At 49.3% G+C, this 63,572-nt stretch overlaps 3 protein-coding genes across 4 annotated transcripts; 2 read left to right on the forward strand and 1 right to left on the reverse strand.

The window, feature by feature from the left end:
• The first annotated feature begins 824 nt into the window (after nt 1-824).
• On the forward strand, nt 825-9,776 carry CUNH6orf89 (chromosome unknown C6orf89 homolog). Its single transcript, XM_019667448.1, has 6 exons — nt 825-831; nt 1,197-1,573; nt 1,708-1,847; nt 2,982-3,111; nt 6,368-6,491; nt 9,604-9,776. The coding sequence occupies exons 1-6, from the start codon at nt 825-827 to the stop codon at nt 9,696-9,698; spliced, it is 873 nt and encodes a 290-aa protein (XP_019522993.1). The 3' UTR covers nt 9,699-9,776.
• A 24,252-nt stretch (nt 9,777-34,028) lies between these two features.
• Nucleotides 34,029-44,586, forward strand: PI16 (peptidase inhibitor 16). Its single transcript, XM_019667473.1, has 6 exons — nt 34,029-34,478; nt 38,607-38,828; nt 40,760-40,869; nt 41,138-41,226; nt 41,857-42,504; nt 42,703-44,586. Exons 1-6 carry the CDS (start codon nt 34,308-34,310, stop codon nt 42,822-42,824), a joined length of 1,362 nt encoding a protein of 453 aa, XP_019523018.1. The 5' UTR covers nt 34,029-34,307; the 3' UTR covers nt 42,825-44,586.
• A 2,791-nt stretch (nt 44,587-47,377) lies between these two features.
• On the reverse strand, nt 47,378-60,294 carry MTCH1 (mitochondrial carrier 1). 2 transcript variants are annotated; one of them, XM_019667474.1, is made up of 12 exons: nt 60,128-60,294; nt 59,789-59,873; nt 56,693-56,799; nt 56,240-56,317; nt 55,858-55,915; nt 55,455-55,506; nt 53,651-53,710; nt 51,818-51,962; nt 49,797-49,844; nt 49,545-49,612; nt 49,209-49,284; nt 47,378-48,189 (listed from the first exon to the last, which is right to left on the reverse strand). In XM_019667474.1, exons 1-12 carry the CDS (start codon nt 60,182-60,184, stop codon nt 48,118-48,120), a joined length of 906 nt encoding a protein of 301 aa, XP_019523019.1. In that variant the 5' UTR covers nt 60,185-60,294; the 3' UTR covers nt 47,378-48,117. The 2 variants fall into 2 exon arrangements, with proteins under 2 accessions (XP_019523019.1, XP_019523020.1); XM_019667475.1 differs by having other exon boundaries at nt 51,869-51,962; nt 60,128-60,290.
• Between the last annotated feature and the right edge of the window lie 3,278 nt (nt 60,295-63,572).

Below are 63,572 nucleotides of genomic sequence, written 5' to 3' on the forward strand. Positions count from 1 at the left end.
AGAGTGCTTTTATTTTGGCAAGAATACATCCTATTTGGCCTCCATAAGGAACATTTGAACATATTCCAGACAAAAAAGTATAACTTTGCAGCTTCCGAGTATCACTGAAACAGGTATCACGAAAGGGTTTTGGCTGCCCCTGGAGGCTCCCAGTGAGCGCGGTGGGAGAAGCCCCGCGCAGATCCAGGGCGCGGCAGTAGTCCTCTGGTGGGCAATCTGCCGACGGGGAAACAAAGGTCTATCTGCCAGGGGTGGAGGGTGCCTGGGAGATGTGCTGAGAACAAACGCAGTCCTTTTCTGATGGGATTTCCCACCCTCTAATACTGCTGCCATAGGAAACGGGAATGAGTATTATACTTGCCACAGGCCACAGAAAATCTTTTCTGGTTAAGAGGCAGTTTCCAAGTGTGTTTATTGGTTTGAAGAATTGGCTTCATTTCAGCCACATTTGGTTGTATGTTGTCTTTCGTTCTAGGCGCTCTCCTGATTTGGTTTCCATAGGGTTTTAATCAAACCATCTGGTGAAACATTTTGGATTCATATTAAAGTCTGTCACAAACACATATCTCAGAGAACACACATAAATCCTAGAATGGAACAAAAAGCAAACAAGAAATCATGCAATAACAGTATAAACAGAACAGTGTCAGAGGGCAGGAATCGAGGGAAACGGAGAAGGGCTGGGTAGAAACAGCGAGTTGGTCCCTCAGAGAAGGACCAACCAGGGAAAGGTGTCAGGGAGCCGATCAGCACTCATATCAGGGAGGCACTGGGTGGGCATTCTTCCATTTCTGACCAACCTGCAGTCTTTGGGGGTAGAAACCATGGCTAGTAACCCCTCTCCTCTTCTGAACTGGGATCGAGTGCTGTCTGATGGGCAGATACAACTCATTTTACTCCAAACCTGGGCCCCTGAAAATCCTGTCTCTCCACCCCTTCTCCCTGCACCCTTTTCTCACTCTCCCTTCCCAGTCATCCCGGCCTCCAGCACACACCCAGAGTATTGGAGAGGACACGCAGTGGGACTCATCACTGATGGTGGGACCCCCCCCCCCACTTTCTGCCTGCCCCTCCTCCCGTGTGCTGTACACGGTTTACAGTGGAAGAACTACCCTCCAACCCCATGTCACTGAATATCTTCTCCAACTGTTCAACTTTATTTGTTGATCTTAAAAATTATTTTCCATAAAATGTAGAAGCGTATACAGAGGAAAGTACCTCTTCTTCCCACCCCTGCCCCCCGGGCCCTCTGCTTCCCCCTCAGAGGCTACTTTCATATGTACCTTTCAGAGGTCACCAGTGCTTGTCATTGCTAGCTTCTAAAATTTATTACTTCCCTTTCCATGTCGTTGCTGGGGCTCCTGGATTTACCTGCTGTGTTCTTCCTGTGTCTGCTTCCTCCACATCCCTCCCTCTCTCAGACTTTGGCCTCTGGACAAATGATCATGAGCAGAATGAGTCGGACCCCATCCCTGCCAACTGCACTGGTTGTGCCCAGAAATTACCCCTCGAGGTAGTGCTCCTGGAAGATACCCCGAAGAAATTCGAGGGACTCCATCCTCTGGTGATCAAGGTGAGCGAGAATCCTGATTCTCCCACTGCCTGGTTAGTTACCCACTTAATGGCTAGAAAACTTCAAGCTCTAGGACATTCCCGATACGTAACTCTGTGTCGTATTGTCTTGCTTTTGTTTTTGGCCTTGCCAAGACGGAACAGTCCCTTTCATCTGAGGAGCTTCATCGTTTTTTGTGCCAGTACCCTGAGGCCACAGAAGGCTTTGTGGACGGTTTTTTCACCAAGTGGTGGCGCTGCTTTCCTGACCGGTGGTTCCCATTTCCTTATCCATGGTGAGTGTGAAAAGGAGCTCTAGCCTGCAGGTGTGTAGAAAGCGGCCGACCAAATATCAACACAGTGATGGCTACCACTGAGACCCGCCTGTGCCACCTACTGTGTAAGCACTTTGCAGTGCACCGTTGGAGTCAGATGATACACTTAGAAGCTCACTGTGGAAAAACCAGTGGGAGAGGAAGGTGACAAGTGGAAGAGAAGTGTCAGGAGAGGCGCACCGTGGGGGGGACACCAGGATTGCCTAGTAGAATCATAACCTATTTCTAAGTATGTGTTCAGCATTTCTGTTGGTGCAGAATGGGTCCTGAGTATTGCGGGCTGAAGCGAGCACGCAGAATAGAAGGGAAACGTCATTTCCAGGCACTTGTTTGTGCCAGGCTGCATTTAATGCCTTGTTGTTCAGTGGTGACATTCATAATAGCTCTGGGAAGTAGGAATTACCATTGTCATTTTTCAGTTCAGAAAAGTAGGAAACAGAGAGGTTAAGTACCTTGCTTAGGGTCACCCAGCCAGCACTGAAACCCAGGTCTGTCTCCCTTTCCTTCCTGTGTCCTGTAGAAGACATGGTCCATTTCTTGGGGTGCTCTGTAGAAAGAAAAGGAAAGCCCGTTTCCATCTAGAGCCGTTCCAAAAGAGAATTGCTTTGTCAGGCTTTTTGGTTGGATAATTACTTGATGCTTCTGCCCCTCTTTAAATTTGCTGTTTCTTTGCATGATCAAATACGCAGTTTAACAAGCTAGTCAGGCTTCCCACTGCGTGCCGTTCTGCCTCAGAAGGAAGGGTGCCTTCTTCTTTCTCCCTTTGTCTCTTCTCCCACTTGGCTTGTTATTATTCAGTCTCTTTTCCAAGATAGAATGAATGAATGGATTGTTTCTTTCCTTCCTCTATATGTTGTTTTAGCTGGGTTTTATAAACACCCCACCCACATGCACAGATCGTGGCTGTAGAGTTTATGTGTGTGCATACATGTTACAGTTAATTGAGTTGGCATGACTGTTCTTCATGGAACTAATACTTAAGATACTGCCCTGAGACCCACCCCCACAGTTTCCCCATACTTGCTTAGCTCTGTGTTACCCATAGTGGCCGGCTTGCCCATTTTAATTACTTTTTTTTCTTTCAAACTCTTACAGGAGAAGACCTCTGAACAGATCACACATTTTACGTGAACTTTTTCCTGTGTTCACCTACCTGCCATTTCCAGAAGATGCCTCCTTAAAAAAGTGCTACTTTCTTCAATCAGAATCTATTGTGGGAAGTAAGGTAGGAAATTTTGAGAGGACTTAGATCTAGAATTTTTCTCACTTGGGACCGGGGCTGATGTCATAATCATGGTGTTCCCTGCACATCGACCTGGAGGGTGAATTGAAGGGATACCCGCAGAACCTAAAGTTCTCTCTTCCTGTTATAGCCAGGAGGCCTGCAGGGGCCCACCTTTTACAAAGGCATGCTTACAGAATGTCTAGTTATCTTGACAGCCTACCTCCTGCAAGCTACTTTTCTGCATTAAAGTATGTAGAATCTTAAAAATTTGAAGGGACCTGAGCCTGTAGTTAGTCTGACTTCTCTACCTCAAAGTGGAAAGCAGGCAAATTGTAGATGAAGAGTACGTAAATGAATAGTTCAACTTTCTCACTTTGTAGATAAGGAAACAGCCCCAGCGAAATTAAATGATCTGCCCAAGGACACAGCAAATTAATAGGAGGGCTCTCCCCATCCCCTGTTCCCCTGTTGCCCTTCCCCACAAATAAATGAGGAACTTCAGCTATAGAGTTGGAAAAGCTTGGGAGCCTGGAGACATTTTGGAACAAAAGGGTGGACAGGCGCATGCCCAAATCAGGCAGGTCAGCTTCTCACATCCGCCCAAGGCCAAGTACCCAAAGCCCCATTCACTCCTCTGCGGCCAGCAGACTGGACTGGTCAAAGCCGCTCTGTGTTTGTGTCTGTTTACTTTTCTCTGAATTGCTCTTTTGTTGAGGCTCATTCCTGAGGAAAGTGTTTGAGCCCTGGATCGCTTTAGAAGAATTAAATTTTCCTTTGTAAAAAAAATTTAATTTCCCAAACCGTGACCCTTACCAACTCTGGGTTGTGTCTTCAGCCTCCTGATACTATTGGCTCCAAATGTGCTGAATCAAGTTAAAGGAATTTCAAAGCCTAGAAAAACAGTCACAGTGTCTAGAAGTCAGCGCTTCTCTCCGCCAGCAGTAGGGTGGAGGTGCTGGGCTCTGGCCTCAGGTTTTGAAAGACGTTTATCCTGCTGTTCCCGACTAGAACTCGGAGCCGTAGTTTGATTTCATCTTCATAATGATGACATAATTCTGGGCAAGGTCCTTTATCTTCATCTCAGTTTTCCCACTTGCATCTGAAATTAATTTCACCAGCCTGCTTAGCAGGGACACCAAGGAGCCCAGCCAAAGGGATAAACAGGGTTACTCAGACGCCTATCAGAGCCGTCTTGTTATGGTTCTCAAAGATGTTTTGGGAAGGGGCGTGGTCCAATAGGCGAAAATCCTGAGAGTCTGGTTTCTTGCAGAGTCTGTTCCCCACCCTGGCCCAAGCTCTGCTTTCTCCATAGCCTGTTACTCCACCCTGTTGTCCATGTCCCTGGACCCTGGGCCCTGGTGAAGTAACATATCTGGGGCTCAGGATGCAAGAGACAGCCTTGGGCTAGAAGATGAGAAGCGGGGATCTGATCGTTCAGAGACACTGGGGGAAGAGGTAGGGGCTCCGAGGCCCACCTCACACAATCCACAGTGTTGCCTAGAGCCGGCCCACTCTGTGTTGTCTGTTTCTTCCCATGCTGGGTGTGGAGGAACATGGTTTACCACCCCCACCCCCAGCCCCAGGCTTATATGAAACATACATCCATGTGGTTTTGGTCTTCTGGGATTTTTTCAGGACTGCCGATGTCAGGACTTCTGCTGGTATCAGTACCAGTCAGTTGCAGGTCAGCTCAAGACACTAGTTAGTCCTCCCTAGTCCTTCTTCTGTCACTGCAGCCACAATTAAAATGGCTCTAGTGTTGCCATGGGAACAGTCATGACCAGGGCCTGTGGGAGCAACAGAGAGACCCGTGTTGGGGCCAGGAGAAGATGGGGCCACAACCCACAGCTCTGGAGGCCCCGAGTGGTGAAGAGAAAACCAAGTCATGGCCCAGGGCGTCAGACCCCGGCCTTACCTGGTCTTAGAAAGGTTTCCCCGCGGCGCAGGGGCTGGGAGGGGAGGCCCCAGGCGTTCTCTCTCACTCTGTAGGTAGGAAGAGAAGGCTAAGCAATGACGAGCTTACCCTCTGGCTTTGTCCCTTCTCCCTGCCCCATATTAACTGCAGGGTTCTAGCTCTGCCTGGCACACAGCATGTCACACTTGATGCCTGTTGGTGGCAATAGTGCCCCCTCAGAGGGGCAGTAGTTGCCTATGCAGGTGCATATCTTGCTTGTCGCCTTAGTTTCAAAATCAGAATCCAGTTTTACTATCATTAGCTTTTTTTTTTTTTAAAGATTTTATTGGGGAATTGGGAAAGGGGAATTGGGGAAGGGGAACAGCCAAGTTGTTATCCTTCAGTTTTAGTTGTGGAGGGTGCAGCAAGCTCAGCTCCAAGTCCAGTCACCATCTGGCTATCCGTTGGCAGCTTGTGTCCACTCACCTTAAGGTGCTGTGTTCAATCTTAGTTGCAGGTGGGCATAGCCCACCACCCCATCCGGGAATCGAACCGGCAACCTTGTTGTTAGGAGCACGGGCTCTCACCAGCTGAGCCATCCTGCCACCTGTTGGCAGCTCAGCGGCAGCTCAGCTCGGGTGCACCTCACTGGCCCATGTGGGAATTGAACCGGCAATCCTGTTGCTCAGAGCTTGCACTCTTAACCAACTGAGCCACTAGGCCAGCCCTGTCATTAGCTTTTAATCAGTAGCATGACATCTGCTCATCGAGGTCTTACCAGAAAGTGTAAAAACTTGAACTTGCCACTGTTCAATTCTCATCAAAACCCTGGCAGTAAGAAAGAATATTCCATGGAACATTTCCCAAAGGATATGGAGACCATCTATTTCTCTCAAAGTCTGAACCAAACCAGACCCTCAGAAGATTGCAGACTTAGACTGCCATGTGTTAGCCCTTGCTAGACTTCTGTTAGTTGCAGTGAGATATTTGCCTTGGCCTACTTTGAAGCTGTGGCTAGATATAGTTGGGAATTATGAAGCTCATGCGTTTCTGCTATAGAGCTGTTATTGAGGGTGTCACCCACTAAATCACACAGTGTCTCGTTAAGAGAAGCCATTGAAAGAGATTTTACCCTGATCTCAATACTGGGAGATGCCATGTTTTGGAGAAACTAGTTTGTTTTTGTCTTTTGGATGTAATCATGAATTATATTACTGGTTCTGTTTTGTTTTTTTTCTCTTAGGCTGCTAGGAAACTCGGCCGTATATGTATGGATTTTTGTCTATGAATCTCTCATGCCCCTGGATTTTATTGTTTTTCTTTTCCTTCCTTTTCTCTGCCCCCTCCCCCCTTTTCCTCCAGATGCATAGGATGCATGACCTGTTTGCCATCGGCCGCGGTGAGGCCATGTTGCAGCTCATCCCTCCCTTCCAGTGCCGAAGACACTGTCACTCTGTGGCGATGCCACTAGAGCCAGGAGATGTCGGTAGGTGGGGCCCCAGGAGGGCAAGGTCAGCCACAGGATCTTTCTAGTTTTCACTCAGAAAATATTGTAAGAATTAAGTATTGCCTTCATAAAGACTCAATGGAGTAAAAAAAATAGCCTTTTTTAAATTAACAGAGTCAATATTTATGCTTCGATGGAACAAATATTGAGAAAATAAAGCAGAGAGAAATGTCTTGTGTATACACTTAGAATGTGTGTGTCCATTGGCCTTAGAAATTCCAAGTTAGAGGGATTATGGAGAATATTTCGAGCAATCTTTTATTTTACAGATGAGGCGATTGAGACCCAGAGAGGGAAGGTGACCATTCCAAGTCCTCACCATCAGTTAGGCAAAGAATCAAGTCTTAAGTGTCTTGTATAACAAGAGTCAAGCCAGGGGAGGTACAATTCCAGATTTGAGGAAACCCTTTCTGTGTCCACTTTGCTAATGAAATAGTGAGAGCCGTATGTAAGGGCAGCAGCCACACAAAGAAATCGGACCTTCCGTGTGGCTCCCGCAGCCAAGTGACAGCCCCACAGTCATGACTCACCCTTGGCTCCATGATTTCCCAACTGTGACTTGTTTTGTGCGTTATATTCTAAAAAATCTGTTCCAGAAAAACAGGTTTAAAGCAACTGCTGTTAGTAGCAGTCAGTTTGCAGAGTTTTCTTGGCGGAAGCAAATAAATCAGCAAGCATTACCATTGCCTCCCTTGTTTTCCCAGCCTCACACCACCGAGGGGAGGCCCCGGCAGAGCCCCGTTGATTTTCACATTGATTTTTTTTTCATTTGTCTGTTCAGAAAACCCCAATCCCTAGAAACCTGTCACCTCATTTGGAGGAAGGATGCAGACCACAAACTGTGCCAAGGTCTGATCCAAGTTACATAACTTTTGTTTCAATTTAAAAATGAAAAAATAAAAATGCACAAATTAAACATTAACTGATAATGGAGCCCAGTGGGCCCGGCCCTTGGCAATTACTGCAAAAAGAAGATTCTTGTGTAGAAATTGCTCTGAACCTATTTTCCATGAGGTGTGACTGTCGCACGAGTCTGCATGGCCTTTGGGTTGGGAGTGTGTAGTTGTGCTTGAAAAAGTGTCTGTGTCTTACAAATGACTGACAGTTCCGACAACTTCAGGAACACCTTCATTATCCACATTCCAGGTTTCCAGCCCCCACCAGCACCTAGAAGGCCAATCACAGAATTAGGGGGGAAGAACAATATGGGGGACTGGCAGCGATCAAAGAAGCGTTGAGCATGCAAGTCGGGTGGGGATAAGTCCAAAATAGCCTAAAACCCAGAGCCTGTCACACGCCATGCTGTGACTGGCTGGTCTGCTGACCAGAAGGAAAGGAACCCTGTAGTTGGCAATGCCCACCAGCCACACAACAGGAAATGGGGGGAAGTGACAGGAGATGGGAGAGAACACAAGGAAGGGGGCAAGTCTGGGAGAAGGACGGGCAGGGAGGGGTGGGGAGAACCTGAAGCAGGGGCAGGAATGGAAGGGTGTCTGCAGCTGCCACCGTTCCAGGTGAGGACAAAACAGCAGACCCTGACAGTGGAGGAGAATAAGTGAGTGGCGGAAGGACAGATGGCAGCTCCAGCACGTCAGGGGCCTATACAAATGGCTAGGTGGCAAGCAGGTTCTGTGTTTTTTTTACTAAATAAGCATTGTCCTGTGAAGGTGGAGGGAAAGAGGACAGGGTTACAGGCCACCAGTAAACCTGTGAGGGGAGGCGTTTCCAAGAATGATGTAGGGCCGGGCGCTCGTGAGCCCACACATCTGCCAGGATGGTGCAGTCACTGCTCATACAGACTTTTCTTGAGGTTAAATTCTATTTAATGCTCTCTGTTTAAAGATGAGTAGGTACATCATACTCTAGGATAATTTCCATCAGGAGATATTGAAGTGTTAAAGTTTTTTTTTTTTTAATTCAAGTTTATTGGGGTGACAGTTGTTAGTAAAGTTACATAGGTTTCAGGTGTACAATTCAGTAATACATCATCTGTATATCACATTGTGTTTTTACCACCCAGAGTGAGTTCTTCTTCCATCACCATATATTTGATCCCGTTTACCCTCATCTTCCACGGCCCTCCCCCCTTACCCTCTGGTAACCACTGAACTATTGTCTGTGTCTATGTGAAGTGTTGAAGTTTTTAAGTTTATCTTCCTAGCCCACTCAAATGATACAGACCAGTGTTTCCCGAATAGTTCTCCAGATGATTCATGACCTCTTAGAAAGGCAAATAGGGCTCTTTGGGCCAGTTGACTTGGAGAAATACTTGTCTTGTCAGTACATAGCACAATTAGTGTACAGAAGGCCCCCCCAAAGCCTTCGAGGAACCTAGCATATGTCAAACTTACTTGACCATGGAACCCCTTTTCCTTGCACTGTTTTACTGGATGCTACTGTTTGCAGATCACAATTTAGGAAATGCTGGTTTAGGTTAATGTGGGTTCTGAAATGAGGCCATAGTGTAGATAACCTCGGGAGAACTGGCTGGTGCAGCGGTTCTCAACCTTCCTAATGCCGCAACCCCTTAATACAGTTCCTCATGTTGTGGTGACCCCCAGCCATAAAATTATTTTCGTTGCTACTCTATAACTGTAATTTTGCTACTGTTATGAGTCGTCATGTAAGTATCTTTTTGTTTTCCGATGGTCTTAGGCGACCCCTGTGAAAGGGTCGTTCGACCCCCAAAGGGGTCGCGACCCACAGGTTGAGAACCGCTGGGCTAGTGGGTCCCACTTCCCGTCAGAACCCCTTCTGTCTTCTTGCTGAGAAAGGAGACCAGCCTGAGAAGCGATGCCCACCACCAGCCTGAGCATCCTGCCCGCTGAGTTGTAACTCACAGGTACCCAGGTGACGGCTGGTGATGAGGCACTTTGGTTCGGAGTGGTTCCTGTTAGATGTCCAGTTACAGAGAGGACTGATAATAATGGAACACTTATGCCCAAAAGAGCTCAAAAACCTTCAGAGCAAGCTTTGCCTGACTCTGCAGGCGTGCCCCAAGGTCAGCTCTGGCAGACCTGCCTTGCTCATGCGCACAGGTGTGCCCAGCCCCTGATATTCACATGCTTCCGTTTTGCTGTTTCCCTTCAAGTCTATGCAGGTGCCACCCACTGGAAGGTCTACATTGTAGCCAGAGGGGCCCAGCCTTTGGTCATTTGCGATGCAACCACCCTTTCAGAGCCATAAGAAACAACTATACAGAGGAACAGCTTTGCAAGCTGAAGACCAGACTGAAAGGAGGAAATAAAGACAAAAACGAGGAAACCACTTTCCAGGGATTGGTTACTTAGCTCCCTGCCCTGTGCATGAATGTGTGAGCCCACTGTGTGCTGTAGGCTGGCCCTCCCGACTCTTCCAGCCCCACTGCGTGGCCACGACTTTGCCAGGACCCACCTGGGAGAGACTGTCCTGGCACCACAGCCTAGAGGCTGCCCTTCAGGCAGGGGGCAGGGTTGGCACCTCCCCTCACTGCATGGCATGCTGCCCTCTGCCGACTCCCTGGCCACAGAGAGGGCAGCCCACAGGTCCTGACTCCAGGGCCATCCTTTACCACCTGGGCCTGCGTGGCCTGTCTTCCTGGCCGCACCACCCGCGACTTTTTCAGGAAAGCCATGGCTGATGAAAGAAGTCGTTACAGTTTCCCAAGCAGAGTGGAGCCTTAACCGGTGAGAAAAGATCCGACAACCTTCGATTGCACTCAGGAGGTGCACTTCTTTCCCAGGGTCTGTGTCTTGGAGTCGTTGAGTGATGCCAGGCTGGAGCCTGACTACAAGTGAAATGGTCATTCCTAAAGTAGTAACTTCCCTCCATTTACCAGGTTCTTATGACACACACACACACACACACACACACACACACACACACACCTTCCTCGCCTGTCGGGTGGTTGCTCAGCAGCTGGGCTCCGGGTCCCCCCTCCCTGGGCTGGGCCAGACCCCTTTACTGATGCGGCTGCACCGCTCCTGTCAGCTGTGTTGCTTTTACCAAGTGTCTTTGGAGCGGGGTGAGTTAGGGTGCTGGTCTGTAAAGAGGGAGCCGCCCCAGGTCAGATCTTTAGGGTCTGACTTTCTGCAGAAAAGATGTTTTACAGATGTGTCAAGCTGATGTAATATGGTTGGGGAAGGAACTCCAGACCCAGAGTGTTTGCCAGCTGGGTGTGCGACTCTGTGATCCTCTGTCTTAAAATGGTCTCTTTGTGCTAGGAAACAAGGTGAGGTGTTTTGACTTTTTGTAATAATGTAGAGCTGTGTCCTTTGAGTAGGTAATTCACTATGCTCACTGTTTCCCTGAAGTGTTTTTAGCATGTGTGACTCAGTGGTGAAAAAGGACACTCTTGTTTCCTTTTCTTTTATTAGTCCTCTACCGACACTGCTAGATACCCGGCCTCTGGTCATGCCATCACCAGGATGAAGAAAAAACAAGCCACCCTGTGGCCCGTGGTTCTGAATGGCAGAAATCAAGTGGACACAGGAGGTGTCTGTGTTAGTGTGATGGCCCAGAGACAGACAGTGGTGAGGGGCACGGGTGTGACTGCTCACGGGGTCCTCTTCATCGTTGGGGGCACCCCCGCATCTGTCCCCAGGCCCCCTTTCTCTGCACACCTCCTGAGCAGCAGTGGGGATCACTGGGCGCCTGAACCGCCTGTTCGTAGGCTTGGAAAGGACAAGCAGGGTTCATAGAACTCAGGGCGGAAACACGCAGAGCCGCCTCCGCGGGACTGAATGAAACGCAGATGAACGGGACCTGAGGGAATTCGTCCTTAAAAGAATCGGCGCCTTGTGTTGGTCAGTGCAGGGAAAACAAAGCCTCTTGTACATATAAACGTCATGCTTGCTAAACAGTTAGGATTTAAGAGGTTTTCCGTCAGCGGGATCATTGAGAGGCCAGCTTTGTGCACGCTTTTCAAGCCCTTGCCATGTGCTCGTGCCTGTGCACACGGGGAAGAAGCGTATGTGAACAGGTTCTTCCGAGGCCTCTCAGAGTTGCCCTGAGTCAGGCCCCTGTGGGCTAAGGAGAGAGGCTGCCATGGGAGCAAAACGGCTCCTGGTGGTTTGAGATTCCTCTTTCATTTTTATGAATTACCATGTTCCTTCTCCATTTCACTCCTGCCCTCTACACCTTAACTGCTCATAAGATACCCACTTCAGCTCAGAACTTTGAAAATGAAGAAACCCTGGCATATGTTGGTGTCCGAGGCACTCCCCCAGCCCCTGAGCTGTCTCCAGTTCAACAAAGAATGGTGTGGCAGCAGAGAAATGGGGACTTCTGTGCATATACTACTCCCTTTACTTAAAATCGGTCCAGTTCAGAATTGAAGGTAGATTGATGTTAGCAGAGAAATTCTCCGAAGAGAGTTTTCTGCTCCTAATGACTGGATACATAGAAGTGATTTGCCTTCTGGAGGTAATCTGATAAGCTGACCCTACCAGTGACCAGTCCTACAGGAGTGGCCTGGGCTTGCCAGCCAGTCCCTTTCTGGTTGTCCACGGCTTCGTGTGATGTGAGGGTGCTGCGGGATTTCCCCTGCTCCCCTCGTTCTCCACTCTCTGGAAGCAGCAGAAGACCCTCCCACATGTGGGAAAGAGGGTCATTGATGAGGAAGGGTCGGGGGGCGTGGTGGGACCACCTGACCAGCTCCCCACTCCACCTCTACCACCACAATAACAAAACCACAGGGCTCTCCAAAGAGGGACTTGCTCACGAGTTTGTTGAGTGTTTACTAAGAGGTGACGTGTGACCTCCACACATGGCTTAGCTTCACTGTTTTATAGGTTCCCAGAGCAGAGACTCGTGTCCCCAGAAATCAGCTCTAAGGGGAGAAAGGCCGCTTGGGCGCCAATGAGAGCATTTATGTGCAGACGGCTGAGGTCTCAGGAGGCGAGTGTGAGACAGACATACACCTGTTCTGGCTTTTGAAAAGAGGCAGAGCTTAGCCTTTCCCCACTCCCATTTTTTTAGGGAAGTGAAAAAAGTAATACAATAATGGTTAATGAAAACAATCTACCTATTTGGTGATATACAAAGCAATCTATGAAACTGGCAGACTTGGGCTTATTTTTTTAGGAGAACGGAATAATAACATTTGTGGAGCCCACGGGCTTCTTTAATCTTTGCTCGGTCCTGTGCAGTAGGTGTTAGATCCTCATTTTACAAGTAAAAAGACAGGGCTTAGGACAGTTCAATGCTGGTCAGTAAGTAGTTGGTTCTGCAGCCTATTATTTTCCTGCCTCAGCCCAGTGTGGTGCCCAAAAGCTAAAATGGTTTACTCAACTTGGGTGAGCCCTCACTGGTGTCGGAGAACCTAAGGGTAGGGTCAGCAAGCCAGGAACTCTTCAGGGTTTGTTTTTTAAACTGTTTTGGACAGAAATGGAGGAGGAGAGCATCTAATCAGATGACTTTTATAAAAAGCCTTTTCCTTTTTCTCTCCCCATTTGAAAACTCTTGTTCAGAAAGAGTGTGGCTGGAACAGAACCGTGTCCAGCCATTTTCCCATCGCTCCCCGTTTCCAGATGTGTGACCAGAAGAGGGACTCTGCCCAATTCCAGTTGTGGGTCCCGTTGGAGTTTACATCACTTGTTTTTCAGTTCTTGGTTTCCTATTCTCCTCTCCCCAAATCCAGCATAGGAACAATTATTTTAAAACAAAATCTCAAGTTCCTCAGCTGCAGGTGGTGGCCTGGGTCATTCTAATGTCGTCTGGATGAAAGTTTGCTCATTAACCAGTGGCTTCCATCGCAAACACTGAAAACCCCGAAGCAGATGATCGCTCCTCATGGAATCCTTGCCCAGCAGGAGGAAGCCAAGTTTTAGGGGGGAGAGAGGAAAAGCTGCATGTCTGGGTGCACGGGCTGAGACAATCTCGTCTGCCTTCTGAGAATCAGTTATTAAACAGAGGGGTCTTTTAAGCTTTGGGATTCCCCTAGTGATGGAGGAGAAACTCTCCTGGGTTCACAAGTTCCACACTCGTGAACTTCCAGTGGCGACCCATCACCTACTAAATTGATTGACAGAAGGGAGCACCAGAGATGTGCCTTGACCCAGCAAGTTGGCTGAGATCCTCTCCGTGTTTGGACCTGTGCATATTGTGCACAGAGATCACGCATGTCAGGGCCAGGAAGCTAGGAAGGTGAGCTTTTTATGGAGAGAACCCTGAAAAATGGGGGGCTCTGGGAATGTGCTGTGTCCCCATCAGCACACGTATCCCTGGCCGCCTACCCCCAGTCTCCTGATACCCAGCAGCTTCTCCCCCAACAGGATCTCAGACAAGATGGACAGGTACTCCCTCCTGTGCATCACACCCAGGCCTGCCCACCCTGGACGGTGGCTTTCAGTGCTGGCCTTGGTGAGAAACCTCCAGCCAACTTGTCTGCCGTCCAGGCCACTCAGCGCCTGGTTTCCCTGCCCTGCATAATTTAAGCATTAGAGCTAAATACATCGGTCATCTTCCTTCCTCTGGAGACGCGAAATGTCCAGGCCTTGTCAGAGCAGAAGAAATGTTACATAACTCCAGCCAGAGGTCTGGTACTGTCCAGACACGGCGGGGCTGGCCCGTGGAGGCATTCCTCCTGCGCCGAGCGCGTCTGTCACTCAGTCAGCCGGCGTCCATCCAAGAGTGAGCCACAGCTGCGAGCAGCCATGCAGAGAAGGAAAACCAGTTGAGCTTTTGGAGTTTCAAACAAATTGGGGGAGTTGGGACATCTGCTTTATGCCAGGCTTAATTTCCCTCCTTATTCTCATAGCAACTCTATGGGGGCGATAAGGTCATCTATGAAGCCACCTTAACTCGCAACTCAGCAGTGTCCCAGCTTTGAAACTTCAGCCCCTCAGAGCACTTGCAAACGTTTTGACGAGCCAGCGGACACTTACCTATAAGAATTGGGGACAGGATCAGACAGAAATATGGCATTCTCAGAGAACCCCCAGTCTTGTAGGTGAGGTGCTCTTGGAGATAACCCTGTAGCGAATGAAAAGTGGGGGGCTCTGGGATGTGCTGTGTCCCCGTCAGCATGTGTATCCCCCAACACCACACCCCCATCTCCTGATAATCCAGCAGCTTTTCCTCCAAACTTCTTTCTATATAGTTTCACCCTCAGAAAAATGCTGGTTGTGGCCTCTCCCTCCGTGCTACGGGAAGGTCAGGGACAGGCTGGGGGAGAAGCGTGGAGAGGCAGAGGTGAGCCAGGGGCTCTGCTCAGCCTCCTGCCTGCTGTCATCAGGCACGGGAGCCGGACAGCTGCAGTCCATCTTCAGGGAACCAGGGGGGTGGGCCCAGGTGGGAGACGGACATCTGTCCCAACCACTCGTGCTCTGAACGGTCTAAGCTGCTAATGTGTGTTCCGTGCAGAATGTGGACAGTAACTTAATGCACTGCAAACTTGTAAAGACCTCCACCATATCAAGAATGTATGCAAATTAAAGTTTTATGTAATGGAAGTTTTTACTTTTTGCAATTAAAAGTGTATGTTGGTTGATAACTTTCCTGTACTTGGTGTCATTCTTTAATTTCCAGTTTCCTCTTTTCCTGTAACTCAGGAGACTTCTGGCCACATCCTGTTCATGAGGCAGGCCTTCAGGGCTCTTCTGTGGGCCTCCAGTCACCTGTCCCACCTGGCCTTGGTCCTCTCTGCTTCTCACCCAGCTTTGTCCATGCTTGCGTTCAGACTCTCCTTTTATCCCCATTCCAGCCCTCTTGCCCACCGTTGCTTCCGATCTGCTGTGTTCTCAAACCTTAGTCCTGCGCTTCGCCCAGAATTCAAATGAGACCATACATGCCTTTTTTCTTCTCACCAGCAGTTGCACGTGGCCCAGACACCCTCACAGTGTCACCTCACCCGTGGATGTCCTCGGCTCTCGTAGGATGACTGCCAGGCCCCCATGCTGACTCACCCCCGCTGCCACCAGACTAGGGCTACTCTCGACACTCAACTCAATGGACATTTGATTTAAGTCATTTTTGTGCATTTTTTGGTAACTTCTTTTTTACATACAGTTTTATATAAATGCACGAATATAACCATTATATGTAATAGTATTTAGTGTCCTGTTTTATTTTCCTTTATTCCTTGCTTCATCCTCTTTCCTTTTCCCCTTCCCAGGTCAGGTAAATAATATATACACAGCCATACTCTGCTATGTGTGAGGTGTGATCAATACGGTGAATGTTTAAAAAGTTACAGTAAAAGACACATTGCCATTAATCGCCCTTAAAATACTCCCCCTTGCTTCAAACACACTTATCCCATTGTTCTTGCCACTTTCTGAAGCAGTTCTGGAAGTCCTCTTTCGTGAGTGTCTTTAGTTGTGCTATCATGGCTGCCTCGATGTCCTGAATCATTTTGACTTAGGGGAAAAGCCAGAAGTCACATGCTGCCAGATCTGGTGAAAAAGATGGATGAAGACACACCGTAATGTTTTTATTTGACAGAAATTGCCATATACCAGAAGTGATGTGTGACATGGAGTGTTGTCATGATGGAGGATGATTTATGGCACACTTTAAAACACACCTCTCAACTGTAGCTCACACCTGACTGACTGCACCGAACAATTTTTTTTATTGCAACAGAAAGGCTCTGTGTCCCACATCACTTCTGGTACAGCAATTTCTGTCAAAAACATTACGGTGTGTCCTCATCCACCTTATTCACCAGATCTGGCACAGTGCAACTTCTGGCTCTTCCCCAAAGTCAAAATGACCATGAAAGGTAAACGTTTTGAATCGATTCAGGGCATCGAGGCAGCCACAACAGCGCAACTAAAAAACACTCACAAAAGAGGACTTCCAGAACTGCTTCAGAAAGTGGCAAGAATGATGGGATGAGTGTGTCCAAAGCAAGGGGGAACATTTTGAGGAGAATTAGTGGCACTTGATGTTTCTTGCATTTCTTAGTAACTCACAGAGTTCTCCTCAAGTCAGCTGGCATAGCTCTAATCCATGCTTCTTAATGGCTAATATTCCATGGTGTGGATATGCTATCATTTATTCACCTGTTCTCTTATGGATGATAAATCACATCCTGTTTCATGGATCATGCATCTGGTGTTTTATCCATAAAGGCATCTCCATACCCAAGGTCATCTATGTCATCTTCTAGGAGTTTATAGTTTTTCATTTTACATTTAGGTGTATGATCCACTTTGAGTTAATTTTTGTGAAGAGCGTAAGGTATGTGTCTAGATTCATTTTTTTGCATGTAGATGTCTAGTGGTTTCATCATTAGTTGAAGAAACTATCTTTGCTCTGTTGTATTGTCTTTGCTTCTTTGTCTGAGATCGGTTGACCATACGTGGGTCTACTTTTGGGCTCTCTGTTCTGTGTTACTGATCTTTAAGTCTTGAAATTGGGTACTGTCAGTTCCCTGACTCTGTTCTCCAATATTGAGTTGGCTATTCTGGGTCCTTTGCCTCTCCACATAAACTGTAGAATCAGTTTGTTGATATGCACACAGTAATTTCCTGGAGCTTTGATTGGGATTGCATTGAATCTGTAGATCAAGTTGCATCCGGGTTGTTTTTAATTAGAAGTTATAATTCCTATTCCATGATAATATTTTTGAGCTTTAATATGTCCTCTTTTGCTCAGTTTGAATTCCATTTTATTACTGCACATTCCTCCAACATGACACATGCCCTTTACGCTTTCTTAATAAATCACACTGACAAACCTCTAGATACCATGTTGAAGACAGATATTTCACCAATCTAATTTTTTGAGAATAATGACTTATTTTTGTAAAAATACATTGTTTTTATAAGCATCAAAGACAGTTAGGGTGATCTTATGAAAACCTCCACCCACAGATAACTACTAACATTAGGTGAGCAGCATTCTAGGTACCTTTAGGATATTTCTAGTTAGAAGGCTAGATAGAAATACTTTTATTGAAATGGGACCAGTCCTGCTACTTAAAGAGTGAAAGTACTAAATCAATTTTATGTGACTCCAGCAGAAGAAAAAGAAACAATATTAGTTTCTGAAAGAGCTCTCTGAAGTTAAGATTTTGAGAAACATTAAGAAACTAGAATTGTTCTTAATAAGGTTTCCTTTTCAGATGACATGGTTCAGGCTCTGAAGATAAGGAAATTGCTTGTTTTTCTCCCCCTTATTTCTTCCTCTACTTCCCAATTTGTACTAATCCTACCTATATTGATATTGTCAACAGCTGTGCATTTTCTTCCTCTCTGAAACCATAATTCTCATGGCTATTTAGCCTTCATTTTATACTTAAACTTACTTGTGACTTACCACCAATACTTTTACCATCACTTCTTCATTCCAGAGTTGTTTTTAAACTCTTGGTTGGCTGACTTTCATCAAGTTTTTCAAGGATGGTTCATGAACGCTGTGTTTTCTCTGTGTGAGAATGTTTCTGTGGTCTTTATACTTGAATGCAACTTGGCCTGAGTAAACTATTCTTGCATCACACTTTCTTTTGCTCAGAGCTTTGGAGACATGTCTCCATTGTCATTTGGCAACATTAACTGTTGTTAGTGGGGAAAAGACAGGCCAGCCTAAGATACCCCTTTAAAATGAATGTGACCATCCTGTTTCTCTTTCTTTCCTTTTTTAAAAACGTATACAGAGGGTGCCAAAAAGTGTATACACATTTTAAGAAAGGAAAAAACTTTTAAAATTGTAATAATATATACCGATAACAAAAGATGAATACAAGTCATGTGTATACATATTTTTGGCACTCCTGGTATATGAATATACCTGAAGAATTCTATCTTTCTTGTTCTTGATCAGTTTTTCCTGAAACAAGGTGTGTGTTCTTTTGAGTTGCAATTGCATTCTTCATTCCCAGGAAGATGTCTTGTATTTCTTTTTGAATACCTTCCCCCTTCATTTGTTGGGTTCTCTGTTTCAGATTTTATATTTCTTCATTTCATTGTCTTGATCTTTTATGACTATTGTCTTCTTTTTAAAAAAAAAAGATTTTCTTGGGGAATTGTGGGAGGGGAACAGCATTGGAGAATCGGGGAAGGGGAACAGACAAGCTGCTGTCCCTTTGCTCTTTAGCCCAGTCGTGGAGGACATTGCCTCACTGGCCCATGTTGGTACCATCATTGCGCTCTTCCCAGGTGAGACACTCCATCGTCGGCCATTGGACGGCCACTTACGGCGGCTCACGGCGGCCCATGGCAGCTCTTGCCGGCCGGCTGCCGGCCACTCACGCTGTCTGCCAGCCTCTCACAGCAGCCCACTGCAGCTCCACCACAGCCCATGCTATCGCCGGTGACCCATGGCAGCCCAGCTCCAGGTCGAGCTGTTGTTCACCATCTTAGCTGTAGAGGGCGCAGTGTCACTGGCCTTAATGTGGGATCCAAGCCGGGGCCCCGCTGCTCGGAGCGGGTGTCGCAAGCCAACTCCCAACCGACGCGCCACTCGGCCGGCCTGTCTTCTCTCTTTTTAATACTTGTCTCTTTTCTCATTTACCATGATTATTTCAAGCCTTCCCTCTATATTATTTTCCAGCCATACTTACTCAGTTTTTTGTTATTTCTGATGTATTCATTTTATAAAGATCCCTCGATTTATTCCCCTTTTATCTCATTTTGTCATTTTATCTTTGCTTACCTTCTTGAATTCATGCTGTCAAATTTTTCTGTAGCTCAAAATGCTCCAGGGGATTTTTTATCCTGTTCCTTGGATTAAATTTTCTTCTGGACTTGGTTTTCATCAATCACATGCCTGCTCCTTTCTTTTATTTTTTTCTCATATGTTTGTGTAGCTAACATGCCTCTTCTTTTCTGTGCCTCAGGCTTACTGTGGCAGCTCCGGCCAGACCTTTTGTTTCTTCTGTATAATCTGGGTTATTCTCAGTTTTAACAGTATCTATACCCACCACTAAGATTTAACAAATGTTAACAGTTTACCGTATTAACGAAGTACTGATTTATGAAACCCATTTACTACAGGCATACCTAGGAGATAGTGCAGACCACCACAATAAAGCAAGTATTGTAATAAAGCGAGTCGTCATCTTTTTGCTGGTGAGGGGTCTTGCCTTCCATGTGTTAAAAAATGCAACACCTGTGAAGTGCAGTAAAGCTCAGTGCAATAAAACAAGGTCAGCTGTACTTGCCCCCAAACTCCACCTCTGCTCTTCGTACACAAGGACTCTGCTCACCAGACAGACAGCTGAGACTCTCTCCTTCCCTTTCTGACCGCAAGTTGACTTTCTCCCTCTTCACTCTGTCCTAATCGGGAACTCATATTTTCTTAACTGCCTGCCATATTCCATCTTCCCTTGTTAGAAAAAAAAAATCTGTATTTTCCACCCCCACTTAGAGAAAGTACTGAAAACTAAGTTAATGAAAGCCTAGTAAGTGTAAGAAATACAGCATTAATCTAAAAACCAACTCAAGGGCCGGCCGAATGGTGCATTGGTTAAGAGCTGGCTTAGGACGCCAGAGGGCCCATTTCGGATCCCACATATGAGGGCCAGTGACACTGCCCTCTACAGCTAAGATGCTGAACAACAGCTCAACCTGGAGCTGGGCTGCCATGAGTCACCAGCGACGGCGTGGGCTGCAGCCCCTGCTGCAGTGGGTTGCCATGGGCTACCGTGTGTAGCCAGCAGCCAGCGTGAGCGGCCAACAGCTGCAGTGAGCAGCCGTCCAGAAGGTGGCGACTGATGTGCCTCACCCGGGAAGAGCGCAATGAAGGTGCCAACTTGTGCCAGTGAAGCAACGTCCTCCACAACTAGACTGAAAAACAAAAGGACAGCAATTTGTCTGTTCCCCTTCCCCCAATTCCCCAATAAAAAAATCTTAAAAAATAAAAATAAATAAAAACCAACTCGATAAACCCTTCCTTTCCAACCACACAGACACGTGCCCACACACAGGGCCTCCTTGCCCCTCAGGAGCCTGCCCCCCAAAGTGGCAGGGCTGGAGACTCGGTAGGAATCTCAGTCTGGCTTGCTAGCAGAGTTACTTTGGGGGGTTCCACTGACTGCTCTGGGTTTGGTTTCCTCATCCCTAAATCAATGCGCTAATCCCGTCTTCGGAGACTAGCATCGGAGACTCAATGCACATTCTCCCCTTTTCCTCTCGTCCTCAACCTGCTCCCTCTCACGGTTAGCGTCTGTCCTCCACTCTGGACAGGCCTCTCCAGCCTCAGGAGGCGTCCTCCAATCACCAGGGGCAGAGCTAGACCAGACTCAAAAGGCTGTCTGGCCACGCCCCTCCTTTTACCACGCCTCTCCTTTTTTATGAACAGGTGAGGAAGCTGGGGCCTGTAGTTGGTGGCTGAACAGGAGAAGAACCTACTCAGTGCCCCTGACCGTCAACCAGTCCTCTAGAGTTTATGGTTCTCTTCTTGGTTCCCTTTAGCCTCGTTCCATCCCAAACCCTCTGTAAAAACCACGTGAAGGCTATCTCCTCCTAGCCCTGCACCAAGTCCAACCTTCATCGTCTTTGCTGACTCCCAGCATTTAATGCTTTCCTTCATTCTGTCTGGCCTGGGTTTGAGGGACAAGGCAAAGCTCATTCTATTCAGCTGAACCCATCCCTAGCTCCTTCTAGATGCTGGGCCCCTTGAGATTCTGTCAGAGATCCTCTGCCTCTCCTGCCCTCTGGGTCCCTAGGGCAGCTCACATGGGCAGAGGCGGCCATATTCTCCTTCTACCCACACTGATCCCTTCCTGGCTGAGGACAAGACTACACAGATGTGCAGCCCAACTGCATACTCAGGAGGCCTCGGAGAAAACTGTCTTGGTTCAGGAATACCTGTTGGTCCCCAGAAACTCCCAGCCCTGCCCGATCCCCAGTGCCCAGCAGCTCTGCCCCCACCAGTCTCCGGGCACTTCCAGTCCAAAGCTGGGCAAAGCTGTGTGTGTTAGGCTTCTGGCCAGATGTCTAGCTTTAGGCCCTCAGGGTTACAGAAAGGAATGGTCCCAGCCCCTTGAGGGTTCATCACCTTGTTGAGGAGACATGGGAACAAGTGTCAAGTGCATTTTACGATCTAAACACAGAGAAGCAAAATGCTCTCTGAGAAGTAAACCATATCAATACAAAACGAATCGGAACAGACATGCAAAGTCATGAAGAAACGGTTCCTAGACGACTGAAATCAGAATGGCGATATAACACAGAGAAACATTAATGTAAAGATTGTGCCCATCAGAAGCCCAGAACAGGGAAAGCCTTGGAGGCAGCGGCTGGCGGTGCCCATCTGACTGGGGAGACATGCACCCAGGAGGGTGGCATAACCAACCTTACTCACACCTCTCTGGGCTCCAAAGCCCAGGGCAATGCAGAGAGCTGGGAACCAGGGTAAGCTGGAGTTGCCGGCAGAAGCCAGGCTGTGAGTCCCATGAGGTCAGGCTCTTCATGAGCGTTTCCGGAATGAATGCTGCAGAACCAAAAACCACCCCAGAGAAGGTGAGGCCTGAGCCGGGTCCTCAGAGAGATTAATGGACTCAAGTATTAAGTGGAGGAGGGACAGGAAGGTAGACATTCCAGAATGATGGAGTGGGTGCTTTACAAGGAAAATGAAGGCACAGAGGTAGGAACAGCATGATGTGTGCAGAGGACCAGAAGGAGGTCAGCAAACGGGGAGTCACAGGATAGAGCCAGGTAGTTTGGGCCTGGAGCCCAAGCGGAGGAGTTGAAATCAGATTTGACAGGCAATGGGAGCTATTGGCTTCCTGGGAAGTAAAGACAGGATGAAAGTGGTATTTGAGAGGCATCAGCTGGGCTGGGTGGACTGAGGATGCCAGGAGAGGAATGGGTGTGTGGAGGGACAGAGATGGCCAGGCAGGCAGCTGGGAGGTTACGGATAACCCAGGTGCAGGGTCATGCGGCTGTCCACCACAGGGGGCCGTGGAAAGGAAGGGGTTAGGAAAGGTACACAGAGATGTGTACAAAAAGGATTGCCACAGGTCATACGTATTGGGGGCGGGGGGGGGGGGGGCCCAAACACCTATGAGTAGGAAAATGGGTAAATAGATGGCTATATATTCATTATTGTAAAATATTGTACAACAGGGAAAATAAACAATGTAGCCTTGATGTCAAGAAATCTTTGAGAGGGAGGGAGGGAAGGAGGGAAGGAAAAACAAGTTTTACAGGACTCTAACCTGTGTTGTCCAATGCAGTAATCTCTAGCCACATGTGGCTATTTAAACTTAAAATTAAAATTAGAGATGCATTTCCTTAGTCAGTCACATCAGCCACATTTCAAGGCTTGATAACCACATGCAGTTAGTGGCAACTGTGACAGCACAGATAAAGAACATTTTCATCATCACAGTTCCTTTGGACAGTGCTGATGTTTTTAAACATACACAATATGACCTGTTGTGGTTCCTATTTATGACATATTGTGTATCATATGACACATGATACAGAATGTCTAGTAGAAGTACAATGGAAGTCATGCAAAGGTGAAACAACAAATTCAGACAGCGGTTATTATGTCTGAGAAGGAGAGAGTGTTTGGGATCAGACCAGGGACTCTGGGGTGTCCGTGTTTTATCTCTGAAGCCAGGTGGTGGCTACGTGAGTGCTCATTACATTATCATCTATACTTTCATATGCCTGAAACATTTCATAGTAAAAAATTTTTTAAAGAAGATGGGCTGGATGTGAGGGACATTGTGATGGGGACTGAATATAGGACAGGCAGGAGATTAAATGGCTTGAGTTTCTTGTCTGGGAGACTAGGGGGAGGGGGATGGCTGCGGGGACATCTGACCTTCCTCATCCACACAGTCCCACGTGTGCCATTCAGCCGCTCCCTTGTAGCCATCACCATCCTACGTCCTCATAGACACTCTTCCCTGGCCCTTGTTGCCATGGTTCCCTGGCTTCCAGACCGCTATGACAGGGTCAGGCACAAATTCCCTTATAGGCTGGCCTCCTGCTGGTCATGCACACCTCTTGGGTGTCCCTCCTGCTTGCCCAGCCACAGCCCCCACATTCTGACCACATTTCCCTTCCCACAGCCTCCCTCACCCCAGCTCCAAAACCAAGCCTGGCCCCATACTCCTAAAGAGGACTCATGAGAGTCCCAGCGAGGCCTGGGACAGCTGCACTCTGTCAGGAATTTGCACCGAGAAGCCAGCGGCCCAAGGGAGGTCTGGGCCAGGTGCCCAGCCCTGCTTAGGCCAAGGGGCTCCTGGCTGTAGGCTTTGGGTATTGGTTGAGCTCGGCATTTCCGGAGGCAGGGGGAGACTGGTTATGATTCGGGGCTGGCAGGATGTCCAGGCCCTCCTCTTTAGGACAATACATTGTAGTCCTCTGCCTTGGGGGCTCTCCACAGAGCCCCTCAGTCCAGATCCTGGGAGCCATGAAACCCCAGACTAGGAGATTAGCAGAGCCCAGGCAGCTCCTGCAGAGGCACTAGGGGGAACCCCCTGCACCGTATTCAAAAGGGCTACTAATTTTCAAGTGCTAAGGGTCTGACATTCACTTTACTGAATCGCCCAGCCCTTCTCTGAGGTAGGTGGCATTATCCCATTTTACATATGAACAAAGTGAACTTGGAGGGGGTAAATGATGTGTACAGCTAGAGAATCACAGCCAGGATTAGCGCCGATCAGCGCCGATCGGGCCTGACCTGCTTCCGCCTCTGAACTCCCTTGACCCGCTTTTTCTCTCCCTTCCTCTGACTCTCATCCTGCCTCCCTGGCTTCTGTCTGTCTGATCCCCACCAGCCTCTCTGCGCGGCCATCTATGTGACTCCCTCCTCTGCTCCTCTCTCTTTACTCCATCTCGCCTACCTTCCCCCCTTTCCCGACCCAGAAACTCAAAGAATTCACTATACGGAAGGCGGGCTTGGGTGCAGGTACTACGGGTTCCAGCTGAGTGAGTCCCGTGCCCTCGGAAACTCAGGCCTGTGCAGCCCTCAGGAGCCGGGTACCCCCTTCCATGGTGGCTTCCTTCCCCAGGGACCCCCCACACACACACACATATACACACACCATCTTAGGGGGAAGACTGTGTGGAAAGGGGTCCTTGAAACTGCTCCAGGGAGAAAGAATTCGAAAAGGCTTACATTTCTGTGAACAGGTGTCACCCTTAGTTTGAGGAGCCAGTGACAAGAAGGAGGTGTTGGGGAGCTAGGGTGATATAGGTAAGGGGGGCCAAAGGCAGGGAGCCACCTCACAAACCAGGAAAGTGCGAGGCACTGTGGGGGGAAATGCTTTCTCTCCTGAGTTCTCCCCCGCCACACACACATAGGTCCCACAATGACAGCAGTACTAGCCTTGGGATGGGGCCAGTCCCAGATGGTTCCCCCCATCGTTACTTCTTTTTTTTTTTTTTAAGATTTTTATTGGGGAATTGGGGGATGGGAACAGTGCTGGGGAATTGAGGGAAGGGGAACAGACAAGTTGTTGTCTTTTTGTTCTTCAGTCTAGTTGTGGAGGATGTTGCTTTACTGGCCCAAGTTGGCACCATCATTGCACTCTTCCCGGGCGAGGCAGATCAGTCGCCGGCTTCTGGATGGCCGCTCACAGCGGCTTGAGGGCTGCTCACGCTGGCTGCCCCCCATCATTACTTCTTAACAACGTTGGACAGGAGGAGCCCTGAGAGGGTCTGACTTGCCCAGGTGGCCCATGACAAGCTGTAGATCTCACATCCATTGCTCAGGGCTGAAGAGAGCAAGGAGCAAGAGGAGAGAAACCACATGAGGGGCAATACTGTGATTCAGGACGCAATGGGGAAAAGCAAAGGAGATGAAGTGGTTGCAGCTGTCTGGAACACGGGTCTGAAAACCCAGGAGGGCACTTTCCAGGCGAGGAGCAGCCCAGAGTGCAGGGGAAGGAGCCATCAAACGAGTATGAGGAGAGAAGGCCTGGCATTTTCTTCTCAACGACCCCAGATTCAGAACCATCTATTTTCAGCATTTCCAACAGACTGTTTCTCCGATGCCATCGCAGGCACTTGTCTGCCCTTTAAAATGATCTTGCGTTTTTCTCACTGGCTGCTACCCTGGGTTTGGAGTTCACTGTGATGGAACAAAAGTAAAATTTTGTAGTGATGGCATTCCACTATTGTTGTACGATCAAGTGGCTGGGACTGTGAACGCCAAGCTTCCAGGGTAGTTTGGCATCAGTGCCAGTGACCTTTTGTTTCCATGAGAACACAGCATGTGGCAACCAACAATCTGGCCTGACCCTGACATCTGAATTCTAATAAAAGGGCAAACTGAGCTACAATGGTCAGCATGGGAACTAAGAAAAAAAATATCCACAATATAAGAAAAAGCCTTGTGCCCAAAGGTGAGAGATTCAGAGGTGTCTCGAAGACCCCAAAATGGTTACTAACCTGATGCCTACCCAAGGGAATGGGCTGAGTAAATGACAGCACAGGTACCCTATGGGATATTTTGTGACCATTGAAGGTGGTAGTTATAAAGATACAGAGCAAGTTGGAGAAGTTATTTATAATACATTATCTGGCAAAAAATAGTCAGGCCCCAACATTGTACATGTACTATTGTTTCATTAAGAAAAGAAAGCAAGGGGCGACCAGTTAGCTCAGTTTGTTAGAGCACAGGCTCATAACACCAAAGTTGCCAGTTCGATTCCCACACGGGCCAAGGAGCTGCGCCCTCCACAACTAGATTGAAACAACTACTTGACTTGGAGCTGATGGGTGCAGAAAAAACACACTGTTCCCCAGTAAAATTTAAAAAAGAATAAAAGAGAAAAGATATTAGGACCGTGCTTCTCAAAGTATCAGTGGTGGAAGGACAGGTTTGTTTTTGCAAACTTTGTAGTCCATCGCAAACCAATAGTTTCATAAAGTACCATAAAAATAAATGATAAACATGAACCTATCCAAGGACTAGTATCTAAAATATATTTAAAACTCTCAAAACTCAATGGTAAAAACAAACAAACAAACAAACAGAACAATCTAATTAGAAATGGACAAAAGGCATGAACAAACCCTTCAGTAAGAGGGTAGCAAGTAAGCATATGAAAAGATGTTCCCTATCCTTACCCACTAGGAAATGCAAATTAAAACCACAGCAAGATCTCATTACATTCCTATGGTAATGGCTGCATCAGCTTCCTAGGGCTGTGTAACAAATGACCACAAATTGGGAGGTTTAAAACTACAGAAATGGATTTCCCACAGTTCTGGAGGCCAGACTTCTGAAGTCAAGGTGTCGGCAGGGCCTTGCCGCCTCAGAAGGCTCTAGGGAAGATCCTTTCTTGCCTCTTCCAGTTTCTAGAGGCTGCTACCCATCCTCGTGTTCCTGGGCTTGTAGCTTTATCACACCCATCTCTGCCTCCCTTGTCGGTCTTACCGTGTGCATGTGCCTTCACATGGCTTTATAAGGACACCAGTCATGGGACTTAAGGCCCACCCTAATCCAGTATGACTTCACCTTAACTTGATTATATCTGTAAAGACCCTATTTCAAAATAGGGTCGCACTCGTAGGTACTGGGGTTGAGGATGTGAACATATCTTTAACGATGACACAATTCAACCCACAACAATGGCGAAAATATAAAGTAGACATAATCACAAATGCTGACAAGATTATGGAGGAACTAGACCTCTCACACATTGCAGCTGGAAACAGTTTGGCGGTTTTTATAAAATTAAATAGGCACCTACCACATGACCCAGCCCATTGCATTGTCGGCATTTATCTCCGAGAAATGAAAACTCATGTTCACAAAAAGATCTGTACACAATGTATATAGCAGCTTTATTCGTAAGAGCCCCAAACTGGAAACAACCCAAATGTTTTTCAACCAGAGAATGGTTAAACAAACTGTGGTACAACCATACCACAGAATACTATTCAACCATGTAAAGGAATGAGCTATTGATTCATGCAACAGGCTGTGGATCTCAAGGGCATTTATCCTTAGTGAAAAAGCCAGTCTCAAAAGGTTACATGCTATATGATTCCATTTATATAATATTCTTGAAGTGACAAAACGACAGCTATGGAGACTATAGAGTAGTGGTGGTCAGGGGACAGGGTTAGGAGTGGGGGTGCAATTATAAAGGAGTAGCAGGAGGAGGTTCCTTTAAGTTCTGTACCTTGGTTGTCATGAGGACAACATGAATCTGAGATTAAACTGCACAGAACTATACACATACATACCCGTGTATGCATGCGCATACACACAGGTGACTGAAATCTGAATAAGATCTGATATCAATTAACAGTATCGTACTTACGTCAATTTTCTGGTTTGGATATTGTACCACAGTTCCTTAAAGGATTCTTGGGACTCTCTGTATTATTTCTGTGATTTTCAGTAAGTCTATCATTAATTCAAAATAAAAAGTTAAAAAGTGAATTATTAGAAAAGTGAAATGAAAAGCAGATAGACAAAATACAAGCTCCAATTTTGAAATCACAGATTCAACAGGCGTAAAAGAACTGTGTCGGATGGCCAGAGGAATTTCTCAATGCTCACTGTTGTTTTCTGCACATGCTGTGCTGAGCAGCGGTCATGGACATCTGACAGAATGGCACCGGGCTGTGGACCACACTTTGAGTGGCACCCACTCAAAGACTAGAAGCAAATGCTAGAGGTGGAATTCCCCACCCACTTTTTCTTAATTTTTTTGTGGTGGAGTTATACTGCTATGCACAATCAAACTTGGTCAAAAATATATAGAGATAATAATTCAAAAGAAAAGAAATATTTCCTCCCAGTCCTGGTTTATAGAGAAAAGCACAGTTGTAAACTTCAGTTGGTCCTCCATGTGCCTGATTCTGTCATCCCTCCCTCCCTCTCCTATTCTCCTACCTTCGTGTCCTCCATTCCTCTCTCCCCTCCATCTACTTGACCCCAACGGCCCTTTCTCCATAGTGTCAGATCCCAGGCTCTGGTCCCACCGTGACCCTCCCCAACGTTGGGAAATCACTTTACCTCTCTGAGCATCAGTGTCCTTGTGTGGGGTGAGACCCACCTCAGAGCTGTCATATGAGGAGTCCATGAGCTCACTCATGTGGCAAGGGAAAGTACTCAGGCAGAGTGGGGCTCTCTGCCTGCACACCCTTGGTCCCCAAACACTTGTGCTGGCTCTGGTCTTAACCAGTCTTTGTCCCCAACGCACCCTCCCCTCTTAGGCAAACCAGGCTCCTCCTCCTCGGCCTCCCCAGTCCACATGCCCTGGTACCACTCACACCAGCGCCCCTGCCCCTCAGAGGCGTGTCCTTCTCTTCCAGTTGTGAGCACCCGGAGGCCTGGGGCTTCCTCCCCAGGGGAAAAGCCAGGCCAGACTGCTGTACTTTTTCCCTCTGCTACAGCTTGAGGCCCTGTAAACTCTCCCACCTGTAACAATAATGATGAGTGCATGCGTATTGGGTAACTCAACGAGCACTTAGCATGGGCCAGGCACTGTTCCAAGCCCTATCCATGTACTGACTCGTTTAATGCTCTCAGCCATCCTGTGAGACAGGTCCTGTTCTAAGCCCAACTTACAGATGAGGAAACTGAAGCCAGCCAGCAGGGAAACAGCTTGCCCAAGGCCACCCAGCTGGTACGTCCCATACTCTTATCCACAACGCTATACACGTGTTTCCACGTGGGTCTCCTGCTTCATGACAGCAGGGACTGGGGTCTGCCTTATTCACCCAGCTGAGCACCTGGCACAATGGAGCTCTGTAAATCTTCATTGAGTGAGTGAGTGACTGACTGAATGAATGCTGCCCCTTGTGCTGAGCCTACAGGGCTACTTTTCCCTGCTTGTAGAGGAGCAAGGCAGAGGCGACAGCGGTGACCACACCAGGGCAGCCTGTAGTGCCAGCGCCTGCTTCTGCCCAGGACGTGTCTGAGAGCTGTGTCCTTCCCCCTCCTGAGGCCAGCCCCTCCCAGGCCACGTCTTCAGCACTTTAACTCCTTGGGAAGTCTATGTTTTCTTCTACGTCTCCTTATTTCTACCTCAAGCCCAAGTTGCCAGGGCCTCACCAAACTCTCCTGTCCACAGAGAAAAGATGTCCATCTCACAGCGTCATCAGTGAAACACCCTAGGAGAGCTGCCCAGTGGGCTGGGCTGTAGGTCTCACCTGGTCTCTCTTAGTCGTCTTCCTCCACTCTGACTTTTCCCATTAGCTTCTCCTCCTCCCCACAGACTAACCCATTGTCCTGAACGCCTCTATTTCTCTCCCACACTATTCTCCTCTCTACCTCCTAAGTCTTCCTTCTGCCTTTTTCAGCTACCCATTTATTTCCTTAAGCATTTTAAATATAGTTATTTGAAAGGCTTCCATATTGTTCTATTAGCTCAAGTTTGGGGGACAGAAAGCCTCCCATTTGTGTTGTATGCTGTTGCTCACAGTAGCTCAGTTCCTCATGTGTTTTATAATTTCTGATTGTGAGCTAAGGCTGGGGATATTTTTTTTTCTCTCCCATGAATGGCCCAAGTGGCGTGGGCTGTGAAAACTCCCTTCAGACATGATATTTTTCTTTGGCTCTGCAGAAACTAACCCCTTACCACTACTCAATCCACCCCACTCTGGACCAATTTAAGAATTCCCATTTTTGTTTTTTTTAATTACTGTGATAAAATATATACATATGATAAAATTTACTATCTTAACCATTTTTTTAAAAGATTTTATTGGAGAATTAGGGGAGGGAAACAGCGCTGGGGAATCGGGGAAGGGGAACAGACAAGTTGCTGTCCTTTTGTTCTTCAGTCTAGTTGTGGTGGAGGTCGCTTCACTGGCCCATGTTGGTACTGTCATTGCGCTCTTCCTGGGTGAGGCAGTCGCTCTCCGGCCATTGGACGGCTGCTCACGGCGGCTCATGGCTCACAAAAGCTCACGCCTGCTGCCGGCCAGCCCCATTGCAGCTTACACCATCACCGGTGACTCACGGCAGCCCAGCTCCAGGTGGAGCTGTTGTTCACCATCGTAGCTGTAGAGGGCGCAGCGTCACCGGCCCTCATGTGGGATCTGAACTGGGGGCCCTGCTGCTCAGAGCTGGCATCCCAAGCCAACTCCTAACCAATGTGCCACTCGGCTGGCCCTATCTTAACCATTTTTAAGTGTACAGTTCATTGCCACTAAGTACATTCACATGTGCAGCCATCACCACCTTTCATTTCTAGAACTTTTGTATCTTTCCAAACTGAAACTCTGTACCCATTAAAAAAATTACTCATTTTCCTCTCCTCCAGCCCCAGGCAACTACCATTCTATTTTCTGTCTCTATACACTTGACTATTCTAGGTACCTCCTGTAAATGGAATCATGCAATATTTGTTCTTTTGTGTCTGCCTTATTTCACTTAGCATAATGTCTTCAAGGTTCATCCATGCTGTAGCATGTATTAAACCTTCATTCCTTTCAAAGGCTGAATAATATTCCATTGTATGTATATACCACATTCCCTTTTTTTTTTAGTTTCAGATGTACAAAACAATGTAATAGTTATACATTTACAGCCCTCCCTTCAGAAAGTGATACCCCCCCCAATCTACTTGTATATACCACATTTTCTTTATCCATTCATTTATTGGTGGATAGTGTGGGTTGTTTCCTCCTTTTGGCTATTGTGAATTATGCTGCTATGGACATTGGTGTACAAATATTACAAATATCTGTTCAAATCTCTGCTTTAAATTATTTAGGGTATATACCCAGAAGTAGAATTGCTGTATCATAAGGTAATTCTGTTTAATTTTTTGAGGAACCACCATACTATGTTCCACAGCTGCTGCACCATTTTACATTCCCAGAAGCAATGCACAAGGGTTCCAGTTTCACTACATCCTTGCCAACACTTGGTATTTTCTGAGCTTTTTGTTTGTTTTTTATAATAGTCATCCTAATGTGTATGACATGATACCTCCCTGTGATTTTGATTTGCATTTCCCTAATAACTAGTGAGTGATGTTGAACATCTTTTCATGTTTTTTTAGCCATTTGTATACCCTCTTTGGAGAAATGTCTATTCAAGTCCTCTGCCCACTTTTAAATTAGATTGCTTAGGTTTTTTTGTTGTGGAGTTGTAGGAGCTCTTTATATATTCTAGAGAATAATCCCATATCAGATATATGATTTGAAAATATGTTCCCCAGGGCCGGCCAAGTGGCTCAGTTGGTTAAGAGCTCGCTCAAGAGTTTGAGCTCTGAGCAACAGCGGTTCGAGTCCAGCCCGAACTGAGCTGCGCTGCCAATAGGTAGCAGGATGGCTCAGCTAAAAAAAAAAAAAAAAAAAAAGTATGTTCCCCAATTCCATGGGTTGTCTTTTCACTCAGTTGGTTGCATCCTATGAGACACAAAAATGTTTAATTTTAATTAAGTCCAATTTATCTATATTTTCTTTTGTTGCCTCTGTGTTTGGTGTCATAGCCAAAAAGTCTTTGCCAAATCCAATGTTATAAAGTTCCCCCCTGCATTTTCTTTTAAGAGGTTTTTTTTAATAGTTTCAGCTTTTATGTGTAGGTCTTTGATCCATTTTGAGTTAACTTTTGTAGATGGTGTAGAATTCTTTTGTATGTGGATATCTAGTTTTCCCAACACAATTTGTTGAAAAGACTGTCCTTTCCCCATCAAATAGTCTTATCAACCTTGTCAAAAATCATTGATTATATATATAAGAGGTTATTTCTGAGCTCTGTATTCTATTCTACTCATGTAATATGTCTGTCTTTATGCCAGTATCATGCTGTTTTGACTACCAATGCTTTGTAGTAAGTTTTGAAACCAGGAAGTGTGAGGCCTCCAGCTTTGCTTTTCTTTTTCAAGATTGTTTTGGCTATTTGGGGTTTCTAGAGCTTCCACATGATTTTTGGGGATAGACTTTTTATTTCTACAAAAATTCATCATTGGGATTTTTTTTTTAAAAGATTTTATTGGGGAATTGGGGAAGGGGAGCAGCGTTGGGGGATCGGGGAAGGGGAACAGACAAGTTGCTGTCCTTTTGTTCTTCAGTCTAGTTGTGAAGGAAGTACCTTCACTGGCCCATGTTGGTATTATCATTGCATTCTTCCCAGGTGAGGCAGTCACTCATGGCCATTGGACAGTTGCTCACAGTGGCTCACGCAAGCTGCCAGCCACTCACACTGGCTGCCAGCCACTCATGGTAGCTCATGGCAGCCCACTGTAGCAGGGGCTGCAGCCTATACCATCTTCAGCGACTCACGGCAGCCCAGCCCCAGGTCGAGCTGTTGTTCACCATCTTAGCTGTAGAGGGCGCAGCATCACTGGCCCTCATGTGGGATCCGAACCGGGGCCCTGATGCTCAGAGCTGGCGTCCAAACCAACACTTAACCAACGAGCCACTCGGCCGGCCCCATCATTGGGATTTTGATAAGAGATTGCATTGAATCTATAGGTTGCTTTGGGTAGTATTAAGACTTCTAATCCATAAATATGGGATGTCTTTCCACTTATTTGTGTCTATTTTACTTTTTTTCAGCAACGTTTTGTAGTTTTAAATGTACAAGTCTTTTTCTCCTTGGTTAAGTTTGTTCCTAAGTATTTTATTCTTTTTATTGTTATTGTAAATGGAATTATTTTCTTAACTTTATTTTTGGATGATTCATTGTTGGTGTATAGAAACACAACTCATTTTTGTGTGTGTGTGTTGATTGTGTATCATGCAACTTTGCTGAATTTTTAAATTAGTTCTAATAATTTTGTTTGTTTGTTTTTTAATCCAAGTTGGTTTTACTTTTGCTTTTACCCAGAGACCTGAGCAGTGACAGATTTTTTTTGCCATCTTCCAAAGCCAGTGAGGCCCCATTTACTAAGAGTGCAGGCTTCAAGGATCCCAGCTGAATGCAACAGTACCGGTTCTAGCTTCCCGCCTCATGAAGGCCAAGACCTTGTCCCTGCCCCTGCATGGTCATTACAACGCATGGGCCTATTTCCCTTCCAGTACCCTCCCGTTAGAACTCCTGCTGCATCAGCTCACTCACCCTTCTGCTTTTCTGCTCTCTCTTGATTTCAAAAATAGACACATTCTATTTTCTACATATTCAGAGAAGGAGTGATCCCAGCATCCCACTTCCAAATGAGCATCTCAAACTGTGCATTCACAGAGGGCACAAGGAAGCCAAAATTTTATCCATAATGAAAAACCCTATTCCAGGATACAGCTAGAGTGGGAAACACAGTCCCTCTTCTGATGAGATAGGGTCCTGCCTCCTCATGGGGCTGGAGCTGTCCAAGGCCAAGTTATGTGGGTAGTGGTTATTACTGTTACTGAGGGCCTACTATGTGCCAGATACTGTACTGGGTGCTTTACATACATTCGATCTCATTCAATCCTCCTTCCAGCTCTATGAGGTAGGTATTATTATTGTCACTGATTCAGTTGAGAAAATCACCAAAACACAGCTAGCAAAGGAGCAGAACCAAGATTCAGGCTTAGGTTGACTCAGCCTTTACCAGATACATCTTGTCTTCCTCATTCTTCGACAAGCCACCTGTACCTTCCTCTTTTTGTCCAGTCCTCTGAGAATGTGGTCCATGTGGTTTCCTTCCTCTTATGTCCTTAGCACCCAGTGGGTGTGACCTCTGCAGAAGTCACTACGCTTTTGTCCATGGAGGACCTGGGACAAAACTTTGGGAGGGACTGCGGCACTCACCCAGCTGTTGGCCTGAGCCCCCGTTACCGAGAGAAATGAGGTTTTTGCCAAGGACTCCGAGGGGAAATAAATGCTGGGAGTGGACTCAACTCTGGTCGGGACTCAAGCACCCAGCCCTCCCTAAGACATTGTGTGAGCCGGGGCCGGGCCTCCAGACAGCCCCTCCCGCCGCCCCAGCCAGGGTGGTGCTTGTGTGGGAAGGACTTTAAATCCAGCTGCCAGACCCCTGGAAAGGAGAGGCAGAGAGGGCTGGCCACCATGCACGGCTCCCGCAGCCTCCTGGTACTTTTGCTGCCACCACTGCTGATGCTGGTGGCCACCACAGGACCCGCTGGAGCCCTCAGTGATGATGAGAAACGAGAGATGGTGGAGCTGCACAACTTCTACCGTACCCACGTGTCCCCACCAGCCACTGGCATGCTGCAAATGGTAAGTGTGGTCAGGGGCACTCACCTGTCGGGACTGAAGGGGTGCTGGGCAAGGGCCCCCACCAACCCCTCTCATAGACTCACCTCTCAAGTCAGTGACAGATTCCCTGACATTATATAATTCACAGGTCCCCATAAGCAGCCCCATTATACAGATGAGGAAACGGAGGCCCAGCGGGACAGGCTGGTCCCTCCGGGGCTTGCAGGTCACACAGCTGGTACAGCCAGGCCTGAATGCCCCAGTTTCCCACTCCAATAACCCCTTCCAAGCACTTCCTAAAATGCATGTGCCCCTGGGAGGGGAAACCCAGGAAGCTCCTAACATCTTGTTGACAACCGTCTTTCAGGTGCTTTCCAAGGACATGAGAAGAGGAAACAGGGCAGCGGGATGAGTCAGGGCACCTGGAGTAGGAGGGAGGTACTGAGGAAGTTGGGGTGAGCACAGGAAGCAGAAGCAGAAAGAAGCAGAAGCAGTTCAAATTCTGTCTTAGCCACCTATAAGACCCATGATTTCGGGTGAGTCCCTTACTTAACCTAGTAAGGACCCTTGTTTCCTCATCTGTAAAATGGAGTCATAATTGGAGCTACATATACATTAACATGGACTGAATCTCACAGATATAATATTGAGTCGGGGGGGGGGATGAAATACACACACACACACACACACACACGGTAGGATATATTTAAATGAAGTTTTAAAATGTGAAAAATACTTTTGTATACAGGTGGGAACACATGCTGATATGGTAAACATACATGGAATTGCCTACAGATGACAGAAACCAGATTCGGGATAGTGGTTACTTCTGTCAGGGAGGGAGAGTTATCTGATAGACAGGGTTAGGGGCAGGGTGTTTATGATCAGGATTAAAAGAGATAAACTGAGAAATTCATCCCCTTCCTGTCATCCCTGAGGGCCAGACTAGCCCATCCCCTCCAGCCACCCTCAAGTGCCCTAGGGGGTTGATGGTCAGTCCCAGGGAGCCATAGCTGGTGCCCAAAAGCAAGGTCACTCCTGGGGAACATAGCGGTGAGCTTGAGGGTCCCAGACTGCAGTTCTACCAGCTCTGTCCATCTGATGAAGTGACTAGTGGGCCCCTTTACCATCTCAAAGGCCTCCGTTTCCTGATCCATCATGCGGGGATGGCCTCCCTGCCGTGATGATCAGGCAGGATGACCCACGTGAAAGGTCATGGAAGGGCTCTACAGACACACACAGCACCATCATTCAAGCCCTGTTGCCTGGACAACCATGGACCGCAGACAACAAATCAGGAGCCCTGGATGCTGGAACCAGCTCAGCCAGTAGCTCCCTAATGGAGGCCTGGAACGCCTTGTTGGGCCTCAGTTTCCCCATCTGTAGATCCTCGATGCCCTACAGTCTTGCTGGCTGAGCCTGAGGGGCTACACAGGCTGGGAGCTGCTTTGCTGACAGAGGTGGATCTCAGGGGTGGGGCAACATTCTGGGAAGCAGGTCAGATAGTGAGGGGATACGCTGCTGCCTGGTGGGAACAAGGCTCAGGTGCCACCTCCGCAGTGGCACATGCAGAGACTCTGGAGCCAGACGGCCTGGGTTCAAACCTTCACTTGCCATTTATGAGCTGTGTGACCTCAGCCAAGTTACTTAACCTCTCTGCCTCAGCTTCCTCATCTGTAAATTGGGGATGATAGCAATATAACAACTCCCTTGTAGGATGCTTGTAAGGATTAAATGAGTGAATATGTGCAAAGCACTTAGAACAGCATCTGGCAATTAGTAAGTGCTCAGTAAGTGTCTGATTAACAAAAAAGGGAATGGATCCAGGGTGAGGCAGGTGGGAGTTATCATGGACTCTTCTTTCTCCCTCAGCCTCCACGTTTAATCACTTTTACCTCCCAGGAGGTTCAATTTTCCTTGAACTCTATCCCACCCCCCACCCCCCCAATCCATTCGGCACAAGCCAGGTTTAGTCTTTCATTTCTTCTTCCAAGGTTTCCTAGAGCAGCCACTACCTGCTTCCCCAGCCTCTGGCCTCTGCTACCATAACGTATGATCCAACACACAGGCCTGACCCTGACTAAAACCCTGCAGCGGCTCCCAGTGGCTCCCCAGTGCCTCGGGATAAAGCTCCAGCTCCTGGGAAGGCTCTCTCCGTGTCTCTGGCCCCTTCTCACTTCTCCAGCCTTCCACTTTCTCCTTCAGTAACCTGCACAGCTTGTCTTTCTCCAACCAAAACACTGCTTCTCACCTCCCTGCCTTTGCTCAGTACTGCCTTCTGTCAGGATACCTTTCCCCTCTCCACCTGACCAATGCCTCATCTTTTAACACTTAGCTTACTGTCCCCTTCTCCACCCTCAGGCTGAGCTAAATGGCCCTCTTTGGTGCCATTGCATATCTGTCATTTACCACATGGTGGCCCAGTTAATGGTTTATGACAATGTAAACGTGGGCTTCTTGGTCCTTGCTGTGTCCCCAGGGCTGGCACGGTGCCGAGGACTGTTCAATATGAGTGAGTGAGTGAGTGAGCGAGTGAGTGAATAGATTTGCTTTCAGATGGTGACCATGTGGCCAATGTGGGTGGGTGCCATGACTCTTGAAACTCCCCAGGGGTCTCTGGACCACTGAGAAGTCTTAAGAGCCCAAGGAATGACTCTAATAGTGGGACTCCAGGCATCTGGTCAGGATGGAATTGGCAGCCCAGCTTTGTAGAGGAGGCCGTTTTAAGCAGGGCCCTGTCTTGCTCATCAACAGCTGACAAGCGTCTGTTGAGTACCTGCTAGGTGCCAGCGCTGTACCATGCAATGGGGATACATCCCTGCCCTACCCTGGAGGAGCTTGCAGTCTAGTCTGGAGTCCCGCAGGTCATCCCAGCATCCTGATCTGGGTCCCCAGCACCCTGCCCCTTTCCCACTGGCTGTCTCCCACTACTGCCAGAGTTTGAGAGAACCTCAGGGACCAGTGATTCGGGACACACACACACAAAAACCAGAGAGGGAAAGGGATTCACTCAGTCACAGCAGTGGGGCTATCCCAGCGCTGTGTTCCCATTCCCACTCCAGGCAGCCGCTCCTGAGAACCTTGTGTGTGGGGGCAGTGGGTGTGGTCATACAGCCTCCTCTTCTCAGGATCACCCAAGCTTTTGGAGCTTTATGGGCTGTCTGGCTTCCCACAGCTGGATGGGCCCCAGAGGGTGGAGCAAGAGTTGCTGCCAGGCGATCCTTTTCCAGGAGAGTCCAGGACAAAGTTTAATGGGATCCAGGCCTCCCTCCTCAATCCTTTGGTCAGATGCCTTTTAATCCCTCTTCCCACCCACATGGGGCCTGTCCTCCCAGCCAGGGACAGAGAACCTCAGAGGCCCCCTAACCTAAAATGCCCCCTCCTGCTGTCTCACCTGAGGTCCCACTGGAGAACACTGCCTTTGGAATCCAACAGCTCTTTGCGCCACCAAAGCTCTGAAAAGAGGCCTCTCGGTGAGGGTCACACGGAGACACTTAATTTTCTTGGGGAAAGGGGTTGTCAGTTGACAGGAATTGAGAGGATGTACTTGGGAATAGCACTCAGGAGGGAAGGCTGAACCCGGTAAAGCCATGGAGGCTGGGCTATCCCAAGGGGAGAGTGGAAGCTGAGAGGGGGGTGCTGACCCCCAAGTCAGATTTATGGTGAGAGGAATGGCTAAATGAACAACCCCGCCTCTGAACATTTTACTGGACAGCCTGTGATCTTCAGAGCAGCTCAGGCAGCCCTGGGGGCTAGGGAGCACCGCTGCCCACCTTTCTCATGGAAGGATGTTAATATTAACATGTACTCTTCCCAACGTCCTTCGAAACCTCAGAAAGGTTAGGCAATCTGTCCCAAATCACACAGATGGTGAATGGTCCTGAGCTTGGCTAACCCCACGGCCTAGGGCAGCCCCCTCCCATCTCCCCACAGAAATCCACCAGGAGCAGAGACCCGTTCCAGATTATGACCAAAAGTCACTCCGCCAAGGAGGAAAGGGTCTCCTGCCTCCAGAGATCCCCGGGAAACCCTCAACCTTCTTCTTGGCTCAGAATTGTGGGCATCCTCACCTCCTTGTCCACCCCCCCCCAACCCCCGCCTTCATTGAGCCCAATGTGTCCTCACCTCCGTCTGCGACCTGTCCCGCAGAGGTGGGACGAGGAGCTGGCTGCCTTTGCCAAAGCCTACGCGCAGGAGTGTGTTTGGGGTCACAACAAGAAGCGCGGGCGGCGTGGAGAGAACCTGTTCGCCATCACGGATGAGGGCATGAACGTGCCGCTGGCCGTGGAGGAGTGGCACCATGAAAGCGAGTACTACAACTTCAGCACCTCCACCTGCGACCCGGGCCAGATGTGCGGCCACTACACGCAGGTGTGAGGCCCGGCGGGCGGGGCCGCAAGAGCAGTGGGCGGGGCGGGGCGGGGCGGGGCGGAGCCCCCTGTCTTTTCAGCGCCCGGGAGTCCCCTAGTCCGCGCTCTAAGACCCCTCAGATCCTAATAAAAGTTGTCTTTCCACAACAATTAACGGTTGTCCGGGCCTCTGACGAAGTCTGCTTCTCGAACTGACTAAAAACCGTTTTCAGTTTACTCTTTAAGAAATACAATCTGAAAACCTAGGCCGTCCCTCTCTGCCTGCTGGCACTGAAGAGGCTGTTAGGTGTCTCAGAGCGCGTTTCCTGGACGGTCGTTACTGTACTAGACGATCCTGACCGAGTTTTAAGCAGTCCTGTCCTCTCGTGTAAGTTATGCAGGGTTTTTGCTCCAACAGTGAGCGTCCCCCCCGCCCACCTCCCCAACCCCCAACCCCCACACTTTTGTCAACTCTCTCACTGTCCCTCTTTTGTCATTTCTCATGTCTAAGTTGCTGCTTGTAATCTGCTAGGGACCCATAAAATAAGACAATATATAAAACGAAATAAGACAATTTCGTTTGTTTAATTTTTCTTTTGCTTTTAAAAACTACCTGTAAATAAGAGCAAATTGTCACCGAGGGAAGGTCTCAGGGATCCTTCTGAGAGCCTGTCCTGCCTCTCTCTCAGTCACTTTTTGCTTATGTCGGGATTCTCACTGCATTTTGAAAATTTGAGTTTTCAGATAAGAGGTGTAAGGGTGTGTATGTGTGTGGAGGGGGGATTAACATTAGTGTTACTGAATTATTTGTTTCCTCCTCCCAATGCTTATTTGTTGTTCAAATAATAACATGAAGACAATTTTAAAAAAAAGGCAAAGGAAAATGAACCACCATCTTTCCACCCATATCCTCTAATTGGATTTTCCAGTGCCTCTTTTGGGTGGTATTTTTAGTGCTAATCTTTAGGACAGGAAATCCCAACATCATCTACCCAGATCAGGAAGTTGTGAGGGTGCAGCGACCTTCCCTGTCTCCTTCCCTTTGTACCCTGCCACCTCTCACACTCCCCCACCCATCCACCCACCCACGCACCCAAACACACACATCCTCTGCTAGGATTGCTGTCAGGTCAGTGCCCAGCAGGATTGGGTCTGCCCCACCTCCATCCCAGCATTCTCTAGGGCTGAGTGCACATCTGCTCAGGTCATTTCTGCCTGAGAGGTGCTCAATAGTGGTATTGAGGGGACCTTCCACTGATTTAAGCAGAAGGACCCCAATCCTGGGGGGAGAGTGTGCAGAATTAACAGCCAGAGCCAGATCTCACAACAAAATCCAGCCTCAGTTTGAGTGACTATGGGGCAGACTGGACCTAGAAATAGCAAGGTTACTGGTCTCAGCCCGTCATTGTGCACAAATGTTTTGACTTTTTAAATTTTATACTTAAGACAGAACGCCTTCTAGCAGCTAGGAGACCCACACTTAGAGAAGCAGAGCTTGTGATTTGGGGGGAAGTTCTACTTCCCAAATGGCTCCTCCTGTTCCCTTCCTTGGATTTTGCTTGTTGGTGATGGCTAAGATTCTCCCATTTGAGATTAATTCCTTTGGCTATATCCCTTGTTTAAAATGCAAAAGTCCCTAGGAACAGCCCACAGGAAGAATTCATCAGGGTACATCAGAAGGGAAGGTTTTCAGAGGAAGAGAGGCCTGGTGAAATAGTGTGTGTAGTTGGCAGGGGAGAGTAGGCTGTTCAGGACAAATTCCCCCTCCCCCAGCTTACTCCCTCCCCTAAACCCCCTGTTCAGAGCTCTGTCCTGAAGTTGCATGTCCTCAGTGGCTTGGATCTGTATTACAGGCTGTAAGGGTTCCTCCTCTCCTATAGAAGGCTGGTACAGAGAGACACTAGCTAGGGGCGGTCCCACCCAGGCTAAACTGCTGGGTTTGCTCTCCTTCAGGTGGTCTGGGCCAAGACAGAGCGCATTGGCTGTGGCTCCCACTTCTGTGAGAAGCTCCAGGACCTTGAGGAGACGAATATCCATTTGCTGGTTTGCAACTATGAGCCCCCGTGAGTCCGAGGGAGTCTTATGGGTGGGCAGAGCCAAGGAAAGGGCTGAGTAGAGCACAGTCTAAAGAGGTGGGAGGGGGCCATTCTGGAGCCTATGCCCTATACTCTGGGGCGAGCTGTGAAGTCTTGATGGGAGTTTGCTTTCTTCGGTCCAGCAAGTTAGCCGTGGGCAAGTAAGGGCCAATGCGGCACTTCCGGACTAGGTGTGTGTATGAGGGATAGGGTCAGGGGTTTCCAGAGCCCCAAGCATCTTCCTCGCCTCCTGCAGGGGGAACGTGAAGGGACAGAGGCCCTACCAGGAGGGAACTCCGTGTTCCCAATGTCCCTCCGATTACCACTGTGAGAACTCCCTCTGTGGTAAGTCAAGGATGGGGTGGGAGGGAGAGGAAGGGCAGGGAAGGGACGCCCACTGGATGGTCTGGAGTATCTCCCGGCACCCGAGTGGTGCGTGGGCAGGGAAGGGGCCCGGCTGAACGCCACCTCCAGAGGCCCTCAGCAGTCCCACCCCACCCAGGTTCCCAAGTTCGTTTTGCCCTCTTTGCCCAGCCACTGTGGCGCCCTGTCATTCCAAGTAACCGGATTTCAACCCTCCAAGTGGAGGGTAGAGGAGAGTCCCGCGGCTCTCGAGCACCGGGCAAGGTGGGCGTGGTCTGATAGAAAAAGCCCCTGGGGTGGGCGGAGCCGAGTGGTGGGTGTGGCCAGAAGGATTTAAATGGGCGTTAGGAACAGAAATCCAGCTGGAGAAGTCCCCTGAAAAAGTGGAAGTGAGAGTGCAGAGAGAGGAAGACTTGGACAAGGAAGTAGATGGAGCAGCAACTGAGAAGTAACATTTATTATCAATGAGGGACATGTTCGCTGGAGAGGGTGTGTGTATGTGTGTTTACGTGTCTTCGTAGGATATTTGGTCGCCTCACCTTGATTGCTGTGGGGTGAGGGATATGGGGTCCTGCTTGCAGCATTAATGTCAGGCCTTGTGTCTCTTATCAGAACCCAGCAGAGGCCCAGAAGAGGCTCAGGAGTTGCCTCGCCTGGTAACTGAGGCCCCATCTTCCCTGGCAACTGACGCCTCAGGCTCTAGGAAAGGAGCTATCTCTTCTTCCCTAGCAACGGAAACAACATTCTCCTTGGTAACAGAGGTCTCAGGTTCCGTGGCAACCACGGCTCTACCTGCTGTAGAGACCAGTGTCCCATCTTTCTTAGCAACGGAAGGTCCCTCCTCCATGGCAACAGAGGCTCCACCTTCCTTAACGACTGAGGTCCCCTCCTCTTTGGGAACTCACAGCCTGCTCTCCTTGTATGAGACGCCAGCTACCTCCCCCAAACCGACCCATGATCCCATCCTCAAATGGGCAGACAAAGAGGTTCACAGTACACAGATGTCCTCCAGGAGCCCAAGGAGTTCCCTGCACCCAATGATGTTCCTGACAGTGACACAAGGGCCACTACCTAACTCCCAGGAGGAGGGTAAGGCTGAGTTGTCTTCTTCCAGTGAGGAATTGGCCTCAGTCCAGGATGAGCCAAGTGAACTGCAGGCCACATTCGACCACAAGGGGCACACCTTCTCTAAGTCCCTGTCCGACTTCCTTAATATCTCTGCCACGGCTAAAACCCTGGCCTGGAAGTCATTCTTGCCAGGTAAGACCTGTAGTGTCCATCCTCCCTTCCCTCCTGGCTCCAGATTGTCAGCATGTTGCCCCCAGCACGAGCGGTATGAGCATGGCGGGGCATGCACCTCTGAATAGGAGCTTCCTCCCTGGCTGCTGGACCCCCACTTGCATGCTTGGTGGGGTGGGTAGAGCTGTCCACAGGCTGAAGCATACCCTCTCCCCACAGGTGCAGAGGGCTCTAAGATGTCTAAAATCTCCTCTGGGCTGAACCCGGGCCCTGGTCACGTCTGGGGCCCTCTCCTGGGTCTGCTGCTACTGCTTCCCCTGGTGTTGGCTGGAATCTTCTGAAGGGGTCGCCACTCAAAGGCAAGGCCTGGTGGGGGGACCCTGGCCTCCTACTCACTCTGGATTGTATTTCTCCAAGTAAGAGGCCACAGCTTCCTGGGCAGGTCCTGCTCTGTGGCCCAGCAGCCCCCCTTCATCCCAGCTTCTGTGCAGACTCCAGGCCAGTGCCCTCGTGCCCTTAGGAGGCCTGTACAGGACAACCCCTGGCACTACCCCAGGAGTGCTCTGTCTCTGGAGAGTCCCATCCCTCAGCTAACCAGATGGTTCTGAGCAGCGTTCCTGTGGCCACGGTCCTGCTCTTCTAGGGACAGAAGATCTCAGGGCTTCCCAGGAACCCCTTGGCCCCTCCCAGTCTCCTGGCTTCTTCCTGGAGCCTTCTGAGTCCTGAGCTGTTCCCAAGAGTGCCTCCTGCCTCCCCAGGGTGAAGAGGTCAACTATCCTTCTGCCATCTCCCTCACACTGTCCCCTGCCCCTCAAACAATACACTTCCTGGCTGAAGGCCTCTGGAAGGGAAAGGCTTCAGGGCATCCCTCAGCCATGTTGGCCAGCTCAGGTTGCCACGGGACGCCTGCACATAAGGCCCAGACCCCTCCTGCTCCTCCTTTCCCAGTCCATGGGGGTGGGTGGAGATTCTGGGGAGATCCCCACCTGCCTGGCCTGTGGCTGTCTGCCTATGCAAGATAGGGGGTTCTCCCTGAGTGCCTCCCTCCCCATACTTGCTGTGCAGCTTTGAGGGCGGTTGTGAAGAGCATATGGAAAAGCTCCACCTGGGTGGGTTCTATCGGTGGGGCAGGCAGGGGACCAGGGAAGGGAAGCAGCCTGTGACTCCTGAATTAAAAAGTACCCAGAGACTCCATGCTCATGAGGGGTGGGTGACACAGGGGACTCTGGGAGGCCCTGAAGAGGCTTTGACACTCCCCCTACCAACCTGTGGCAACTGTCTGTTCTCCTTTATACTCCCTCCCCCAAATGCACCATGTAGTTCTTTGGGACACCCTTCCTTTCCTTCCTATGAACCTCCTCTGACCCAGCCAAATCTTTAGGTAGCTGGCAGGAAGCGGAAAGAGCCAAGGAAGGCCAAGGGCACTGGGCTGACTGTCCCAGATCCTGGAGTCACCAGTGGGGCTGAGTTGGGTTCAGGGCCCAGGATCAAGGAGTGGCATGCAACCTCTTCTGGGGGTGCTGCCGCCCAGGCCCGTCTGGCACATGAGGTCACAAGGTGGGACTTTGCCAACCCTTGGTGCTTGGAGGAGTCCCCAGAAAGGTTCTGGAGTCCCAGACACTCCCCCAGGAGAGCACAGCAGGACTGTCCAGAAGTGCTGTGGGCCAGGAAAGCACAAGTGCATGTGTGTAGGTGACCGAGGGCAGCTTGGGACCAAGCTGGGGCTGGCGGAGAGAGGCAGAGAGACTTGCCAGGCCCAAGGCAGAGTGTGTGAGCATTTAAACAGGAAAGACCCAAATGAGGCCAGGGCTGTGTGCCTTCCATTTACATACATGCTGTATCGCAATTAAGACGTCACATAACAAAATTCACTCACTCATTTAAAGTGTACCACTCAGTGGATTTTAGTGGATTGACAGGGTGGTACAGCCATCACCATGGTCAATTTGGGAACATTTTCATCACACTCAAAAGAAATCCCATACCTACTAGCAGTCACTTCCCATTTTCCCTCCAACCCCACCCCAGCCCTAAGCAACCACATCTGTTGTTTCTCTGGATCTGCCTATTCTGGACATTTTGTATAAATGGAATCATACAATGTGTGGCCTTCTGTGTCTGGCTTCTTTCATTTAGCATAATTTCAAGGTTCATCCATATTGTAGCATGGAGCAGTACTTCTTTTTTATTGCCAACTAAATATTTCACTGTATGGTATTTTATTCATCCATTCATCAGGTGGTGGATATTTTCACGGTTTCCACTTTTTGGCTATTGTAATAGTGCTGCTATAACATTCATGACCAAGGCTTTGTGTGGACATGTTTTCATTTCTTTTGGTATATACCTAAGAGTAGTGTCACACGGTAACTCTGGATCCCTGTGTAAGTTTAAGGTGTACAGCATGATGGTTTAATTTACATATATTGTGAAATGATTATCACAGGTTTAGCTAACATCCTTTTCATATAGATAATAGGAAAGAAAAAAATGTGATGAGAATTCTTAGGGTTTACTCTATCAAGTTTTCCTATAAATATTACCTACACACCAGTGTTAGCTGTAGTTATGTTGTACATTCCATTCTTAGACGTATTTGTCTTATAACTGGAAGTATGTACCATCTAACCCCCCCCCCCACTCGGGTAACCACAAGTCTGATCTCTTTTTCTATGAGTTTGGGGTTTTTTTTAGATTCCACATACAAGATCATGGAGTGTCATTTTCTGACTTATTTCATTTAGCATAATGCCTTCACAGTCCATCCATGTTGTCACAAATAGGATTTCCTCATCTTTTATGGCTGAAGATTCCATTACACACACACACACACTCACACATATATACCCACATCTTTATCCATTCATCCATGGATGCACACTTAGATTGTTTCCATGTCTTGGCTGTTGTAAATAATGCTGCTATGAACATGGGAGTGCACAGAGCTTTTCAAGTTAAGTGTTTTTGTTTCCTTTGGATATATTCCCAGAAGTGGAATTGCTGGTAGTTCTAATTTTTAATTTTAGGGGGATATGTTTAACATCTTGAGGAACTTGAGGCTATTTTCCAAAGTAGCTGCACAATTTTACATTTGCATCAGCAATGTGTTAGGGTTTTAATTTCTCCACATCTGTCTTTTTGATTACAGCCATTCTAGTGAGTGTGAAATAGCATCTCATTGTGGTTTTGATTTTCGTTTCCCTGATGACTAATGACATCAAACATCTTTTCACGTGCTTATTGGCCACTTATATATCTTCTTCGGAGGAATGTCTATTGAAGTCTTCTGTCCATTTAAAAAAATTGCGGTATTTGTCTTTTTATATTTCGATTGTATGTTCTAGATACAAGTTCCTTATCAGATATATAATTTGCAAACATTTTCTTTCATACTGTGGGTTGTCTTTCAATTTTTCCTGATGATATCCTTTGAACAGTTTTCATTTTAATGATGTCCAATTTATCTAGTTTTTTCATTTTGTTGCTTGTGCTTCTTGATGTTATAGCTAAGAAACTAAGGCCTAATCCAAGGTCACAAAGATTTATGCCTGTCTTCTGCTACGTTTTATAGTTTTCAGTCACATTTACATCTTTAGCTAATATTTATATGTGGTGTAAAATGGGAATGTTTCTTCATCCTCATGCATGTGCATATCCAGTCGTCCTAGTACCTTTTGTTGAAGATTCATCTCCCTCCATCTAATTATTACCCTTGTCGAAACTCAGTTGATCATAAAAGTGAATGTTTTTCTGGACTCTCAATCCTATTCCATTGGTCTCCCTGTGTATCTTTATGTCAGTACCAGACCATTTGATTACCGTAGCTTTGTAGGTAAGTTTTGAAATCAGGAAGTGGGAGTCCTCCAACTTTGTTCTTTCTCATTGTTTAGGTTATTCTGGGTCCCTTGAATTTCCATATTAATTTTAGGATCAGCTTGTCAGATTTCTGCAGTCAGCTGAGATTTTAATAGGGAATACGTAATCTGCCATCCAATCCATGAACATGGGATGTTTTTCCATTCATTTAGGTCTTCTTTCAACAATATTTTGTGGTTTTCAAGTTTTTCAATACTTTTGTTAAATTTGTTCATAAATATTTTAGTTTTGATTGTGCATGAAATTCTTATTTTCACTTTGTTCAACTGCAGATCTATAGAAATACAATTGATTTTTGTATATTGATTTTGTATCCTGCAAACTTGAATTCATTTATTAGTAATAGAAGTATTTTAAATGGATTCCTTAGGATTTTCTATGTACAAGATCATGTCATCTACAGAGGTAGTTTTCCTTCTTCCTTTCTGATCCATGTAGCTTTTTTTCTCTTGCCTAATTGCCCTGGCTAGCCCCTCCAGTACAATGTGGAGTAGCTGCAAGAGCAGACATCCTTTTCTTGTTCCTAATCTTAGAGGAAAAACATTAGGTCTTTCATTCTTCATCGTTATTTGTGGGTTTCTCATATTTATCAGTTATGCCATTGATCAAGTTGAGGAAGTTCTCCTCTATTCTTAGGTTTTTGAATGTTTTTATTGTGAAGGGGTGTTGAATTCTGCCCAATACTTTTTCTGTGTCTATTGAGATGAGCATATGGCTTTTGTTCCTTATTTTAGGGATAAGTGTGTATTACACTCCTTCTAAGATGTTGATCCAACTTGTGTTCCTGGGGTGGGGTGGGGGTGGCTGACATCTCGGCCTGGTCTAATTCAGAAAATCACCCGACACCCCCCCTCACCCCCGGGGCTGAGCTACACCAGGCCCTGGCACCCCTTATCCACAGGCTGGGCTGCCCCCAGCCCTAGTGAGCTATAGTCCCTTCTCATACAAACACGAAGGACTGAGAAAGCCTCGGCAGTAGTTTCTTAAGCTCAGAAAAATAAGAGACGCCCCACAAAACTCCAAATCACCATCAGTACATTTATTTGAGGGAGAAAGGGTCAAATCTTATCAGGAATTTTAAACTGGGGAGGACTAGAGACACTGATCTGCCTAAGTTCTGGGTGTTCACAGCTGCACAGGGAACCGGGTCCTGCACACTGACATGCCACCATTAAACCGATGAGCACTCGATGAGGAGGACACATTCTGAGCAGTCACATGATTTCCCATTCACAAGGGGCTGCCTTCGTATCAGAAAAGTAGTGTTGAGAAAAACAAAGGCAGAACCTAGCAACAGCTTCCCAGCACAGACGTGGACATGACGGTGGCCTCGTGAAAGGGAATCACACCCTATGTACAAGCAGAAGAGCAAGGCTCCCAGCTGAGCTGCAGGATGAGAGCTGGGCTGACCTGGGTGTGCGTGGGGGTGGGATCTGACACCACGAGCCTTTTCCCATCCAACCTGGGCCTCCACAAGCCATTCTGTGGCTCCCTGCACAAGGCAGACTCAGCAAATATGCGAAGTGAGGGGACTGCGCCCCAGGCCCGCCCCACCTTGCCCAGGTCTAACAGGTGAGCCCCACACCCCCACCCAACACCCGCTCTGGACAGACATGTGGCAAACATGGACACCGGAGCCCATTTGTGCTGGGGCACATCTAGGTGTTGCTGGGCTGGAGCTGTCTTACAAGTGCCCGAGATGACCAGGCCTCACCCACAGTGGTCAGGCTGAGACAGCGTGTTTTCAGGTGGTCCTGGTTACTCGAGGGCAAAGCATGACCCTGATGACACGCGGCGGAAAAGCAGGCTGGAGCCGCGGAAGAGCTGGCCCTGGGTTGGAAGAAACAGTCAGGTCAGCGAAAGGGGAGACCATGCTTCCCATCCCGCCCCAGAGCAAGGCCAGCGTCAGCAGTGCAGAGAACGCAAGGTCGGGATGGCGGCCCGGGGCTGGCACTTCTGAAGGGCAAGGGCAGAACCTGCCCTGTGCTGAAGTGGTTCACTTCATGCCACCGGGCGTGCAGGGCTGGGGGGCTACTTGGTAGGCAGCCTCCAAAGAGGAGGGCACTGCAGTCCAGGACGCCTCCAGGGACCCCAGAATGTGACACCCACAGAATCACCGGAGCCGCTGGGGAGAGCTGCACCCGTCTTCTTGTCTCCCCGCTTCCCTCCTATGTGTCCTATTAGGACCTAAGGCCAGTCAGAGTGCTGGCTCCTCCTCAGGCCACTGCCCCGTTTTACTTTGAGACTAACTAACCAAGGCCAAGAAAAGGCCAGGGTCTGCCCTGGGCCAGACACCAGGATCCTTGACCTCTGTGCCCAGGAGCTCCAGCCAACAGGAGGGTGCTTGGGCATAGAACACAAAACCTCAAGGCTGGCCCCGTCACCAGGCTCACTAGGTGGCCCAACTCAATCCTCAGGCTCTCCTGGGGACCGGGACGTCCCGCGGGAGGAGGGGTCGGCCTCCAGCATGCCAGCTGCCTGGCTGACACCGGTCTCAACCCCACGGCTACATTTCTAGCCATGTTACTCGAGGTGTAAGTTCTTGGGCTTCGCCACCTCCCGATGGCTCCCTTACCCTTCTTCTAAGAGTCTTTCAGAGTTGAAGAAAAAGAGACCTGTCTCATGTCAATTTTGAAGTAAACTCAGATCTAATTTATCTCAAATCCTTTCTAAAATAAAATGTCATTTAAATCCCTTAAATCAAGACATTCTCTTTATCCTCCCTACTCACAGCACTGTCTCCTATGACAACTCCTTATCTCCCCATGCAATGAAGAATCCACAAAACCATTTCATCTGCTCGATGTGGCGGGGGTAGGCAAACCCTCCTCCCTCGGGAGCTAGCTTACCTGCACACTCAGGTACTTCCAGCAGTGGATCCAGGATTTGAACACTGGGGAGTAAGGCGGGAGCCCAGCCTGCAGCCTGCCCGGGAAGGACAGCATGTTAGATCCAGAGAACATGGGAGATGATCAGCCAAGGAAAAGGATACCTCAAGAAATGGCCACCACCCACATCCTGAACCAGTCATCCCAAAAGGGTGTGGTGCATCCCCGAGGAAGCCAGGGTGCCCGGCAGGCTGAACCTACATGCAGACAAGGCAGGAGGGGGCAGAGCGCTGGATGGGCTCAGCTGGGTTCCCCCGTGGCCTAGGCAGAGTGCCCGGTGGAGGGGCACACACCTACCCGCAGTTGTTCACAGCCATGAGATCACCGACCAGCAGGAAGGGGTAGGTCAGCATGCTCACCGCAATCTGAAAGCCATGGAGACCCGAGTGTCAGTGACCCCATCACCAGCTCCAGCCTGGGCTCGGGGAGCATGGATACGCTGTGTCAATACCCTATACCTGAGGCCTGCCTCCGGCCACTACCAGAGCCGGCCTCCGAAGCCCCACCCGGGCCCACTGGGCAGCGGGAATGGCAGCTGGCTTGACTTACCCCCATCACAAATTTGGTGTAGCTTCGGATGGCCAGGGCCTGGCTGAACTGCAGGGACAGAAAGGAAGACGAGTTTGCCACAGGCACCCCAGGATGCAGGTATCAGAGATGCAGGCCTTTGCCCTGTGCTGCCTGGTCTGTGGCCCCCTTCACCTGCCCTCTGCACACACCATGTTCCCTCAGGGCCTGCCAGCAGCTTCCGTGGTCTTGTAGTCAGAGCCAAGAGAAGATTTGGGAGGCGCAAGTAGGATAACCGCGCTAAAGGGATTTCAGTGACCCAGCCAGGGATGGTGAGAAGTGCAGACCAGGTAAACAGATCACTGCCTGCTGGCTGTGTAACCTCACAGAGCTGTGAGCCCCAAGGGCTTGCTTGGCCTGTGTCTGCCTTACCCAATGTCCAGGGCTCGGCTCAGTCAGTGCTCAGTAAATGCTTACTGAAGGATACTGAAGGAAAAGACAGACACCCACCAGAACTACCCAGGCACAGAGTCCTAGTCCTGTAGCAAGAAGGGAGGGGAAATTCTGGGCTTATTGCCACCCCCTACCTATCCAAGCTCTCACCCTCCTTCAGACTCCAACTTCCGAAGTCTGCTTTGCCCAGGAAACAGCCCCTGACCGGGAAGGGGGATTACCTATCCCTTAGCTTCCTACGGCGTGGCCATCCCCCCAGATGGATGCCCTGCAACCTTGGGTGGAGGTCTGCTCAGTCCTCTGAGGGGCAGCTTTTAAGCCACACACAGAAAAGCAGTTGGAAAATACTTTCAATGAAGCTGCTGACTGCTGCTGTTGGTGACAAAGTGCAGCAGCCCCTGGTCAAACACCCGCCCACCTAGACTGGAGGAAACCCATTGGTTGTGGGACACCCCCACCCCAAGATACCCCAGCTGTCTCAGCCTTCCGGCAGCAGTTCTCCCACCCATGAGGCCCCTGAGAAAGGGCAGGGCCACGCCTACTGTAGCTGCACCTGGGAGCTGTCTCTACAGAGCCACTTGAATTTATTTACACTGAAAGGCCAATGAGACTCACCTACCCAAGTCAAATGGCCCCACGGCTTCCCTCTGAGCAGGGGCTCTCACCTGGGGAGGGGCCCTCCTCACCACAGACCCATGCCCAGACACATACACGTTCAGACAGACACAGGCAGACTATGACCCCCATCCCAGGTGATTCTGGCAGACAGGTCCCCAGCCCCTCACCTATCCTGGGGCGGGCAATCCCAGCTGTGAGAATGCCTGGCTACTAGGAATTCCTTGCTCATCACTGCTCTCCAACTCTCATCTCGGTTCAGACAGAACCAGTTAGCCTATCAGGTCCTCAGACATCTTGCTTCAGTAAGCGCCTTTTAGAAGGACCCATGCCTGACCCAGTCTGCTGGGGTCTGTGTACACCAGGCTGTGTAGGCCGCTGCTAACAAAATTGAGGGGTGCTCCTGGAGAGTACACGTCCTCCCCGATTTGAGAAGCCTCAAGGGGGAAAGCAGCCCCAGCCTGGCACAGGAAAAGACCCAGTCCCAGCCCTGTCAATTCCCAGCCGAGTGCCGCTAGAGAGCCCTTCAATCTCTGGGTCTCGAGATCGCTATCTGTAAAACAGACTGATACATATATCTGCCCTGTTCCCTTTACTGGGATGCCGTCAGGATCAAATGTCATAATGTTCACAAAAGGGCTTTGAAAAACAGAAAACACTCAGCAAAAGGGGTTCCTGTTAGCTGGTCAGTCTATCTTCTGATTTCCTGACCCCTAATTGGGTCACTAACTTAAACCAGCCTTGGATAAGCAGGGGACTGTCTCATTTCTAAAGCTGCCCAGAGCCAGGCATTCTATAAACTCCTCCAGGCTATCCATCTTGAATCTCATTTCTGGAGGCCATTCTTGCCGGAGGCAAAGCTGACCTGGGGACAATCAGAGGCCCTCTCTAGCCCTCAGGGCCTGGTGCTCAGAATCCCAGAGTCCTCCAGTCTGCCCCAGACCCTGGGCATCAGCAGTACATGGAAAGATGGACAAGTCCTTGTTCGAACCAACCTGGGAACCTGGATTCTGGTCGTTTCCCAGCCCCCCTGGGGTGTCACTCACGCTGTCATCCACCAGGTAGGCATTGATGAAATGGGCCAGCAGGTTACAGCCCCACAAGAAAACCACATCTCCCAGGAGGTGAGGGATTAAGCCGCTAAAAAACAAGGGTGAGCAAAGATGAGCAGAGGAGGGAGGGGAGCATTTCCTGGGGGCTCCACACCCAGGAGGCAGGCAGGGATGTTCCAAGCTCAAACCTTCAGCATATCCACCACCACCGCAGAAGGAAGCCTGCAGGGCCCGTGGGTCCACAGCAGAAAAGCAGCGTCCCTTTCTCCAGGGGGTGGATGTTAGATACCACATCTGACGCCACAATTTAGTTTATGGTTTCACAAGTGGTTTTCAAACCCCAAAAGCCAGGCCTTGAGATGTAAACGTGGCTAAATCTGGCATTTTCAATGCAATTATGAAAGAGTGTCTACATGTTGGTAGTTTTCTCCTGGCCTCTACCTAATCAACTCTCAGAAAACACTTTGCTCAATGCATCTGTTGTCTTCGCCCCTGGAATGTTACAATGAAGACATTCCATGCAAGCTTTTACATGGAGGGCTGACAAACAGCTTTACAAACAGATATGGAAGCTTCCCCTAAGATGCAGTGCGGAGGACAAAACACCAGACAGATCAGTGAGTCCTTTGTGCTACTTGTATTTTTTTAAATGAGCTTATTTACTCGTTGAGCTATGGAGTGACTGGAAAAGATCTCCAGCAGAATGACTATCTCTTGGAGAGGGGAAGCAGAATTATGATTTTTGCATTTTTAAATATCTTTTTTCAAAACATTTGAAAAGTTCAAAAGAATATATGCAACCCATCTATGTAATGAGGGACATTAGTAAAATGAACCTTTGTGAATGCAATTTCTAATCCTATTGCTTCCACCTGTGCTCAGGTTGACTCCGCATATAGCCTAGATACCAGTGTGACAACCAAAATATGTCGCCAGATGCTACCAATGTCCCTGGGGGCAAAATCATGTCCTGGTGAGAAACACACACTCACACACCTACATGTAGTCATTACTTGGTTAAAATGAGGGACCATAAATGAAAACACCTAGCCAACAATGAAACCACAATGAGTTCATAGATGCCATATTTAGTAAAAAGGCAAAACAGATGACACTTGTCAGGCCTGACTTTTGGGTTCCATTTGTTTAGTCTGTCTGGACAGTCTTTTTGGTATGAGTTTTCTTTACAGGCGAAGCAAGGTGGATATGAGACGCCGAGGAGGGCAGAGGGTCTGTGGCCCTTGGGAGGCTGACGGCCACCAGCAGAGCCAGGTTTTCTGACTTTTCACAAGAAGCCAGAAATACAGATTGCCATGTGAAATGCCTACATGTTAAAAGTGAAGAACTCACGTGTCAGAAAAGCTATGTCTAACGGAGCCCATCAGCTGGGGGCAGCCGGCGAGCTGCCAATGCTTGACCCTCAGCCACGTCCCAAGTTTCAGTCGTTTAGCAGCGAAGCCAAGGACGAGCGAGTGCCCTGGCTCCTGGCCAGCCCCGTGCCCACCCCCAGCCCTGGAGCAAATGAACGGGGCCTAGGGGGTGGGGGTCAGCCCAGTCAGCACTGGACGAACAGTACCATGTCTGTGGGAGCCGTGATCTGGAAAGGGCTGGGTGGCTTTGTCCCGATGATCCGACATGCTGTGGAAGTCAGCTACTCAGGCGGGGCAGAGCCTGTAGTTAGTCTGAGGCCAGCAGCTGCGGCCTGAGAGGTTGAGAGTGAGCCTGTTAGTAGAGCCATGCCCCGTGGCCGGTTATGGGGGGTATAAACTCACGTACACAAAGAATCCCAGCAGCCCTTCCTCTTTGAAAATCTTCCCAATGGAGCTCAGCACACCACTGTGAGAAAAGCACAACAGGGATAGAGGTCACCCAGTGACCTGGAGGAGCCCACCCCTGCTCAGAGCCATCCAGTCCTGGCCAGGGTGGGCAAGGGAGACTGTTACCAGGCGGAACCCAAGTGGAAAAGACCATGTTCCCCTGAAAATAAGACCTAGCCAGAGAACAAGCCGTAGCATGATTCCTCCAGGATATGGAGGGCACGCACCCCTCACATGAGGGTTTTATGACCTGTTTTAGGGAGAAGGGTACCTTTTCCACAAACTCCTTCAGCTTAAAATATTCATTATGCCAAGGTTCTGTATTTCGGCACCTAAAATCATGCTATGGCTTATTTTCCGGTTTCGTCTTATTTTCGGGGAAACGGGGTTAGAGAGCTCTTGTTTGGGGGTAAGGGGGTAGTTCGTGGAGACTGGGGAACCCCAACCACCACTGGGGCAGAACCCTAGCAGTTCACTATGGCTATTTTCTGTGGGTCTGGAATTTAGGAACGAACCGTCCAGCCTGGGCTGCTGCAAAGGTGACGGGCCCTTCTCCTGCCTGGCCCTAGTGCTTATCTCTGGCTGAACAATCTTCAGACGGATTGAGAACAGGGATGGTGAGTGGAGAAAACCACCTCCCCAGAGGGCAGAGGAGGAACACAGAGCACTGTAGCAGGAGGTCCTGGAATCAGACCACCCAGATGCAGCCTGGGAAAAGGCACCTGACCCTCCCCAGCAGGGAGCTTGGGGACGAGCCTGGTCACTGCAGCCTGGAAGGGACCAGAGGATGAGCTGTGGCATCTCAGATGTGAAATGCAAGGGAGGTTCAAGAGCAGCCTCTGTGACCTGTGGCTAGCAATGCCAAATGGTCTGTCCTGCATGAGGCGCTGCAAAGCCTAGGGGGCAGGGGTGGCCTAAGAGAGAAAAAGGTGGTGGGAGACAAGGCTCTGGCTTGTGCTGGTCCTGGGGCACCCAGCCCTGCCAGGCCTCTACCTTTCTTCTCAGAACAGTGGCTCAGCCATTCCAGGTCCCACCTACCAACCTCGCATTTCATTCTGGGGGAATTTCCCATTAGGGAGCCCAAAATGAGGTACAATGGCAGCCAAGCTTCCTGGGGCAATGGCCGCATAGGACAGCTGCAGAAAACAACCAAACCCAGGAAATTAGAGAAAGAAAAGAGAACAGAGGCGTGTCCTCCTGTCACATGGTTCCAGGACCTGCTTTCTGGACTGAGAGCCTCAGAGGAGCAGAGAGAGCATAAGTGCCACAGGGAAGGGCTATGTCAACACACCTGTGCCCCATAGCCCTAAGCTCAATGCGGGACACACAGATGCTAGGTAAGTATTTGGTGAACAACTGAAGGTCCAAGCCCACGAGGTACAGAGAGGAGGAAATGAGCTGTAAGTTGGGTTCTAGGAAAGCTGGAGAAATCGCTAAGGCATGACTTTGGGGGTTTAAGAGGGAACCTGGCTCAGTCCTAAGTGGCAGAATCAGCTCCGGTGCCAGAACTCCTAATCCAAGCCGAGTCCAATCCCACTCACCCCCTCTGCAGGGCATCCAAGCTCATCTGGGGCAGCCCAGACAAAATATGCACAAGAGAAAATGCCCCTGGACACTGACTACAGGAGCCACTACCACGTTCCTCTGAAGCCAGCACGTGAGAATTAGGGCAGAAAAGCAGCAGCGACTGACCCAGCATGACCCACCCTAGCAGACTCTGAATGGTGACGGGGCCACTCCTGCCAGTCCCAAGAATTACCCACCTGTACTTGGCCTCCCGTCCCACAAACTGGACCATGCAGCGCATTGAGATGACTGAGGGAAAAGAAAACACACACAGGTGACATGATGCAAACGCACACAAAGCCCGACAGCCCAGCTGTGGGGTGCCCGCTGCAGTGGCCACTGTACAACATGGCCTGTAACAGCGTGCAGGAGGGGAGGGGGGGCCTTCCTGTCGCACCCCATGACCACAGCATCCCGCTTCTTCTGCCTGGGAAGAGGCCCAGCTCCCTTTGGACAGGACTCCCAGCCAACCTCTCCTCAGTGGGTTCCAACGGGATACCCCCACCCCACTGCCACTTCCCAGTAATTCTGCCGCCGCCCAGCTACAGTCCATGAGGGGTCAGCCCATGGCCGAGCTGCAATCTCCAGGGGGCAGCTCACCATGCAGGGGGTGGGCCAGCATGCGGGACACGCACTGCATCATCATCTCATAGGAGGTCTGCAAGAGAGCAGAGGGGGACTCAGTCCGGCCTGCTGCTGCAGGTGGCACTGCTGGGGAGCTAAGAGCTCTGATGAGGGGAAACCAGGGAACCCGCAGCCCCCACACGGGGTCAGTCTACCTCGGAGGGCCCCACTTGTCACCCACCCCCAATTCCCTCCATCTAGGAGGGCTGCCGGGTCCAGGCCAGGCCCCACGGTGGCTCAAGGCTTTCTGGGATCCCTGCTCTATCTGCGATGGGGCTCCTTCCACGCCCCCCCCACCCCCATGCAAGCATAAGGACCCAACTCTGAGGGCCTCTCCCTCTGCAATTCCAATACCTACCTCTTTCACCACTTTCCGCAGAGACGTCTTCATGTCATCCTTGTTGGAAACCTGCTCGATCTCATCTGGAGGGAAAACCTGAAATACAAAGTACAGCGATGCCTCTTAAACGCAACCCACGGGACAGGGACAGCAGGAGCGAGTTCCTACTATTCTCTCTGCAGTGTCCTTAGCTGGGCCCGCCCCAGGTAACCCCCAGGGCTGGAGCTCAGGAAAAAAGGCCCTGCCTGGTATCACAGCTGTGGGAAAGTGGGGGGATGGCGGGGCAGGAGCCCTCCCAATAGAGGAGACTCATCATGGACCACCAGGGTTTAGAGCTTGGCTATGGTGCTGGGGTGGAGGCCCAACCAGTTTGGGAACGGAGAAGCTGGAACATGTACATGGCTGCCTCTGGGGTGACAGGGAGCTCAGGGGAACCTCAGGCAATCGCTCCTGGCTTCGCCCCAGGCTTACCTTTTTCATGCTGCCCCGGGTCACGGTGGAGAGCGCATTGGACATGAGTCGGGGGCTCAGGCCTCGGAACAGCCCTATCTTCCCATCCACTTGCACAATGTACTTGGCTGTAAGAAAGCAGAGGTGGCAGTGTCACACCCAGCCCAGACACGCCCACTCCTGGTCCCATTCACACCCAGACCAGATGCAGCCTGTCCCTCAGTACATGTTTTCAGTCATGGAGGGGAGCTTCCATCCAGGACTCTAGGAGCAATCAGGTCCCACCCCCACATAGCTTCTCTAGCCACTGCTCCTTTGGGTTAAAACCCTCAAAACATATTTTTCACAAACAAGTTCACACATTTTCTTTTTTCAGCTTTGAAACATCTACTTGGCAAACTATATAAGAGCTATAGTTTTTCAACTCAGCAACTTAAATGCTGCAACCCAGAATCCAACTCTGTTGCTTATAAAAAACCATTTCTCTCAGGGGAAAGAAAAAAGGCAGAGCGTGCCCACAGGCAATGATGAAGCGCAACTAAGGGAGGAAAAAGGGGAGAGAAAGGGCTCCCGGAAAAAAAGGCTCAAGAGTGTCCCCTGAGCATGCCACAGAGAGGGCGCCCCACTCTGTCACTTTGCTTGGCCCAGGACCCCATCTGGGACCCGATGGCATTTATTAGTCAGGGTGAGTGTGCACGTGTGTGTGTGTGGAAGGGGGCGGGGGGGTACAAGTGGAGAAGTAACTAAAACAGAAGCACCGATCAACTATTCTACAGAAAAACTTAGGCAGTCAAGGAAGCTAGGCCCTACCTGTGAGTATTTTTTCATTAGGGTCTCTAAAAGGATCGCTTTTTTAGTGTCTCGTTTTATTTAATATCAAATTTTAAACTATTCAAAAAGGTGATGTATTTTCATAAAGCTGTGTACTTGGAAGCTAGCAGAGCATTCTCTCAGACAATGTGCTCCCCGTTCAGGCCCACGACCCTAGCTCTCTAGCGCCGCACAGTGGCAGGAACCAGCACACTAGGCCTTTCTCTCTGCAACATGTCTGCCAGCCTGGCAATTCAATGTCACTGCTAGCAGGAGCTTGCACTGGGCCTCAGAGCACCTGTTACCTGTATTCTTGGCTTCCTGAGATGGGGTAAGGCTGGGAAGAGAGGAGTAGGAGGGAGAGGATACAGCAAGGCGCCCTGCTTCACAGAGCGAACAGCTGGAAGGAATTCGGGGGGAGGGGGGGCTCCAGTCAGCAGAGAGAGCTGGGCAGGATAAAGCCCGAGTGTGATCTGGGCAAGACACGTAACCTTTTTATCCGATGTGCCCACCAGTAAAAAAGGAGTAAGGACCCCTATTTCTCCCCATCTCAGACGTGAATTATGAACAAGTGAGAGCGGAGAAAGGCATGCAGAACTGCCGACAGAGGCCTTTCTGGGCCCAAAGGGGCTCCCTTATTCCAGGGCTTCTCTGCAGTCCCCGGAAAGCTCTCCAGGAAGTTCCCTCCATTAGAGCAAAGACTATCACGACAGCTGTGGCGCTTTTCACCGTGACATGGGGAGGAGTCCAGACGATCTCTACTAGACACCCAGCCAAGGCCCCCCCCCAGACAGGAGAGCCAGAATGGTGTCTGGAAACACTCAGTGGGCATCTGCTTACGGCATTCATGTAAACAGGGGTGGGGGAGCACCTCGAACTCTGCTCATCTTTGTAAGAGGCAGTAACATGAAAGGCAGGCCCCTCTACCTGAGTCCTTTTGGGGATGACTGTGTGACATGAATAGAGCTGGTCTGGGTTCTAACCTGAGTCCCTCACATGGCTGGAAGCATGTGTAACCAGCCATAAACAGGGAAATCACCAGGCAGGGCCTGGCGGCCCGCCCTCCCGGCTTCCCACAGACCCAGTGTAACTTTGTATACCGGTCTCACTGCACTTTGGTGGAGGTACCTTCCTCATTCTGTGATTTTCCCCTTCTCCACACTGACGATCTTTAAATAAAAACAAATATGAACACACTTCCCCACAAAATGACATGTTCTGCCTGGCCCTAGGCTGTTCTCAACAACACGGTGGCAAAACTAGAGAAGACACATGATCTCAGATTCTGCTAACAGTGTACGAAGTGGGAAAAGGGTGACAGGAGGTGAAGTCCAAAGTTATTCAGCAGAAAGAAAGATTTTCAGAGGACATTCTGAACTAGCCACACAGATAAGAGCAGGGGTGAAGAAAGCACGAGGGAATCGGCCTGGCTGTGAACATGGAGGTCAAGGGCACATTTAAAGAAGTCCCCATCACGGTCATCTTGTGAGGGTGGGGACTGGGAAAGGAACAGTGATGGCGGACTTGGGCAGCTGGCACTTGTGGGCCAGGGGATGAGCAGTAGAGGCAGCTGGGGGGGACTTTGCTGGCATCAGGCAAGCTCCCCTGTGGTGGGCTTCTTGGTGGAGACCTCCCAACAGGCAGAGCTGCTGGGGTGGGGGTGGGGCGCTTGTATGAAGGGCCAGGCATCGAGACACTGATGCTACTGTGCAGACGAGGAATGCAGGGTCAGGACAGCAAGCAGCCTGCCCCAGCTCACATAGCTGGTCAGGGCACACCAGGCGTGAAGCCGTGACTCATCACGCATGCAGCTCTATGCTCACTGGTGGAGATGCCAGAGGGAGTTGGCACCATGCCTGGGGAGCACAGGGGAAAGAGGATGAAGGAAGAAGGAAAAGGACCCAGGAGGCCCCGACAGGCCTCCTGCTAGAGGAGACAGAAAGCAGAAAAGCTGGTGACAGGGCCAGACCGCTGAGAAGGTGAAAGGAACGCCCACCAGCCCCATTCCAGGCACAACCTGGAGCAGCAGGGGTGACAGGAACCAGTGTCCTGGACTGGCCTCTCTCTCAGGCATCTGCCTCCCCTCCTGCTGCCTGGGCTGATGGCGGGCCGCTGTGGGCAGAGGAGCTGCACCACAGTTGTATTGTTCACTTGTTCCCACCCTGACGCCCTGCTGCCTCTGGCCACACTCTTTGATCCCCTCCTCCAGGCCAGCTCTGACTCTGGGTGCCATGCTGCCCAGCGTGTCCCTCGTTGGACGCTTCTGTTTTGCCCGCGTGGGCTTTCCGGCCTTGGAAGCGCACTCACCGTAGGTGAAGAAGCTCGGCAGATAGAGGACCTTCCTGCCCAGCACATTGGTCCCGATGGTGGGGGGCATCGGCTCGTGACCCACCTTCAGAATCAACAAACACAAAAGGAAGATCAGATTCCACTGCTGGTTCAGTCTCAGCGCTCTCTGATTTGTCAGGCCTCTAGCTTCTCCCACAAACTCTAACGCTGTTCCTGTTGATGTTTTCCCCATCAAAACATCCCCAAAATCTCATCAGTGTCTGTAACCATCAGCATCATGGAATCTCCCAAAGAACAGAAAAGTCGAGTCCCACCCCTACCACAATCCAAGTCACCTCCATCCCCCGACATGCTCACCTTCAAATTCCAGGTATCACCAGGGCAACATCCATTTTTATATACTTTGAACCCCATGCTTATCTCGGAATAAATCTCAGTGAATTCTCATCTCCAAGTTAAAAGCTTCCTTCCATCCAGTCTCAGTCCCAAATGTGGCAACACCAAAAATACAGCACACCCAAATCTCAGCCCCAAACTTCACACAGCTCAGCTCCACGTAACCTATGCCAAAGTTTACCCCACAACTCAAATTTCTTACCGTACCGACCAAAGACGCCAACAAATCTGTCCCTCTCACTCCCAGGCAGAGCAAACTCTTACTTTGAATCCCAGCTGGTCCTCAAACAACTAATTCCTCAACTGTGTTCTGATTGCAATCACCCATATCTCTGTGACAGAATGTCCTCTCATTTCTGTGGGGCCATCTCACTCCTGCTGTTGTAGATGCTGGTTATATAAGGTACCTGTTAAACTCATGGGTGGGTGAAGGACCAAGCCACCCATACCCTCCTGGGGAGGTGGGGTCTCTCCGAATGGGTGAGGGCATTTGTTATGCTGCCTCATTAATGAGGAGAGAGACTCTCTGCTGCCAGGCAGGAGGCAAGGTGTTCAGGAGACCAGCGCCTAAGCGTAGTGTGAGAAGGCCCCTTCCTTGGCAGGATGCTGGGACAGCGGCCCTGTCCCTCATAGCAGGCTAGCCGAGCCCAGGGACCACAGCGGCAACTCTTGAATGTGAAAAGGAGCAAAAACAGCAGAGCTGGGAAGCTCTGCCTTAAAAACTGGAGTAGGTATGCTTCTAGTACTTTCCTGGCTCAGTTCCCTTTCTTGTTTGTCTTAGTCAAGTGTTTTGAAAGTTCAGGCTGTCCCTTGTGGATGTGATTCTGAGCTACATGACAGATTACTGACTGTAAATTAAGAACCCACCTCTGGAAAGGGGACCTTCTTTAAAGAAAAATTCTGGCCCAGGGGATGAAAAGGGATGAGCCAGCTGACCCAAGCAGTTGGCCCTCCCTTTCTAGACCGTTCCCCTTCTGGGTTAAAAGTTTGAAGGCTCTAAGTTTTGTTTTGTCTGAGCTACTGCTCTTTTGCTGTCTTACCCAGTCTAGTTACAACAATTTGGGAGTCCCATCAATTCCAATTTCATCCTTACATCTGCTGTGTCCTTTTGTCCCATGGCCCCCTAGCTCTGCAATCTGTTGAGCCTACATTTTAAACTTCTACTGGGCTATCAAAGGCACAATGGTCAGACTTCACCCCTATTCCCCTCACCCTCAAGTTCTCATTATTTGTGCCCAAGTCATACCCACCCAATTTCATCCCCAATTAACCCAGTCCTAACCACAGCCAAAGCTGTGGGTCTACATCAGATACGGGCAGAGTCAGTACATCACCCTCAAATCTTGAAATCCTGAAACCCAGTACCTGTGGGTCCTGATCAGAGGCACTGCATTCTTATTTACCTAATCTAGACAACCTGAAATCTGCCACTCCAATCCTGCTACCCTGGGATTGGCCTTTTTGCAAAATGTTACCCTGATTCCCAAGCTATACCATTAAGATTTCGCCCTAAAATATGTTACACTCAGCACCAGCTGGGTTCAAATCGGATAGGCCACCTGTCACTCCAACTGAGCTCATCCATTCGTACCCCTCCATCCCGTTCTTCTCACCCTTTAGTCTCCCTTCATTCCCCAATTCCCCATTCTCCCTCATTCCCAACTCTCTCTTTCTCCAATTCCCTCTTCAAATCATCCTTATTTCAAATTTCTTCTGGAACCTATAAACCAAATCTACTATGGTCCAAATGATGAAGCCACTTCCCATTTCTTTCACGTGGAGCCCCCCATTCCTGTGCTCCAGCATCCTTCACTCCACAGGCCCACCTATCTGCCACCCTAAAATCCCAGCCCTCACCAATCTCTCTTTATCAGCCGAAAAACTCAGCTCCCAGGATCCTGCCTTCACATGTCAGGCACCACCAGTTCCGAAGCCCCCATTGCTACAATTTCCATTGCTGTAAATACAATCCTAATTCTGTAAGTAAAGCAGCCCTCACTCGCAATCACAAGCAAACGACAGTCTCAACCTTGCCCCCTCAGCCATTTCCAAAATCTCAGTAACAATTAGACTCTAGTCAGGCACCTGATGTCCCTGCCTGAATCTCCTTATTCCTTGTCATATTCCTGGTCGCATCCCAAAATCTACTGCCCCATTTCTCAGACCTGAGATTTCAATTATTCCCACTCAAGTCTCTCTTATTCCAATTGTACCTCCCACTGTCAGTACAATTCTAAAGACAGTAACTCTGACACCCATTCGCCTCAACTCAAAAATCAAACCTCAAATCTTGGTTGGGTCTCCATCTCAATTTTTACCCCCCACTACCCACTCTCCTTAACTGGAAAATTCTAGGCTAAATTTTCAGTCATGAGTCCAGGCTTAAGCCGCCTACATCTCAACAGTACCCATGTCCTTCACCCCGAAGTAATTCTGCCAAATGCACTCCCTCCACCCGCTTCCTTCCCGCTCAGTCTCCCCCTTTCTCAAGCAGCTGCTTCATCTGGGAGACACTGTTGGCCACCACCGAATGTACCAAGTGCACCTGCATGACAGGGTTGCAGAGACATCCGCACCTTGGCCTCAGTTTCTGCCAGCTTCTACCTACCCCATCACCTTATGTCCCAACTACCCCTTTCTGCCCAATTCCAATACGTCCAAACCCCTTCAGCCCATCCCCCCGACACAAGGGCTGCGATCCCCATCTCCGGTCGCAACCGTGCCTTCCATTTTCCAAATACGTCATCTCTTTCCCCCAAAAAGCTTGCTCTCCAGACAAATCGCCACCGTTCCATTCCCCTCCCCCACTGCGTCGCCCTATCTGTTCCCTTCCCCCCAAACGCGTCACCCCGTCCCCTCCTCCACCAAGTCTGTCGTCGCCATCAGATCCTAGGCCCCCATCTCCTGCACACCGATAGCTCTCCCCTGCTAAATCCTCTGCCTTCGCCCTCTTCCACTAAATTCCGTCACCATTAAATCCACTGCCTCCGTCCCCTCCTCCCAGAGTCTGATGCCCTTTCTCCTTTCCTAAATGTTTGGCTCTGGCTTCCAGTTCTTTGTCTCACCAAACCGCTTTAAATCCATCCTTATAAAATCCAGAGCTCTTGCACCCCTCTACCCTAAATGTGCGCTCATCTTCTAAATACTTTGCCTTGGACTCCCACCCACTCGCTCCAACTTCCCGCCCCTCCCCCAACTCTACCGCTTCTTTACTCGCCCCAAAATGATGCCCCTTTCTTCCTATTCCAACCTCATCGCCTCCATTCCATCATCCCCAAACCCGTCTCGCTATACCATCGCCCTCCTCCTTGCACTCCCCAAATCCTTCCACCCTCTCCCAAATCTGTCGCTCCGACCCCTTCGCCCCCTCTTCTGCACCCCAAACCCGTGTCCCCTGCACCCCCAA

The sequence above is a fragment of the Hipposideros armiger genome, unplaced genomic scaffold (genome assembly GCF_001890085.2).
Source record: "Hipposideros armiger isolate ML-2016 unplaced genomic scaffold, ASM189008v1 scaffold_497, whole genome shotgun sequence".
In the NCBI taxonomy this organism is placed as follows: domain Eukaryota; kingdom Metazoa; phylum Chordata; class Mammalia; order Chiroptera; family Hipposideridae; genus Hipposideros; species Hipposideros armiger.

Excerpts from the sequence above, each read along its gene's own strand:
- CUNH6orf89 (XM_019667448.1), top strand. Across the intron at positions 1,848-2,981 it reads TTCCCATTTCCTTATCCATG|GAGAAGACCTCTGAACAGAT; the intron begins GTGAGTGTGAAA and ends AAACTCTTACAG. Across the intron at positions 6,492-9,603 it reads ACTAGAGCCAGGAGATGTCG|TCTATGCAGGTGCCACCCAC; the intron begins GTAGGTGGGGCC and ends TTTCCCTTCAAG.
- PI16 (XM_019667473.1), top strand. The coding sequence starts at position 34,308 with ATGCACGGCTCCCGCAGCCTCCTGGTACTTTTGCTGCCACCACTGCTG. Across the intron at positions 41,227-41,856 it reads CTGTGAGAACTCCCTCTGTG|AACCCAGCAGAGGCCCAGAA; the intron begins GTAAGTCAAGGA and ends GTCTCTTATCAG. Across the intron at positions 42,505-42,702 it reads CTGGAAGTCATTCTTGCCAG|GTGCAGAGGGCTCTAAGATG; the intron begins GTAAGACCTGTA and ends CTCTCCCCACAG.
- MTCH1 (XM_019667474.1), bottom strand. The coding sequence starts at position 60,184 with ATGGGGTTCAAAGTATATAAAAATGGATGTTGCCCTGGTGATACCTGG. Across the intron at positions 51,963-53,650 it reads GGGCTGCTGGGATTCTTTGT|CGGCTTAATCCCTCACCTCC; the intron begins GTACGTGAGTTT and ends CTTGTTTTTTAG. Across the intron at positions 49,285-49,544 it reads ATGGCTGTGAACAACTGCGG|GCTGCAGGCTGGGCTCCCGC; the intron begins GTAGGTGTGTGC and ends CTTCCCGGGCAG.